This window comes from Pangasianodon hypophthalmus, chromosome 19, assembly GCF_027358585.1.
Source record: "Pangasianodon hypophthalmus isolate fPanHyp1 chromosome 19, fPanHyp1.pri, whole genome shotgun sequence".
NCBI lineage: Eukaryota > Metazoa > Chordata > Actinopteri > Siluriformes > Pangasiidae > Pangasianodon > Pangasianodon hypophthalmus.
Window position 1 is genome coordinate 21,714,834 of NC_069728.1, and position 72,089 is coordinate 21,786,922.

The 72,089-nt window shown below is 41.6% G+C and overlaps 2 protein-coding genes and 2 non-coding genes across 4 annotated transcripts; 3 read left to right on the forward strand and 1 right to left on the reverse strand.

The window, feature by feature from the left end:
- Positions 1–1,135: 1,135 nt before the first annotated feature.
- On the forward strand, positions 1,136–20,343 carry LOC113524832 (NLR family CARD domain-containing protein 3-like). Its single transcript, XM_034313611.2, has 13 exons — positions 1,136–1,258; positions 2,440–2,507; positions 2,766–2,879; positions 4,739–4,816; positions 4,966–5,043; positions 5,244–5,304; positions 5,503–5,707; positions 7,033–8,803; positions 11,157–11,330; positions 15,168–15,341; positions 17,972–18,145; positions 18,543–18,719; positions 19,009–20,343. The coding sequence occupies exons 2-13, from the start codon at positions 2,467–2,469 to the stop codon at positions 19,028–19,030; spliced, it is 3,069 nt and encodes a 1,022-aa protein (XP_034169502.2). The 5' UTR covers positions 1,136–1,258; positions 2,440–2,466; the 3' UTR covers positions 19,031–20,343.
- A 21,105-nt stretch (positions 20,344–41,448) lies between these two features.
- trnag-ucc (transfer RNA glycine (anticodon UCC)) lies at positions 41,449–41,520 on the forward strand. The gene has a single exon. It is a non-coding gene; the product is annotated as a tRNA-Gly (tRNA).
- A 10,989-nt stretch (positions 41,521–52,509) lies between these two features.
- LOC117599725 (uncharacterized) lies at positions 52,510–57,296 on the reverse strand. The gene is made up of 4 exons (XM_053242049.1): positions 56,826–57,296; positions 53,507–56,483; positions 53,208–53,298; positions 52,510–52,907 (listed from the first exon to the last, which is right to left on the reverse strand). The coding sequence occupies exons 2-4, from the start codon at positions 56,411–56,413 to the stop codon at positions 52,783–52,785; spliced, it is 3,123 nt and encodes a 1,040-aa protein (XP_053098024.1). The 5' UTR covers positions 56,414–56,483; positions 56,826–57,296; the 3' UTR covers positions 52,510–52,782.
- A 3,951-nt stretch (positions 57,297–61,247) lies between these two features.
- Positions 61,248–61,319, forward strand: trnag-ucc (transfer RNA glycine (anticodon UCC)). Its single transcript has one exon. It is a non-coding gene; the product is annotated as a tRNA-Gly (tRNA).
- The last annotated feature ends 10,770 nt before the right edge of the window (positions 61,320–72,089 follow it).

The following is a 72,089-nucleotide window of genomic DNA, read 5'->3' on the forward strand; positions in this document are numbered from 1 at the left end:
GACAGATCATAGACAATATAAGGTAAAATCAATAAAGGTACATTCACTGACCAATTAATTAGAAGCAGTTAATATTAAGATCATATATCAGACTGGAGAAAAAGTTGTCTAAGTGGCATGACTGTTGGTGCCTGATGGGCTGGTTTGAGTAATACAGAAACTGCTGAGATTTTTTTCTCCTGGGATTTTCACAGATAACCAAAAAAAAAAACCCCAGTGTGTGCAGTTCTGTGAGTGTGTAAACACTTTGTTGATGAGAGAGGTCAAAGGAGAATGACACACTGGTTCAAGCTGACAGGAAGGCTACAGTAACTCAAATAACCACTCTTTACAACAGTTATGAGCAGAAAAGCATCTCACAAGACAGTTTACCTAGCTTGAGAATGAAGTTCCTAATAATTTGGTTGTTTAGTGTTTATTTACAATTTAAATCGTTCCCTCTGTCATCAGGAGATCAGGATTATATAAATAACCCATTAAAGCTGTATAGTTGTATAGTTACAATATTATAATCTATAGGTACATTTAATGTTGTGCAACATCAGTAAATAAGTTAGTTCCTGTTCTCACTTATAGCTCTCTCTCAGCTATAATCAGTCGTTCCCTCACCGGCCTCTCTTGCAGTTAATAAGACAAAAAATGCAGCATGTCATGTTACAGAGAAACCACAAAGCGTAAACTCCTCTGTCCTGAAGATGTCAGAAAACTTTGGAAAACTTCATCACGTGAATGATACATTTTTAATTTAGTTTGTTATAAATGAATGAGCTGTTACTATAGTAGTGTAAGCATCATGTATGTGTAAGAGAGCGGATGGTGCTTCCCTCAGGTGTGTTGTGCTGCACTGTGACCCAGAAGCAGTAAGATGCTGTTGTATGGCTTCACGTGTCTCAGAGGAAGCTCATGTTGGCCTTTATCCTCCCATGTTGGTAGCTGTTGAATGATAAGGGAGAAATGGCTGAGAATTGTCAAGTGAAAAAATGGGAAGAAAATGGGGAAAACTACAAAAAAAAATAGGATTTGATTTGGATGATTTAAATCCTAAAGTAATGTCAATGAAAGTCGAGTTGTTAACTGGCATCACTAATGCCAAGTAACTTTTAATCGTTGACGCCGAGTTGTTGTTTTTTTCTGGTGCAGTTACACCCTGTGGCCAGCAGGTGTCTCAGCAGGTGTGGCGGTTAGAGCAGGTCACCGGTTTAGTGAAAGTGAAACTCAGCGGCGCCATTTCAAGACGAAGTAGTTGGGGAGAAAAACAGTACGTATACTGAAATCTAACGCTATAATAACATTAATGTTATACATGTATACGATATGGAGTACAGTGTTGCTGTATTTTAATGAAGTGTTAATGTATACAGTTTATTTTCTGGCTTTTTAAGCTGATATTTCTGTGTAAGTGAACTGCGCCATCACACAGGGTTATATAACCACACAGAGACAGGAAGAGTGTTCTCTCTGTGTTACACACATAACCATGTGTTTTATTAGATTCATTACCATAATAGTGAACACACTACAGGCTAGTTGTTGAATAAAATATTAAAGCTTCACCTCAATTCACCTTCAAACCTGTAAACATCAGTTAGAGCGCTAATGCCTCATTCTTTATCGAGATAAAGCTACATATAAACAGGAAGTGAAGTTCAGCTCCAGGGTCAAAATATAAATATAAAGCTAGAATACAGTGTATTATGTGTTCACACTAGATGAACAGTTTAGTGGGTTTTTATGGAGTTAATTTTGTGCCAGATGTTTCAAGTAAAATCTATTATCAAAATATTAATGATCAAAATGTAAGAAATGTATTGAAAATGCAAGCAATGAAAATCAAATCAAAATTATTTTTCTATTTGTGGATTTTTCTTTTGCTTCTGACTTTTGGCACATGTTTATAGGAGGTGGGTTGTAGAAGAAGGTGTTCACTATCGGTCATCTCTCTGTATTGCTCTGAAAGATGCTCTGAAAGTTAGTCACACCTGTAGGTGGCGCCATGAATCACATACAATGTCATACAGTATTATCTCATCATTCCCAAAACGTCCCAAAAATCTGACAAGTTCATATGAAAATAAGTGTAATGTAGTGTAGAAATACAAATACAATTAATACAAATAATTATTAATTACAAATAATGATGAATGAATAAGTATTCACCCACATTTTCAGTAAAACCAGTTACCATCAGAAGTCACATAATTAGTTGAATGGAGTCGATCTGTGTGTCATGTGATCTCAGTATAAACACTTGTTCCCCAAAGAACCCTTCCATCTCATGTAAGTATAGCTGTGACCTGTTTACCTGTTTACCTGAAAGAAGAATGAAGAATCCTATTACATTCTGATAGATTGTTTTCTTTACTCCTAATGGCTCAAATGTCTTTTTACATACATTACTTGTCATGCTGTGTGTGTCTGTGTGTGTGTGTGTGTTTGCAGCTGTGATATGAACACAGGACTTCCAAAATGAGTCTCTCTGAAGAACAAAACACAAAGAAAGATGAGAGGTGAGAGACAAAATTATTGTTGTATTCAGCAACAATGAAAGACTCACAGATGTGTATTTATTAAATGTGACTAATGAACAGAGAAACTCAGTGATCAGAAAAACTGAGCTTCAGCTCAAGATGTTCAATACCAGCAGATATTAATGATCTGGGGAGAGTTTAATCACTCCCTAAGTGACGAAGTGAAAGGACTATGTAATAATAAATAACAAAAAACTACTTTGAGAGGAACTTACACAGTGTCTCTGTGTGTTTTAGTCTGATGGAGGAGAGATCAGACTCACCAGAACCCAGCTGTGTGTCCCTGAAGAGTGACCAGTCAATGGGACATCCATATAAATTTAAAGAGCAAGACTGTTCTACTGATCCAAGGTAAAGATGATTGAGAAAATAATCCTAAATAACCTGAATAACACATTTAACTATTCAGAGCCTTTAGTATGCCACTAAAATTGAATTCCAGTGGATCGGTTTCTGCTGGCTATCTTTAAAATTTTCCTGAAACTTGGTGATGCAGCTGATGGTGTATGTCTGAGCAAAACACAAGCCATGAGGTTACAGAATTGTCCTAAAGCTCAGAGACACAACAGTGTTGAGGCACAGATCTAGGGAAGGAAACTTAAACATTTCTGCAGCTTTGAAGTACCTGAAGAACACAGAGGCCTCCAACAAACTTAAATGGAAGGCGTTCAGAACCACAGAAAACATCACCACTGGCGTTTATCACCAACAGGCAGGACCAGTAGCTTTCTGACATTATATAATAATATATACTTATGATAACATATAAATTACATATAACATATAAAAACGTGTCATATAAATTTGGTCACTTAATCACATGCGTTTCTGTCACGGTGCTTCAAGCAGGATCGTAGGCTCGCTAGTTTTTTAAAATCATTAAAGACTTAAAAGTCATTAGACTCAAACACACTGTATACAGAACGTCAAATAAAGTTAAAAATCGCTAACGTAAGTAATCATCTGAGAGCCACAACAATGATAACAAGCTACTTACGTTTGTAGACGAAGTTGGCTGAGAGTTCGTCCACCATTTTTTTCGAGCTGAGAGTCTTCAGAAAATATGACGTCATTTCCAGTAAGGGAACGTAGTGAGCATCGATGCTGCCTGTTTTTTTGCGGTGCATTGTGGGATTTTTTAGGGAGCGAACGTTCCAGTGCACTGGAAGGATTTTACTATTAAGACAGCCCTTAAAATGGCTGCCTCCCTGATCAGCTCCCTAACTAGGGAACTGAGACTCACCTCTGCCTAGAGCTGGAGCTCAACCAAACTGAGCAAACAGGGTTTTAGTGTGGAAGGTGGTCAAGAACCTGGATTTAAGTCTTTTACCTAAATACGAGCAGTTTAGGAGGAAACCTGGCAATGCTCATTACCTGGACAATCCCATCTTTACAGTAAAGCTCGGTGATGGCAGCATCATGGGTTCGAGATTCTCGAATTGAGAATTGAGTGGGAGATGAACTGATAAAAATGCAGATTCATCCTAATGGAAAACAGGATCTCAGATCAGGGTGAAGATTCACCTTCAAACACAGCCAAGACAACACAGGAGTGTCCTTGAATAGACAAACATTGGTGCAGCAATGCTCCTCATAACACAACTTTAAAGTCATCATGTTTGTTGTAATGAGCTGTATTTCAAATCAAAAACTTTGACCTTACATTAAAAAACAGAGCTTTCGATAAGTTTGAAGGTGATGTGTGAGGTCTTTAAAATTCAAACACTAACTGTAATAGGAAACCCAGTTAGTGTTAGTACTTTATAATGGTGTAGAATTTTTTACTTTTCAAATTTGCACATAACATACCTGTACATACAAAATTGCACATAACATACAAAATATTGTATATTGTCTATTTGTATATTTGTATATTATTCTTTTTATTGTCTGTGTCTTGTCTTGTCACTGTCATTCTGTTGCACTGTGGAGCTTCTGTCACTAAAACAAATTCCTCGTATGTGTAAACATACCTGGCAATAAAGCTCATTCTGATTCTGATTCTGAATAGTACATGAGTATGTAATTTGAGACACAATGCTAGTTTGGTGGAAGTAAACATTTGTAATTTTCTATATTTTTTTATATATTTTTATTTTTACATTTTATATCCTCATCTTAAAAAATATCTTTTTATTTAATTAGTAGTTGAGCTAGCATGCATGTTTCACATTTCAGCTTCATTAATTGTCACATTAATTTTGTCTCAGCTGTGTGTCCATGAAGAGCGACCAGTCAATGGGACATCCATATAAATTTAAACAGCAAGACCATTCTACTGATCTTAGGTAAAGATGATTTAGGAAATACGAGGTCAAACAATTAATGGAAAATAAGCTTTTTAATCCTCAGATGTTTTTGTACAATGAAAATGTTTTAAAGTAAATCTTTTTCATTCTTCACTTAATTTTTTGCCTCTAACACGTTTGATCCCCAGCTGTGTGTCAGTGAAGAGTGACCAGTCCATGGGTCATCCATATAAATTTAAAGATGGAGACTGTTCCACTGATCTGGGGTCAGTATACCTTAATCATTTCTGATAGATGTGAATAGTAATAAGGAGATTAATACCTGAGACATTATACAGAAAATATCTTAGTTAATTAGTTTATTAATATTTACTGTATATAAAGATACTGTTTCAGAAATAAAGGAACTGCTGAGTGGTCGAGCATATACACTTTGTAATTCCCATTACATATATTTTGTCCACAGAATCCAAAATAAGGAATCCAAAGTTATCAGAAAAACACAGAACCTTGAATCCATATTTAAGGTGTGTGTGTGTGTGACTTGTTCTCATTATTTCTGCATTATTTAAAGATATTAATTTAACTAATGATCTACTTATTTGCAATTTTAACTGTTTCTTGTGGCAATATGGTTATTCAGACAGATATGCTGTTTGATCTGTGGTAACTGAATCATCTCTCAAATTTAGCCCTGTGTTCTGTTACTGTGTGTTTGTAATCAGGAGCTGGAACACAAAGTAATCACACTGATAAAGAACGAGCTGAAAAGGTTTAAGAAGTTCCTGAGTCCAGATTACCCAGCATGCACTGAGAGGGAGGTGGAGGTTGAAGAGGATCTGCAGAGTGTCAGAGAGGGAGCACTGAAGATCACACTGCACGTCCTGAAGGACATGAACCACACAGATCTCGCTAACACACTGCACAACAGTAAGAGCTCTGAGTCACAATTATTACATCAATTTAGCTTTAGAGGAAGAACATTGTCATTTAAGGAGCGTTTCTTATCACTTTCATATGTAAAGCTGATCTGTGAGCAGGAGAGTCCTCATATTATATGAGCAGTCTAATGTTAATTATAAATATAGCTGCAAGCAGCAATTATGGGGCCAAGCACAACAGAGACAAAGTAAGGAGCTAAGCAAGTAAGCATGGTCATGATGTTACATATCAAGTTTCAGCACAATAGGCAGTATTGTTGCCAAGATATCGCATAAAACACTATGCGGCACTTATGTCAATGCGTTATATGGAAAAGGTTTGAGATATTGAAAAGATTTTTTGCTCTCATGCTCTGATGATGATCTATGTGAAATATGGTGAAGATTGGATAAATGGTGGACATACAAAATGCCTACTGTGGAAAAATGTATATCACTGGTTTCTGTAGGACCTAAGGTATCGAAAAATGTGAGATTCATGGCCATTGGATGAAATTCAGAAAAGCTATAAGGATACACAATTGCCCTCATGGACAATGATGGACATAGATGCTGCATGTAAATTTTGAAGTCAGTTGGACCGACAGTTCAGTTTGGTCTATCAACACAAAATCCATAGCTTATTGCTAGCAGTAAGATGATCTGAAGATGATCTGAGTCAAATGTGGTGAAAATCGGGCAAATGGTCTGAAAAGCAAAAATATGAATTTTTCATATCTCATGAGCACTAGGTGGCGCTGTTCTCAATATATAGCCTCAAGTCCATTTCGGCATGCTCACCATCAAATTCGCTTGTGCATTATTCCAGAACGGTTTGGTCTAGCAAAAAGTTTTTAATAACAGTTTGCCAGCATGGTCTAAGGATGATCTGAGTCAAATTTGGTGAAGAGCCAATGAAACGTCTTGGACAAGGTCAAAAAAGAAGGTTTTTCAGGAATGCATATTCACATTCAACTTGGCATGAGCCAATGAATTATAAGAATACTCACACTGTCCCCAACAAGTTTGCAAAATTTCGTACCTTCCCTGAAAGCGGATCAATGGGCTGCCATAGACTTCAAGAGCAAAAGGAATAATGATAAGAAGAATACTCATGATTACAAGAGGTGCCTACGCACCTGTGGGGCTTGGCCCCTTATAAGTATGGTACACTTTGTCTAGACAGGTACCAAATCAGTATCCTGATAGAAATTATAATAGATCTCAGATAAATAAACAATTTAGCAGTGTACTCAAATTTAAAAAGTATGGAATATTATGTGGTATTTGTAGAATTACAAATTTATAATTTTACTTTATTCTCCTTTTTATCAGAGGTGTACCTGGTCTCTGAGTATCAGCAAAAACTCAAGTCCAACCTAAGAGAGAAGTTTAAAAGAGTTAATGAAGGAATCTCACTGTATGGAAGCTCAGCACCTTTGAAAGAGATCTACACAGAGCTCTACATCACAGAGGGTTGGAGTGGAGACGTCAATAATGAACATGAAGTGAGACAGATTGAGACAGCGTCCAGGAGACCAGCAACACAGGAGACACCCATCAAATGTAATGACCTCTTTAAAGACAAGTCCATCAGAACTGTGCTGACTAAAGGAGTAGCTGGAATTGGAAAAACAGTCTCTGTGCAGAAGTTCATTCTGGACTGGGCTGAAGGAAAAGCAAATCAGGACGTCTTCTTCATGTTTCCACTTCCCTTTAGAGAGCTGAATCTGATGAAGCAGAAAAATCTCAGTCTGATGAATCTTCTTCATCACTTTTTCCCAGATATGAAAGAATTAACATCAGTAGACCACAGTGCCTACAAAGTCTTGTTCATCTTTGATGGTCTGGATGAGTGTCGACTTCCTCTAAATTTCCAGCGCAATAGGAGATTGTGTGATGTGACAGAGTCAGCCTCAGTGGATGTGCTGCTGACAAACCTCATCAAGGGGAATCTGCTTCCCTCTGCTCTCCTCTGGATAACCTCTCGACCAGGAGCAGCCAATCAGATCCCTCCTGAGTGTGTAGACCAGGTAACAGAGGTACGAGGGTTCAGTGATCCTCAGAAAGAGGAGTACTTCAGGAAGAGGATCAGTGATCAGAGCCTGGCCAGTAGAATCATCACACATGTGAAGTCTTCAAGAAGCCTCTACATCATGTGCCACATCCCAGTCTTCTGCTGGATTTCAGCCACTGTTCTAGAGAGAATGTTGCATGAAGCAGAGAGTGGAGAGATCCCCAAGACTCTGACTCAAATGTTCACATGCTTCCTGATCTTTCAGATCAAACACAAGGACCAAAAGTACCATCAGAAATGTGACCCTGATCCTCAGCAGACCAGAGAGAGTATCCTGGCACTGGGAAAACTGGCTTTCCAACAGCTGGAGAAAGGAAACCTGATCTTCTATGAGGAAGACCTGGGAGAGTGTGAGAGAGAAGTGTCAGTGTACTCTGGAGTGTGTACCCAGATCTTCAGAGAGGAGTTTGGGCTTCACCTGGGGAAGGTGTTCAACTTTGTACATCTGAGTGTTCAGGAGTTTCTGGCTGCTTTATATGCATTTCTCTCCTTCATCTTTCAGAAGACAAATGTGTTAGAGCAAAGCAGTAGCATTTTCAGTTACTTCAGAAATCCAACCATGTCTGAGTTCCTCAGGAGTGCAGTGGACAAAGCCGTACAGAGTGAGAATGGACACCTGGACCTGTTCCTCCGCTTCCTTCTGGGTCTCTCACTGGAGTCCAATCAGACTCTCTTACGAGGTTTAATGCCACAGACAGGAAGCAGCTCTCACAACAAACAGGAAGCAGTTGAGTACATCAAGGAGAAGATCAGGGAGAATCCATCTCCAGAGAAATCCATCAATCTGTTCCACTGTCTGAATGAACTGAATGATCATTCTCTAGTGCAGGAAGTACAGCATTACCTGAACACAGGAAGTTACAGTCGTCTCAGTGGAACCAGACTCTCTCCTGCTCAGTGGTCAGCTCTGGTGTTTGTGTTACTGAACTCAGAACAGGAGCTGGATGAGTTTGAGTTGAGAAAATATGACCCATCAGAGGAATGTCTTCTGAGGCTGCTGCCAGTGGTCAAAGCATCCAGAAAAGCAGTGTGAGTATTTTTATTTATAAATGTTTTACTGTAGTGCTAATATTAACTCTTAACTGCACGGATTTAAAAATAATGTCTGTTCACTAGTAATCATTTATCTCAAGTCTCTGACCACAAAGAACTTCTCAAGTCAAGTTGATCTTTATTATCATCACAGTCATATACAGTGTGCAATACACAGGGTAATAAAATAATATTTCTTCTGGACCCAAGGTGCAAGATACATGTATGACATACACACTGTTGATGGGACATAAATAAAGTCCAACAGGAATAAGAAGCATGCAGGGAGGGGGTATGGGAAACAGTGGGGGTGAGGACACAGAGGAGCAGTAGAGCATAAATATATCAATCACAAAGAGCAATTACATGACAGTAAGATATTGTAGTAACCACAGATGCAACTAGAATTGAAATTTAGTATAAAGTATAAGGTGATAGTGCAGTAATGGTTGTGTTAGCAACCTGGGAGGAATGGAGTTTAAGGGACAGTACAGTACTATAACGAGTCAGTACAATCCAAAAGCACCTTTTGTTGGACCCGGAATGGCTGCTGCGTCCTAGGAGGAAGGACCTCTCCAGCCTATTTGGGCACAAGCAGAGTTAAGTTATATTATTATAACTTGGACACATAGTTATATTATTTATGTATATATAGGCACTATTGAGAAGTTATGCAGGCAGGGCAGAGTTTGTCTAAAACAGAAGTCTAAAACAGAAGTGTGACTCACTTCTGATCTTGAACTTTTTCTTGGGTGATATCAGCTCAAGTGTCCAGCTCCACTGTCTGACAGTTTGATGTAACCACAATATGTCAAGCTAAAATTTATGGCTGTAAATACAATGTCAATAGAGCTTGGTTACACGGAATGCAATTTGAGGCCAATGTTAACTAAATAAATAAATACTGACTAAAAATTAACTAATAATATGGTCCCTTTAAACTCCATGAAAAGTAGGGCATCAAAGGAGAAACATATTAATCAGAGACACTTAATGTTGAGGAGTGATTTTTTTATGGATGAAATCATGAATGAGTGGTGAAATCTCCTGTATTCCACATACATTTTACTAAATTTAGTAAATTTATTTTAGTATATTTAGTATTTTGTGTCTTCAGTAAGGTGTAACTGTTGGAGCATGATATAAAAAAGAAAACACAAAATAAAATACAGTAAAATAAATAGAATAAGTGCATAATGCACTGCATAAGGAGTGTGGAAGCCATATTGTAAATTAAACCAAATCTGCAGTGATTAATATAATAATTACAACTAGGACGATTCATGCAGCAAAATACAAAAACACACCAGTCTAGTTTACTACAGTCATGGGGGAAAAAGAAAGTACATCATCCTTCAGTTCCATGTTTTTTATTTATCAGCCATGATCTCAGAGAACCAGTTTTTGCTGCTCATCAATCTGGGAAGGGTTATGAAACTTGCAGTCATTGAGACAACCATGAACTCCTCTTTATACAGGAGATGAAGTGAACACTATACATGTGTCTCTGGCAACCATAAATTCATCCTTGTCCCCTCAGATGGTGTGTGCTGGGTGATCCTACTCCAGCAACACCCATCCAACCAGCTTTTTTAGCTACTCAGGGGAAATGGTGGCTGCAGGAAAGCTCATCCCCTTTCTTTTTTACAGTCATCTCATAGCAGGGCCAGCGATGTCCTTCATGTATCAAGCAGTGTAGTTCACTCTAGTAGTGAACTGTAGTGCTCTACGCAGGGCCGATATGCGGCCTGTGCTTCTGCAGTCTTAGTATGCATCTTATGCTGTTGTTTCTGCAGGCCAAAGATAGCCTGATGTGGCTGTTTCTGCAGGTAGATGAGTGAATGAGGACTCCATATCCCTGTTAATTGCTTCTCCAAGCAGCTACCAAGTTTGAGCACCAGTGTAACAATCTCAGCAGCAGACCCCTCAGAGAACACAGCAGACCCACTGTACAAACACATGAGGTTTTTATTTATTGGTGCTTGTGCGCTTTGGCACAGTCGGAGACAGCAACATAAAACTTACAATAGTACAGCTTTTCTGCTCACTTGCTATTCAGCCTACTCAGATTTGGCTTTGCTCAGCTCATGGCCGCACAGAGAGAGAGAGAGAGAGAGAGAAAGAGAGAGAACAAACTGTGTAGACTCTTGATAAACCACACCCCCACATGTTACAGTTACTATAGCTTAAATATTGTGCTAGCTACTGTGAAACCAAGTATCAGTAGTTAATAGCTAGCTATTATTAGCAATAATGAGAGAAAATTCGATTGTTGCATTTAAGGTTTTACTGTCAAAGAAACAGTTTTAAACAATATCTTACACTCTCAATGTCATCATTTCTGTTCCAGGCTACGTGGGTGTAATCTGACAGAGGAAAGCTGTAGAGTTCTGTCCTCAGTTCTCATCTCAAACTCCTCCAGTCTGAGAGAACTGCACCTGAGTGAGAATAACCTGAAGGATTCAGGAGTGAAGCTGCTCTCTGCTGGACTGCAGAATCCACACTGTAAACTGGAGATACTGAAGTAAAATCACAACTATTATACACACACATTTTATATATATATATATATATATATATATATATATATATATATATATATATATATGTATTCTCTTATCCAGAGCAACTTTTTTTATTACAGAAATTCACCAGAGAGCTTGTGTTGATATATGATGATGATGGAAAAAAAAGTGGCTCATGTGACAGCTAACTAACTAGCCTAGCATTGTCTTTAGATTAGATTTATTATATCAGTAATGCAGATGAAATAAAGATTGGTGTACCTGGTAATGAGAAGGTTTTTTGCCTTCACTGTAGCTTTGGAGGCAGAAAATCAAGAGAATTTGAGCTGCTTGTGTGACTGAATGTATGCAGCCACAGTTACGTCACATTTTGTACCAGTGAACAACCCAAACATACACATTTTGGGCCTTATGTAGTGTATAAATATTTTTGTAGGCCACACAAAACTAACAATTCCCACCAGATTTACAGCAACACTGATTTTCTTCTCACAATCTCACGTGCATATATTTTTCAAATGTAAATCACCCATAAAAAGTGCAAAACTCCATATAAGGAAAAGCTCACAGAAAGCTGAAAGTGCAAAATTGTAATCGTCTCAGCAACGGTTGGCCTCTTGCCTAACCAACTTACCTAACCATTTTATCTTGCGAGATGCAAGAGCTCAGCACAGGGCTTGTGGACATGGGCGCTGCCCTAGGAGCAGCATGAAGTAGCACTGGTTCTTCGCTCCACCATAACAACCACATTCCCTTGAATCCCATGGTATCTGAAGGGAAGCCTTCTGTAACATGCATTGATTAGAGACAATAAGCAAGTGCATAATCTCTGTGGCTTCTTTATAGAATAGAATAGAATAGAATATCTTTTTGATTGCACAAGTACAACAAAACTGGGTTTGTAACTTTCTTACTAGATGCTATATAAGACATAGTAAATAAAGAATACAGTAAAAAAAAATAGTATATATCCTATGTGTGCAATTGAAGCACTGAAGTAACATTGTAGACAGTATAAAAAATATAAACAGTGTTTGGCAGTTAAAGTGCAACAGCACAGATGTGCAAAACAGCAACAAAACCAGTATAGTACGCGAAAGTAGATATGGAGTATTCATAAGTAGCACAATGTGGGTAAATGTATTATTCCCTGAGGACTGAGATTATTATTTGTGTTGTAGCGCAGCCCTAAGCTGAGACAGTGACAGGTAACATTTTCTTGTCCAGAAGAGAGATTCACAGTGCAAGGTGCAAACGTATGAAGATGTGTAAACAGTGTACGATAGATATTGAGCACAAGCAGCAGCAGTCCAGACAGTACACACAATGAACGGAAAATGAACCTCTGCGTTACTGTATAGCTTATTTGGTGTCATAGTGCAGTGTGTGTGTGTGTGTGTGTGTGTATGCAAGTCAGTTGTGGCACACAGTTGTGGGGGGCAGTTCAGATAGATGTGGGGGTTCTTGGTGGACTGATTCAGAGCAGTTATGGCTCTGGGGAAGAAGCTATTTCTCAGTCCGGAGGTGCGGTTGTAGATGGCCTTGCATCATCTAACGGATGGAAGGAGATGATGGCATGGATGGGTGAGCTCTCTTCAAATGCGGGCAGTTTTCCTGAGGCAGCATGCACTGTTGATGTCTTTCAGGGCTGGGAGCTGTATACCAATGATTTTCTGTGCACTGGAGACAATCCCCTCATTGCGTTCCTCTCAGCTTCTGTGCAGCTGAGATACCACACAGAAATGCAATATGTTAGGATGCTCTCTGTGCTGCAGTGGTGGAAGGTCGCCAGCAGCTGATGGGACAGACAGCCATTGCTGTGCTTTCTTGATCAGAGCAGTGGTGTTTGTGGACCATGTGGCCACTCTGTCGCCATTGATAAAGAAAGGAGCATACTCGTCATTCCTTGACCTTCTGAAGTTGATGATTAGCTCTTTGGTCTTTGTGGAGCTGAGGGACAGGTTGTTCTCTGAGCACCAGCTCACCAGGTCCTGCACCTCTGCTGAACTGATTCATCGCCGTTGGAGATCAGCCCAATCTCTGTTGTGTCATCTGCAAACTTTATGATAGTGTTAGTGGTGAATGCAAGAACACAATCATGTGTGAAGAGGGAGTAGAGGGTGGGGCTCCGTGTGGTGTGCCAGTACTCAGAGATATAGTAGAGGACAGGTGGGGGTCGAGGCTCACTGCCTTTGTACGATTTGACAGGAAGTTCAGGATCCAATTGCATAGTAATGAACTGACACCTTGCTGGTGGAGTTTGGAGGTGAGCTTGCTGGGAATGACAGTATGAAAGTAGACCTGTAGTCCGTGAATAGCATATCCTCACATATGTGCCCTCCACATGAGTCAGGACAGTGTGAAGAGACAGAGAGATGGCATCCTCTGTTTTCAGTGAATTCTGTTATTCAGTGTTATCCACAAATCATAATCCATAAGGGAGAAACTGGAAACCATCATGTCAGAAAAACAGAATAATCACAGGAAATTAAATAAGGCTTAATAACATAGATAAACAAGAATGAGATTTTATACATAGACACGGGAAATCTAGGATATAAATACAGAAGCAAATTAAGATGTAAAAGGAAAACAGGTGAACACAATTGGGAAATAAACCAATTGTAAGACAGGAGCAGAGACTGGACTGCAGCCAAAACAAAAACAAGTCGCAACAAAAGTACGACAGTTCACATTGTTTTAGGAAACATGCCACATGCAGAGGGGATTCATAACAGCAATTTAAACCTGACAGCTTAACAATCTATACATAAAAATGCATTAACTTAATGCCAATTATATGATTTGAATATAATTTATTTAAAAATTATGTAAATTTAAATGAATTCAGTAGTGAAATGTGAAGCATAAACATTTTTAACATGATTTTCAGAAATGACAAATTTCTAGCGTAACTGCGCCTATTAATCGTTTTCAAATAAATACTTGATAAATGAGGCCCAGTGTTATTTTTAATTACATTGCAATGTTGGAATGTTGGCAGTGAAATCTGTTGCATTCAACATAACATAAATCTTCTTATATTTTCTTACTAACAAGCCCATTTTTCTCACTTTCCCGTATTTGAGTTGTTGTTTTTTTTTTTTTTTGTCTTTGGAAGCGCTGCTGGGACCCAAAAAAATTCCAACAGCAAAGCTTTAAATTTTGCTGCATTCTGATCACCTTTGCAGCTTCTTTGTGTAGGATTGCATGTAAAACACGTGTTGTCAGTTGAAAAAAGAGCAAAACAGCTGACACTACAAAACACCTAGAGAACCAGTATTTATAACCCCAAAAATGAGAGATCAAATGGCTAAATTGCTGTAGTCTAAAAAGCATAATATCAATTTATTCTAACATGCACAATATCAATTTACAGATAAATTTATAAATTTTAAATTTTATCTCCAGATTTCCATAAAGCTGCTTTGTCGCAATGTCCATTGCTAAAAGTGCTATACAAATAAAATTGAATTGAATTGATCAATTGAATGCATAAACAATCTGAGATCTCCAAGAAGCTTCCAGGTTTCAACACCAGTGCATGATCTTGGCAGCACACTGCTCAGTGAACACAGGAGACCTAGTGTAAGAACACATATGACGTTTTACTATTTATTGGTAATATTTACTGGTGCTCTAGTAACATAAAACTAAAAGTGCAGCTTGCTTGCCATTTAAAAGTGCATTGTGAAAACAAGTGATTTATTAACCCCCCACCTGTAGTAACATTAACAAGATATAAACGATATAAACAAGATTTAGAACGTTTCACTGTGAAAGAAACAGTTTCAAACAATATCTTACTCTCTCAGTGTCATATATTTCTCTTCCAGTCTGCGTGGGTGTAATCTGACAGAGGAAAGCTGTAGAGTTCTGTCCTCAGCTCTCAGCTCAAACTCCTCCAGTCTGAGAAAACTGAACCTGAGTGAGAATAACCTGAAGGATTCAGGAGTGAAGCTGCTCTCTGCTGGACTGAAGAATCCACACTGTACACTGGAGAAACTGGAGTAAGTTCACTATTACACTGATCAAGATCACTTACACACACACACAGGCAATAAAACTGTAATCTCTGTTCTCAGACAATGTAAAGTTTTTTAGTTCCAGTTCAAATCTGGTCTGTTATATGAGAGTTTTAGATTCTTAACTGTTTTCTGACTGAGAGCTTTTTACAGAGTAGCAACAATCGCTCTTCATTATACATTTACTAATTGCTTTCACACTAAGTATTTCTTTTATAGAAAAAAGTTTTTTTGTGCTGATATGGAAAACCAACAGCTCGTGCGATGCGCACACGGTAACCATAACAATGCTCCTAACCGTCCTAACCTGTTGTGCATTGTGAGATGCTTTTCTGTTTGCCACAAATGTACAGAGTGGTTATCTGAGTTACTGTACCGTTTTGTCAGCTTGAACCAGTCTGGCCAACAAGGCATTTCTTTTCCTCTTTCCATGGGCCCTGCACTTTGCTTTAATGTCACCCACCACCACTAAACTGACCTACCCCATACCATGTCTGAAATCATTCAAGCTCACAATACAGAAGACACCATCTTTCAAATTAAGGCAAAACAGTAAGACCACAAAGCACCCACACACTGCATTGGATTTGAGGATCACCAGGGGGTTTTGTATAGAGGACTCAGAGTAAAAGATATAGGGGAAAAGTATCAACTTGTAGTTCCACTAACCTTGATACAGAGTTTCTTGCATTACTTCCACTCCAACCAGCTAGGGGTCCATCTCGGTAGATTGAAGACCCTGCTATGAGTGTTGGAAGTAGCCTGGTGGCTAACAATATGGAAAGACGTGAGAGAGTATGTGAAGCTGTGTACCACCTGCCAAAAATACAAATATGAGAACATAAAACCATCAGGGTTGCAAACCACTGAAGTACCACAGGCAGGGCACACCCTGGTACTTGACCTCATGGAACCGATCCCTGCCAGCAAAAAGCAAAAAATACTTCTTGGTGATTGTGGATTATTATACCAAGTGGATAGAGATGTTCCCTTTGCGAGACAGAAAAACCCCTAAGTTAGTAAAAATACTTAGAGAGGACATCTTTACCAGATGGGGATACCTAAGTTTCTGGTCTCTAATTGTGGTTCCCAGTGTACTTCATTGCTGCTGGCTGACCTTTGCAAAAGGGTAACACAAAAACCCCTCAAAAGTTACCACCCACAGACGAACCTGGTGGAAAGAGTCAACAGAACGAAGGTCATGATCTCATGTGGGATACCAGCATAAAACCTGGGATCAGTGGATCCATGAGTTCCAGTTTGCTTTAAACACTGCTCAGCAAGAGACAACTGGGAGAACACAGGCCGGGCTCATGACAGGCAGACCCCTCAAGGGACCACTGGAACAGCTGATACATCAACCCCCGATGCCAGACGAAGCCACCTACCCTGTGGTGGAGAGACAGAAAATAATGTCAGCGGAGATTAAGCACAGAATGGGGTTGCGTAGAGTTAGACAAGCTAGATATTATAATGTCCGGAGGAAAGATGCGCACTTTCAACCAAGGAATCTAGCCTGGCTCCATTCTCACCCTCTTTCCAGTGCTTCTGCAAAGTTCTCTGCCAAGGTAGCACCCAAGTGGGAGGGTCCAGCAGAAATTGTCAACAAATTAGGGCCAATAAATTACACAGTTCGATGGGGTAACCCACAGAAGACAGACACTATAAATGTGGTAAACTTGAAAAGATTTCATGAACTCCTGTGACCTCCGGCACCATAGGCTGGAAGAGGGGGTTAATGGTAGCTCTGCCACATAATGTCATGTATTATATGTGTGTGTAGTAAGCACTATTAATGTAATTATTAACAGTAATTAACAGTAATCAACTGTATATACTTTCCAATGGGACATTTTACACAGTGAGAGACACTGTGGATGCAGGGGTAATTGTAAATATCTAGTGGCTCTGAAATTTGTATAATACAGCAGTTTATTTGGTGTTGGTTGGTTGCTCTTCACCTCACACTATTAGAGTCTAAACTAATCATAATATTGTAACCAGTGCCTTTTACAGGCAAGTTGTTACAACATGCCCATTATCTAATTCATACTTTTCAAAACAGTTCATAAGAGCTTGATGTATGCCTCTTGCCATTTCATCATTGTCTTCATAAAGGTCAAGAAACTTGCATTGCACTGTCAGACACCGTAAAATATCTAATGCACACTGGAAACATTTTTCTGTTCCCCTTGTTTGAGGCATCAGTGGCAACTGAGAAATAAACCGGCTGACCTTCAGGTCAAAGATCATCCAACATATCCCTTGCAGTCTTGGGTCCTAGAACATGCATAGCTATCATCTCTGCTTTCGTTCTTCCAATAAGCATTTTCTTTAAAGTGTTTGAATCATGAAAGAGAGTGCCATTAATCTTAACTAGACAGTCAATACTGTTGTACCTCGGCAGATGTTTGATTTTATGGCACACATACGAAGTTTCACAAGCAGCAATTTTAACATTGGTATTTGCAACAAAGAATGTAGTAATTTTGTTTGCACCTTTAGCTTGTGTGGCTTTCTTGTGTGTCTCAGTAGAAGCATGCTGTGTCAGGTCATTTTCTCCTCCATGGCTAATTGATACCGATACTCTTTCAATGTCATCTTTTCTCTTCCAGTCTGCGTTTGTGTAATCTGACAGAGGAAAGCTGTAGAGTTCTGTCCTCAGTTCTCAGCTCAAACTCCTCCAGTCTGAGAGAACTGGACCTGAGTCGCAATAAACTGCAGGATTCAGGAGTGAAGCTGCTCTCTGCTGGACTGAAGAATCCACACTGTACACTGGAGAAACTGGAGTAAGATCATTCAATTCCATTCAATTCAGTTTTATCTGTATAGTGCTTTTAACAGAGGACATTGTCACAAATCAGCTTTGCAGAAATATATAAATTCAGGCTAATAGCAGTGGTAGCTCAGTGGTTAAGATGTTGGACTACTGATTGGAAGGTCACAAGTTCAAGCTGGGCCCTTGAGCAAGGCCCTTAACCCTCAACTGCTCAGTTGTATTAAAAAAAAAAAAGAGAGAGAGAGAGAGATAAATGTAAGTTGCTCTGGCTAAGAGTGACTGTCAAATGCCATAGACAAGAGAATTTCAAACTTATGCATAAAAGTAATACAAACAAATTGTATATTTTTGTCATATTTTTTCTGGAGCTCTGAGTGTGATCAGTATTTTTCTTTTTCTCTCGACAGGATGTGGGACTGCAGTATTACAGATGCAGGTTGTGATGCTCTGGCTTCAGCTCTGAAGTCAAACTCCTCATCACACCTGAGAGAACTGGATCTGAATGATAATAAAACAGGAAAATCAGGAGCAAAGGTGCTCTCTGGTCTACTGAATGATGCACAATATAAACTGGAGAAACTACAGTAAGTTACTGTTTCTGTAGACTTCAGAGGTGTGTCGGTGTGAATTTGCATGCGAAAAATATTCTGTCTGTTATTGTATTTATTTTACAATATAAATAAATAAATTCAGATATTAACATTTAAAAACTATAATGAGGCAGAGAGAATGTGATATTAAAATGTTTGTCTGACAAATTCCCACTATTGCCTTCAGTTTGTAAAACCAGATCAATCTGAACCAAATCTAGTTTATCTGACTGGGATAAACACATAATCATGTTTAATTAGTCTTTCTTATTCCCTCTTACAGCATGACCATGAGACCCGTCTGATCTGATCGGAGTCTCACACAGTGGGTTCTGAGAACTGAATGAAGTCTTCAGCACCAACACATACAGCGTGTCATTCTCTATTGGGTCTTTAGTGATCAAACCTGTAAATCTTTCATGTTGTATCTATCAGAGGTGCCAGCATCTACTGTTTAACTGTATAATTTAGCATGTGTTAACCCTTCTTGTAACGATTCACGAAGTTATGCTTGTCTGCTTTTTCAGCTAAAGCAGCAGTCCAACCAAACGCCAATAAAATTCAGACTATTAATTTAAAACCAGACAGTTTTATAATTAACCCTGTAGATAATAATATAATGATATCAGATCAGCAATTAGAATGTTTTACTCCTCTTCGAAAGACCGAACTAATTTCACTAATTTCATCATCCATATCATCAACCTGTATACTAGATCCTTTACCTACATGTTTCCTCAAACAGATAATTCCAGAAACAGCCAAACCTCTTTTAAAGATAAACAGTTCTTCCCTTAGCATTGACTATGTACCTAAATCAATTAAACTAGCAGTCGTCAAGCCTTTGATTAAAAAAACCTGACCTCAATCCCTGTCAATTGATCAACTAAAGGCCAATATCAAACTTCCCCTTTATCTCCAGAATCGTAGAAAAGGGTTGTAGCACAGCAGCTATGCTCATACTTACATAGGAATAACATTTGTGAAATGTATCAGTCAGGATTTAGGCCTCATCATAGCACAGAGACAGCACTGGTAAAAGTTGTAAATGACTTACTACTGGCCTCTGATCAGGGTTGTGTCTCCTTGCTGGTGCTGCTTGACCTTAGTGCAGCTTTTGATACCATTGATCATGCTATTCTCCTCGATAGACTAGAAAATGTAGTAGGCATTAAGGAAACGGCCCTTTCCTGGCTCAGGTCTTATTTGACTGATCGTTATCAGTTTGTAGATGTAAATGGTGACTTCTCTTCTCATACTAAGGTAAAGTTTGGTGTTCCGCAAGGTTCTGTTTTAGGCCCACTGCTCTTTTCTTTCTATATGCTACCTCTGGGTAAAATTATTCGTAAGCATGGTATTAGCTTCTACTGTTACGCTGATGACACACAGCTGTATGTTTCAGCAAAGCCAGATGACAGACACCAGCTTAATAAAGTTGAGGAATGTGTAAAAGACATTAGAAACTGGATGCTTATTAACTTTCTCTTACTTAATTCTGACAAGACAGAAGTACTTGTACTAGGACCACATGCAGCCTGAAGTAAGCTTTCTGATTAGATAATAACTCTGGATGACCTTTCTGTTTCATCATGTGCAGCAGTAAAAGACCTTGTTGTGATTATTGACTCTAGTCTTTCATTTCTGGATAATATTACTAGGATAGCTTTCTTTCATCTCAGAAATATTGATAAGATAAGAAATATAATGTCACTACAAGATGCAGAAAAACTAGTTCATGCTTTTGTTACCTCTAGGTTGGATTATTGTAATGCCTTACTGTCTGGATGCTTCAGTAGGAGCATAAACAAGCTCCAGTTAGTCCAGAATGCTGCTGCTATAGTCCTTACTAGAATCAGAAGATATGACCACATCACCCCTATCTTATCCACACTGCATTGACTCCCAATCAAATTTCATATTGATTATAAAATACTACTATTGACCTATAAAGCACTAAATGGTCTCGCGCCACAGTACCTGAGCGAAGTTTTTGTCTTTTATGATCCGCCACGCCTACTTCGATCAAAAGGTGCAGGCCATTTGTTGGTACCTCGAATAGTGAAGGCTACAGCTGGGGGTAGAGCTTTCTCTTACAAAGCCCCACAGTTATGGAACAGCCTTCCACTTAGTGTTTGGGGCTCAGACACAGTCTCTTTTTTTTTTTTTTTTTTTTTATGTGGAGACATATATACACACAGATACATACACATTCATATACATACATAACTTATGCAGGCATTGTTAGGAAAAAGGAGGTAGAGGACAAAGGAGGAAGAAAATAATGTAAAGAGGGGAAAGAGAGAGAGAGAAAAAAAAAGAACATCCATGCATCCATCCATCAGCACAGAGCACCGGGTCATGCGGACACAGATGAAGAGCCCCACCCAACGTCCACACCAAACACCAGAAAGTGGAGGGAAAGGGCAGACCCCACAGGCACACTCGCGGTATGAACTGCCAGTGCCAGACAGGTCAACTTGACATCACCCCAAAAAAGGAAGCATTCCTCCAGGGTTTTACATAGTGGTCAACAAGTGGACAGGCTGCATGCTAAAATACCATTGAGAGATCAGCATAGTACCCCAAACTTGAGGTCGATGGGTCACAATAGTAGACCTCATCAGGCTGCAGCTCCCTTTAGACCACATATGACCCGTCCAGCACCAACACCCACACTGCGACCAAGGCCACAGAGATCATATCCCACCCCAGCCCCCTCTGGCATCGGATATGAACACAGCCCCAGGCTCCAGACCGCATCAGCCGGACCCACCACACCGCACCACCACCACCCAATCAACCAACCAGATCAACACACGATTGCACAAGGCACCCCTTTTTATCTGGAAGGGTAGGGAAATGAAAGTAGGAGGGGAAAAAATAAATAATAATAATATAATAATAATAAGTAAATGGAGATTAAATATACTGAATAAATTAAATACATTAGATAATTAATCTGTTTGAGTAGTATAAATAGTGTGAATCAGTGGTATAAATCTCATCGTTTAATCTTTTATAGAGTTGTTGAGATGTGCATGGCTTCCGCCCCAGGTATCTGATATAAACCAAAATGAATTAAGAATGGATTCCAGATGTTGTTAAAATCTTCCATGTTGCTGTTGAGGGTGAATGTTATTTTCTCTAATGAAATGTATTCTTTTAAAAGATTAATCCTGTGATTGATGTGTAATGATTTTTTAGATTTCCAGTTTACAAGTATTGTTTTCTTGGCGATAGTTAGAGAGATAAGGAGTGGGTTTCTGTATTTAAATAGGAGAGAGTCAGCTTCTGTAGCATTACCAAGCAGACAGAGTAATGGAGATGGGGGAATTCCACAGCTCAAAGTAATAGAGATTTCTCTGTCACCGCTACCCAAATGAGTAAACTGGTTGGCAAGCCCATATAGCGTGGTAATAATCATCAGTGCTACTGAAGGTACATGGTGAACAGGTGTCTGTATCTGTGAAACCCATTTTAAACAATTTGATTTGGGTAATTTGAGTCCTGTGGATGATCTTGTACTGTAATTTCTATTGCTAGTCATAGAAAAAATATTATTACAGATTTCTGTCCAGAAGTCGGGGTTGGGCGGGGGTGGCCAGATCATTTTCCCATTTAATCATTGGTAATATTACTGTCGTATCTATATTTAATATGAGTTTATACAGTTTTGATGTTAGTTTCTTAAAGGAAGAAATTTTCATTATCTCCTCAGCTAATTTAGAAGGCTGTAGTGGGTTATTAGTTATATCAATCTTTGATTTTATTACAAATTTTAATTTTTGGTATTGGAGAAGTTGTTCTCCCTCAACTCTATTTTTCAAATAGATGTGTCACGGTTCATGGGTTCACCGGCCCCTTCTGGCCATTTCATGTACTACGGTTGATTAGTCATTGCTTTCAGCTGCCACTCATTACTGGCTCTATTTATACCTCAGCGTTTGTCCTGTCTTTTGTCAGTTCGTTGTCTTCATGTTTGTGCTTTTTCAGTTCTGCGGTTGCACTGCGTGCCTTGAACTCGAGAGGATTACTGTTTCCAGCTGGCTTCCTGGGACTGTCCGTTCAGCCTGTTCAGTATCTGCAACCTCATTAAAAGCCTTAGTTTACTCGCTACTGAATCCGCCTCCTTTTTTCGCTGTGACAGAACGAACTGACCATTATTATGGATTCAGCGAGTGCCGCCGGCGTCAACAGTTTTCTCTTGGACACGGCCGCGTGTCTCGACAGGCAGGAGGAACAGATGGTTGCCACGGTACAGGCTTTGGTGGCACAGGTGTCTGAGCTCACTGCCCAAGTACAACTACTGAGAACCGGACCGGTGACATCACCCACTGCGCCAGCTCCTTAAGATTTAACCCCTCAATCGCCGCTTACTACTCAACCCGAGCCACGCCTACCACCTCCCGCCTCATACTCTGGTGAGCCGTGGCTCTGCCGTGCCTTTCTAACCAAATGCTCGCTTTTTTTTTCTCTCCAGCCCCAGACCTTCTCCACCGAGCGATCCAAGGTGGCGCTGGTGCTGACGTTACTGTCGGGGAAGGCGGCGTTGTGGGGGACAGCGGTATGGGAAAACCAACACCCGTGCTGTGCCTCATTCCAGACACTCCCCGAGGAGATGAGGAGGGTTTTTGATTGGGCCGTGACGGGACGCGAGGCAGCTCGGAAGCTGGCCGACTTACGTCAGGGCGATCTTCCGGTTTCGGATTACTCTATCGAGTTCCGCACCCAGGCGGCGGAGTGTAATTGGAACGAGGAGGCGCAGTGGGATATGTTCCTGCATGGGCTGGCAGACCGCATCCAGAGGGAGATATTCATGCTAGAGCTCCCAACATCCCTGGACGGGCTTGTCGCCCTGGCCATTAAGGTGGACGCACGCCTACAGCAGCAGGAACAGCGGGGGCTACGACGCGCAGTTCCGGTTGCCGTGGATCTCCCGGTTTCCCTCTCCAGCGATGCGGTCAACCCCGCGCACGATCCGGAGCCCATGCAGGTGGGCAGAGCCCGACTGTCCCGGGAAGAGAGGGATCGCCGTCGGACCAGAGGATTGTGCCTCTATTGCGGAGGGGCAGGACACATTGCCTCGGACTGCCCGGTAAAAGCCACCGCCCGACAGTAGATCAGAGGTTACTGTCGGGTGGAATAGCGGTGGGTAAAGCCTCTTCCACAACGCTCCTTCCGGTACGGCTGCAGCAGGGAAGCACACTTCACCCTGGTCAAGCCCTTTTGGACTCAGGAGCGGAAGGTAATTTTATGGACATTCAGTTCGCTCTCCAACTTCACCTGCCTGTGTCTATGCTTAACCAGCCCATCTCCGTCAGTGCTCTCAATGGCCAAACTCTCTCCACTATCACACACACCACCGGCCCGTTAACACTCATCACATCAGGGAATCACTCGGAGGAGATATGCTTCCTTCTCGCCGACTCCCCGGCGTTTCATTCGCAACTTCAGCCAACTCGCCGCCCCTCTGTTTAGCTGGTCGAGCGCAGCCCACCCTGCTTTTACCAACCTCAAGAGCTGCTTCGTTTCGGCCCCTATTCTTATTGCCCCTGATCCGTCACGTTAGTTTGTGGTGGAGGTCGACGCTTCGGAGGTGGGGGTGGGCGCGGTTCTGTCCCAGTGCTCCTCCGCGGACGGCAAGATGCATCCGTGCGCCTTTTTTTCTCATCGCCTGTCTCTCGCCGAACAGAATTATGACATTGGTAATAGAGAGCTGTTGGCGATTAAGTTGGCCTTGGAGGAGTGGCGTCATTGGTTGGAAGGTTCGGGGGTGCCTTTTATCGTCTGGACTGATCATAAGAACCTTGAATATATCAGATCAGCCAAACGTCTTAACTCCAGGCAGGCTCGGTGGGCTCTTTTTTTCGGTCATTTCGTTTTTTCCATCTCGTATCGTCCGGGCTCTAGGAACGTCAAGCCCGACGCCTTTTACCCGAGAGACTTGTGGTCTCCACCATCACTTGGGAGATTGAGTCTAAGGTCCGCACGGCCTTACAAGGGGTAACGCCTCCGTCCGGGTGCCCACCGGGTCGGTTATTTGTGCCGGAGAGGTTAAGGTCCGCTGGTGCCACTGCTCTAAGGTCGCTTGTCATCCGGGGATTAATCGTACTGCCTTTTTGGTCAAACAACGGTTCTGGTGGCCATTGATGGCTCGTGACATTCGGGGTTTTTTTTGGCTTGCTCGGTCTGTGCCAGTTGTCGAAGCCTCCCGTCTACGTCGTTGGTCAAAAAGTGTGGCTTTCTAGTAAAGATATTCTGCTCCGCTCCGTTTCGAGTAAATTGGCTCCCAAATTCATTGGCCCATTCATTGTCACTAAGATTCTTAGCCCAGTGGCAGTCCGCCTCAAACTTCCTCCAGCGTACAGGAGAATCCATCCCGTGTTCCATTCACTTATTCGGTTAACCGCATTCTGGACTCAAGACGGAGGCGACACGGATTTCAGTATCTAGTGGACTGGGAAGGTTACAGTCCGGAGGAGAGAAGTTGGGTCCCGGCCAGGGACATATTGGATCACTCCCTTATCGATGATTACAATCGACAGGTAGGTTCTCCTGCTCCTAGGAGGAGGGGTACTGTCACGGTTCATGGGTTCACCGGCCCCTTCTGGCCGTTTCATTGGCCAGACTAATCTGGCCATTGATTAGTCATTGCTTTCAGCTGCCACTCATTACCGGCTCTATTTATACCTCAGCGTTTGTCCTGTCTTTTGTCAGTTCTTTGTCTTCATGTTTGTGCTTTTTCAGTTCCGCGGTTGCGCTGCATGCCTTGAACTCGGGAGGATTACTGTTTCCAGCTGGCTTCCTGGGACTGTCCGTTCAGCCTGTTCAGTATCTGCAACCTCGCTAAAAGCCTCAGTTTACTCGCTACTGAATCCGCCTCCTTTTTTCGCCGTGACAAGATGATGAAGGTGAGTCTGCCAAGATGGAAAATGAAGAGGGTTGTTATGTACTTGAAAGTCAGGATTGTGCCAGATAGGAGTGTATCTACATGATTTAGTGATTTTGTTAGCTTTCCACCAGGCTGACGAATCTTAACCCTTTCATGCATGAATTATGAGAACCTCAGTCAAGATTTTTTTCCTGAGTGTTTTTATTCCTCTCTAGGCAGTATAAAACAATGCAACTGAAATTTTTTTTTATGAACCTATTTTTCATGGAGTTACAAACCTGTCCACTCAGCTGGACACCATGCGTTTGACTTTTTAACCAAAGAAATATGTATTTAACAAACCAATAGCAGAAAATGATATACTGTGTGAAAACTATGAAAACTATAAAAACATTTTTAATGCTGCTAATCTTATGTTTTCTTGTGTGTTAACATATTCTAATACTTTTAAAAGCAATGCAAAAATGTTAAATCTAGCCCCAGTGGAGTTTCTAGGATTTTCCAAAAAAAAATGGCAGAGAAATATTGTCCATTGCTCTACTAACACTTTCTCTCAGAAAAGCAGCATAGTCTTTTCAGTATTACTGCTGTTTACAATAGTTTAGTTCAGTCTGTCTTCAAGGAAATATGGCATAACATCCAAGGCAAAAGAAACAAAAGAAAAAAATATTGTCTGTGGGTCTACAAATGTTCTTTCTCCCCTCTGATTTGCTATCATCCTCTCACATCATCACGCCCCTCTCATCTCCATTTCCCATCTATCTTGTATGGAAATTGGCAAAGCATCCAGGGCACACAGCCACAAGACATTGCATGCAAACATACTTTGTTTTTCGTGTGCATGCAGCATCATGGCATCTTTTGGCATTTTTTTCTTCAGTGTTTACCAGGGCCAAACCTGATCTCAGGGGGTGGCCTGGACACTGCTCTGCGTTTCACTGGAGGTGGAGTGCCACTTGGTCTTCCTCTTGTGGGTGTCTTGATGGAATCTGCATTTATTAGTGCACAAGCTACAGATGCCTTGAAATGAAGGAGATCCCTCTTTTCTGACCCAGACATTCTGTAAAGGTGCCAGGCATTCACAGTAGTCACATCCAAGAAGTGAAAGAACACTCTGATGTACCACCGCTTGTTTTTGTGTCTATGGGGATACATTGCAACACACTGATCCATGAGATCCACTCCCCCCATATGCTGATTGTACAGCTGAACCGAAAATGGCCTTTGGATGTTGAACTTTTTTTTTCTTTCTTGCTCCATCTCTGGGCTAAATCCGAAGGGGATTGTCCGGCGCAAGAGGAGGCCACGTGTATCACTGAACTATCAAACCAGCGTGTGACAGTGATGTAAAGCCACTAATTGCTCCATATGGAGATAATATGCAAAAAATATTGTTTTTGTTTTAAAAAAACTGTTAATTACATTCTAATAACAAATATCAATTGATTTACCCTAAAAAATGTCACTGCAGATCAGGGTTATCAAGAACAGCAAAGGGACAGTAATAGTATGAATTGCAGTTAAAATAAAGTCAGTGATGCATGGTGTCCAATTTAGTGGACACGTGATTAATTGCAAATTTCTCCATTGATAAAATAAATATCTGGAAATTTTAACAATTATATTAATCCTTAGATGTTACTTGATGCAAGCATATGTAAAAAAATACATGGAAAAAAGTTGGATCATCATTATTAGGACCGTCAATGTTGGCAAATGTAACTGTTGTATTGTTGATGGATATATTTATGATAATATATCTACCGTCAGGGTCAATAATAGATGCGCTGTGGGTGAATGAAATATTTTAATGTATTAAGATAGAGACGCCTCCTTGTTTACTATTGTATGTTGATGAAATGCTTAAATGTAAGGTTTTCCTGCTCGGAATTTGTTAAGTGAGTTTCTTGTAAGAAGCATATATCAGCCTTTAATTTAATCAGATGGTTAATGACTTTAGTCCTCTTAGCCTGGGTTCTGAAGCCATGCACATTCCGTGAAACTAGTTTAAGTAACTGTATAATTATTTGTTAAATATCTCTTATTGTGTATGATGGGAAAATATATCTGTTTTAGTATGATTTTACCATGTGTACTAAAGAGGACTAAACACATGAAAAGAGAAAAAAATTGAAATGTCTGGAAGGGGAAGAAAAAACAATTAAATGGTCAGACCTGTGCGTGTGTGACAGGTGGAATAATGCGCACTACACACTTTAATTCAGATCCAGTAGAAGAATGCCACCTAACGATCTCACAGTTAGTGTATTTTGAAATATGGACAATTTCATGTTGGATGATACCTTTTGTTTATAGTCTTATGTTTCTAATGTTACTGTCAGTCTCAGCAGCTGAAGCACAGTATTTTTGTGTTATGTTTTATGCCAGTATCATTTTAACGCTGGGTGCATTAAGAGTAGATGTAGTTACAGAATGAGTCCAGCAGAGGGAGCTCTAAACTGCTGAGGTATGCTGAACGGCATGTAGCTTTTCTTCCACTCATTATACACGTGAGCTGAAGAAAGTTGTGTCTGTGCATCTTTTACACTAATACCTCCCTTTTCAGTATGAGTGCTTCATAATGACTGTTCATGGTGGCACGTGTTTTAGTTGCATTTGCAGTACTTTATATTTGTTTATTACGAAGAAATGAAGTAAATTACCTGACGCTAGTCATATTAGCCTTGTTATGCTAACCCCGCCCTCGCCTGTGTAGTAGCGGTGCACAGCAGCCATCTTAACAGCCATTTGGCGGGTGCTGTAACACAGTCAATGTTATAGTTATGTTGTCAAAATGTTCATTACTGAGTGAATGTGCCGTTGGTATTGTATGTATTTACCACGAGTTGAGACATGTCTTTTGTGGGTTTCTGTGTTTGTTTATTTTTATGTTTTCACATAATTACTGGGATTCACAGTTTAAAACATTAATGCCAGTGTTAGTGTTTATTGACAGAATGGACATGTTGTCTTACTGTTGGATGTACATTTCTCATTGTGATATTTCAGTACGACTTTCTGATATTTCTTGCACTTAAGCATAGTGGTATTTGTTGTGCTATTGGTTCCCATTGTATGAGATTGTTGATGAACCACTCATTATACACGTGAGCTGAGGAAAGTTGTGTCCGAGCATCTTTCACACTAATACCTCCCTTTTCAGGGCGTTTACAGGTCTGTGTGTTTGTAAAAAAAAAATATGTGGCTGTCTGCATATTAGCATTAGTTTGCTGGGGGTAATTAAAACTAAGACAAAATGAGAAACATGAAACATGAAGTAGGCGGGTAAATAGCAACACATAAAGGAACAGACAAGTACATACATAAATAAGCATGATGAAGAACATAAATTACACTGGAATCGCAGTAGAGCTGTCCTTCGATGTATAATTTGTCCAGAATAATGTTTGTGCGTTTATTGTTTTGCCTGTTGTTTCATGATGGGGTAGAGAATTTTACATCGTTTGTTTATTTCACGTGGGAATTGATCATTCGATCCGTATTTTGTGCCCTTAAGTTCTTTTCTCTTTATTCTTAATGAGTTGTGTTTATAATGTTCCAGTTTGTTGATGATGGGTCGGGGTGTTTTGTTTAAGCGGGATCCAAGCCGGTGAACATGGTGAAAGGTGATTTGGTTTGCAGTGTCCAGTGAGAGTTTAAGCTGATTTTTCATAAAGTCTTTAATCACAGCCTCTGGGTTTTCGGCTGGATGTTCAGGAATACCGGAGAAAATCGAGTTGTTGCGCGTGCTTCTAGTCTGAATGTCTAGTATGGTTTCTTTCATTTTTTTGTCCTTTAAGACGGAGTTTTAGTTTTATTAATAGATGCGAGTACAATGACCTCAATTTCTGTGGTCTGTAGGTCGCTCGTGTCAGTGGATGAGGCCTTGTTTCTTTTATTCGGGTTGAGAGGGTCTTCCCGAGGTGTAGGTGTAAGTGTGGCATCTTCCATTTTCCATGGGTTATAATAATAATCAATATATGCCTCCAGGTCCGATAGTTTATCCAGTTTTTCAGTGACAGATGATGAATCCGCCCCCTACTACTCACACGTGAGTTTCACCTCAGTGTTTAAGTCTAGGCTGAAAACATATTTGTTTAGTCAAGCCTTTAGTGAATAGTTTTTTCTTAGGTACAGGGGCAGGTCTGGAGGGTTTCACAGGCATAGAGTGTTGTGGTGAACTGGGATGTTTGGATGCTGTCGCCCCCCCACTCTCACGCGTTCACACAGGTGTGTTGATGGTGGAGAGGCTGCTGCTTTATGTCCCAGGACTCCCTCATGTCTGTGTTAGCTTCTGGCTCTCCCTTTTAGTTATGCTGTCACAGCTAGTCTAGTCGGAGTCCCTGCTTGCTCTCTGCACGCAAAGTACATCGTGCTTAACCATTAGAGGACAAAAGCTCACCTAACAATCTCTTCCTTTCTCTCCATCTCTCTCTCTCCCTCACTCTCTGTCTCTCTGTCGAGCTACACACGCTACTTCTGAGATGCCAGTGATCCTGACCCCTTCTGCTCCATTGTTAAGAGCGGTATACAAATAAAATTGAATTGAAATAGTCTCCTAGATTTTATTACACAATAACACTAACACAATAACACATTCACACTAACACACAATAACACACTAACACACAGTAACACACTAAAACACAATAACACACTAACACACAATAACACACTCACAATAACAAACAATACACTCAGCTCTGTTTTCTGACGTTACACACTTTTACACAGTTTTATTCATGTATAAAACTGAGATGTAATAAACAGCAACAGATCATGAAGACACACAACACAAATGTAAATAAATACAGTGTAATTATTTAAAATAATAATAATAATAATAATAATAATAATAATAATGTAATAGTAACATGTTTTAATTCACCTGAACACTACAATGTGGATTTATAAAAGTAGAAGCTGTGTAGTGTGTGTGTGTGTGTGTGTGTGTGTGTGTGTTTGTGAGTGTGTATTCATGAGTGAGGCTCAGGGTTTGGCTTTTCATAGATGTAGCTCCCTCCAGTGTTCACACTCACACACACACACAGTAACACACACTCTTTCTCTCTCACAGTGTGTATATTGGTGTATATTTGTGTGTTGCTGCGTGTTTGAGGCGGATCGTGAGTAAACGTGTCCCACAGAGATGTGCTCGTGTTCAGTCCTCTCATGAGCTAACTACACATCGTGTGTATCTGCAGTGCTGTGTGTGGGGAGAACGCTAATGGTTTGGTGTGGAGGTGTTTCTGGGTGTGTACCAGTGACTGTATCTACGGCTGGACGCTGTAACAGGAACTCCTCTAGTGGCTGCAGGACGGTTTTAAACCCCGCCCATTCCCATGTTAGTGAATGGAGAAGGAGATCATCTTCCACTGGAAGTTACATCTCCACACATTATTTTGGGGATTAGTGTTCTGTGGCTTTTCTAGGTTCAGTTAACCCTGATATCTCCTCCAGTATTTTTGCTGCTGATAAACTCTTTTCATGTCCCAGCCTGTTAGGAAGCTGGGGGTCAGAGTGCAGGGTCAGCCATGATCCAGCTCCCTGTGGAGCAGAGAGGGTGAAGGACCTCACAGTGGCAGCTTGGTGGTGCTGAGGCTTGAAGCCCTGATCAGTAACCATTGAGCTCCCACTGGCCACGGGTCAACCAGTCACTCCTTTTTAAACGAACTCCACCAACAGAACAAGCAGCCAGTGAAAGATCACTTCTTCATTCAGATGTGGATCTTACTGCAGGTGTCAGAGCCAGATGAAGATGATGGAGAGCAGCGATATTCTCCTTAAAATAGAGATTGTGTTGAGTGTAAATGTTGACTGCTGTTTATATATTGGGTTGCACCTTACATTAGCTGTTTGTCCTCATCGCGGATTCCCCTCGAGCCGAGCGCTGTGTGTAGAGGCGCTCAGTGCACACAGCGGCCCGCAGCGCTATGCCACACTCCTCTGTGTGTGTGCTGGTTCATGTCCTGTCTCCTCCCCTGTACTGTCATTGGTCGTCTCCCTGGTGTTTCCTGATTATTCTCACCTGTTTTCAGTTTGTACGTTTACAGCCTCGTGTTTCTTTGTTCCTGGCGAAGTAGACGCTCAGCTTCGTCTCTGTGATCTGTGATCGAGTTATCTAACAGAAAGTAGCTCAGTCAGTCATGACAACGGTAACATTAATATACCTGCCACAATGATCCCACTACAGTTCAGCACTTTTCCCATCAATGATGAAGCTGTAGCTACAGCTCTGAGTTAGCTGATGCGGCGTTTTAAGCTGCACTTCAGCTAATATCAGCGTAATATCAGTGCAGTCCGTTCTAAAGCTTAGAACAGCTGGCCACAGAAACGGAGGAAAAAATCTCAGTGGAAACTGATCGACTGTGTGAGTTTCTCAGACCGGTGTCTTTAATAAACACTTCTCCTCTGTGATAAAACTCTCACACTGAACAGCGAGTAGAAATGAAAAACCAATCGTTCAGTTATGATAAAGAAATCAGCGTAATATCTTCCACTTCTGTTTTTCAGCCTTTACCCTGATCGCTTATTTCGTGCTCCCAGCTGTCTGTGCACTTTACCTTTTATGGAGTTTTGTGGGCGTCGCTATATGTAAATGAGCTGTGTCAGGAATGAAAAGATGGATAAATGAGGCCCTGTGTATATATAAAATACACAAAGACAAAAAACCCACACACACAAATCCTCCTGAGAAGACGAGAAGTTCTGTCTATGGTGCATTTATTCTGTGCGTTTGTTTAACACGCAGTAAATAAAAGTCCAAGTGGTTTATATGAAGCTAAAACCGTATCAATACCTTTCACACACACAAGCGTAAAATTCACTAAATACTGCACACACACTTCATAAATATTCACAAATAAACACAACGCAAAACGCACTAATAAAGTCATTCATATCTGTAGAAAGCGATTTCAAAATGTGTAGAATAAAATGGAAAGATAAAATAAAAGTTATAAAAATACAGAAAGACACATTTTATTAGCGTAATCCAACATTTTATTTATTTGTTTTTAGTTGATTGTTTGGGGGGAGGAGGGGTTTTGGAGTTTTTTCTTTTTGGGTTATTTTTGTTTGTTTGTTTTGTTTGTTTGTTTTGTTTGGTTTGTTTTTGTTTGTTTTGGGTTTTTTTGTTGGAGTTTTTTTCTTTTTGGGTTATTTTTGTTTGTTTGTTTTGGGGTTTTTTTGTTGGAGTTTTTTTCTTTTTGCATTATGTTTGTTTGTTTTTGTTTGTTTGTTTGTTTTTTGTTTGTTTTTGTTTGTTTGTTTTCCGTCGCTGGTGCCTGTTACCACGGTAACTCGGTTAACGGTCACCGGGCTCAGGCCGACGCTGACGAGTTTACGGAGCGGTTTCAGGGTTGGAGCAGCTGGTGAAGGTCTTGGAGATGTTGGAGAAGATCCTGCCCAGCCTTCTGCAAGCGTTCTTGAAGACCGACCCCGAGGCCTTCGATTCTCTGTGTGAAGCTGGAAACAGGAGAAGAAGCAGAATTACAGCAACACGACAAAAACTGTTCTTTCAGCTCGTTATCAGGACACACGGTGCAGGAACCGATAAAAACTCAAACTCTTAAACATGATCATCACGCTCTGTAAAAATCATCAGCTCACGTCATAAATAAACAGGATCATTATCATCATTTATTCTTATTTAAAGTACAGAATACAGAGTGATAATGAAGGACAAAAACACGCGTTAGACACTAAAAGGACACGCGGCATAAACGTGGTGAAAAATCGCAGCTTCATTTCGTTTTAAAGACTTACAGCTGTGAAGATTTGCGGAGGTGGAAGGGGTCGGCTGGTCATCGCCTGTCAGAGGAACTCTGCTCTGATTCTTCTTCCACTTCTTGGGACACTGAAGATAAAAAGATAAATCAGGAAGCAGAAACGGACGTCTGAGACGACTAATCACCTTAAAGAACATGATTAATGCTGTAAATCGAGCGACTGATGTTAAATAAACCCTTCAATTATCAATAACTACAAATAAAATCCACACAAAACTGTGAACTCAAAACCACAGGAGAACATTTAGGGGGAAAAGTCCTGCATACCTTAACGCCACGTCTGATCACGCGCCCGTTCCTTGTGAGGAGTCCAAGCCTCTTTTTCTTCTCCTGATCCTCAGCTGCTGGATGTGAGGAGCGTCCATCGCTTCTACTTCGATTCTGCTGATCGGTGAGGCTCAGATGTTCTCGAGTCTCCTCCACGTCAGCACGAGGAGACGAGCTGGAGGAAGCTGCTGATAGCTGAGGAGACTTAGGATGCAAACCGTTAATACGACACACAGAGGAAGTCCCAGCGTCCTCGAGTTCACGTGCGAGCGCTGTAGCAGAAGGACAACCGGTTGATTTGTCCACCAAGCTGCTTTCCTGAGCTTCGTTTCCTGCGCTCGGCCCGGCGTTCAGCACATTCTGCAGTAAAGCCTTGATGGACTCCTCTGCAAACGTGTAAACGCACTCAGAAGGTAACTGGATGGAGCGTAACGTGATGTTCCCTCTCCCCAGAACAGAATCTGATGAACACTGGCCAACATCTCCTGCCCTATCCACGTTCCTCAGGAGGAGTTTTGCGATCACGTCCGTTATAGCACGTGATCGTCGATGTATCATCTCCTCCAGAGAAAGATCCTCCAGCTCTGTGAGCTCATGAACCGTGCCATCCTCGCTGATGTAGATGGGAGTGACACGATCCTCATCCCTCTCTGACTGTGCTGACGCGTCTGTCCTTTCATCATCAGCAACACGTTTAGAGAAGGAAGTGAAGAAATTCTTCAGCTGGTTGTGCACCACAGTGAAAAGGTGCAGAGGAGCGAATGAACTCCTCTGGACTGAAGGCCTCGACTTCCTGTCTGCGTCTATAAACTGCAGCACAGTGGAGCTAACAGTTCGGGAAATCTCAGAAGCTGTAGAATCGATCTGCAGATTTAAAGCGGACGCCACTTTCCTGAGACGCGCTTCCGTGTGGCGTTCCTTTGGGAATTGTGAGGGCAGCAGAGGACAGGATTCCACTATTCGGAAGATGATGTCACTCACACGCCTGGTGGATTTGGTGTGGAAATAGGCGTCATCGTTCTTCACCGCAGGTGGAGCTGTCAGCTCACTCCTTAACAAATCAATGACTTCAGTAATGACCCTGTTGGTGCACAGGTCCAGGTCCACCTTCTCCTCCACCCTCTCCTCGTGTGTGGGAAAGCTCAGAGCTTCAGATGCCTTGGAGAAAAACGCCTGAAGGAGACTTCGCACTTTTCTCAAGATGTTCCTTGGTTTTTTGGCAGATTCTGCTTCTCTGATGTCAAAGAAGCAGGACAAGGCATCGAGAGCGTCCGAGCTCTTAGTCTCCTCTTTCACAGACTCGTCACATTCGTGTAAAACCCTGATGAGCGAATCTGCGGTACTGACGGCATTCTGCACGTCTTCTAATGAGCACCTTGAGGAGTCTGCTGTGGACAACCTTCTGAGCAGCATCTCACTCACCACCTGAGTGGCTTTATTGAGGAGCTCCTTAGACCTCAGAGGGACAGAACTGCTCACCTCACAGGTCTTTTTTACCTCGGAAACAATCTGCTGATCGGATTTACGCGGCCGCAGGAACGCAAACCATCTGAGCCGAGGAGCTTTAGAAGAGCTGGACTTGGCCAGCAGCTCGTCACGCAGAAATAAATCTGCGTTCTTCTCGATGAGCTCCTCAGTGCAGCTGTCAATAACAGCCTGCAGGTTTGGAGCTTCGCTGACGGACACGAGGCTCTGAGCATCAGTCACTTCTGCTGCTGCTGCTGCTGCTCCTGCGTTCTTCAGGCACGAGCACGACTGTCTCTTTTTATCTCCAAGTCCAATCAGACTTCGGAGCTTCGTGAAAACGTCTGAGAAGTTCTTTGAGCAGGGAGCTGAGCGAGCATCAGCATCACTCACCTGAGCTTCACCTACCCGAGCTTCCGATCCGTTTTCCACGTCAGTTATTCCGTTCTCCAGAGCAATTCCACTGATCACCGTGTTTACGATTTCAGCAGTAACTCGATCCAGATCTACTGACGCCGTCGGTGACGACTCTGTGCTGGAACTCGAATCTTTCCCACTGAATGACCCTGTGGAAATGTGAGAAGATAACCACTTCTCTAGGATCTCACTCGCAACCAGAATGGCTTTATCGAGGAAACGTTCAGCAGCAGCAGCAGGCTCCTGGACGTTCTCCGACCTGACCTCGACCTCAGCAGCAGTTTTAGGACAGACGTCCAAAATGAACTTGTTCTTTTCGGAAATTGCTCGCTTCCGCCCAGAGACGAACATGAACACCTGCTCGAAGATGTTCTCATGGATCTTTTGAGCACCAGAGAGGAAGTTCTTCCGCTCATCTTCTGGACCAGGCTGGTCAGCGTTGTTGCTGCTGACGCCTGATGAACTTTTACTCAGTGACTGTATAAGTATAAATAATAATTCCCACAGAATTTCTGAGGCTGTGCTCTCGACCTCCTCCATCAGGGAATTTGTTTCTATCTCACTGCGGACAGGGACGGAGGTTTGGGACGACATTGAAGCAGCGATTGTTTCCTCTGTTTTCAGAAGAACTTTTCTGACCTCTTGTGTGGCTTTGCTCAGAAACTGATCACTGAAAAGCCTCTCAGCATTAGGAGCTGATGAAGCACAATCAGGAGCCATCACTTTAGTCGTCACAGGGACCGAATCAGGGCTCGAGGATTTTAGCATTAATTCAAAAGAGGACCTGCTGATGGAGACAACTTCTTCCAAGCCCTTCATTATTCCATGGACCTCCTGGTGGGACTTTAGCTTCGTTCCTGAAGTTTTCTCTCCTCCAGGTCTGTCGAAGTCATCAGACTGATAGAGGGCCAAGATCTTCTCACAGATCTCATTGGTGCATGCCATGCTGAGATCATCTGGCTGTGAGATCTGATCTTCTGCAGATGATGAAGCACTCGCCGAGCAGATCGCCCTTCGTCCTGATGCCATTCTCCGGATCGCCTCCAGCATCGCAGCTTTGGTCTGAGTGGCGATTCTCTGAACGAGCTGACAGATGAAATCAGACGTCTCCATAGGCGATCTTTATACACACACACAGGAAAGAGAGAACATTAACGGGAATTCATATTATTTTTACATCAGCGTTCACGTGAATTTAAATAAATAAATGCGAGTGAAAAACGACAATCTGCGTTGAATTTCTTTCTCTTTCTGAATATCGTTTGTTCTGCCATTGTTCCGTTCCACAGCCAATTGATCAGAAACCACGGAAACCCATCTGATAGCACTACAAGTCATTCCAGCACAGCGCTGCTGAATCCTGGATTCTGATTGGTCAGACGGTGTGGATTAAACAGTGCAGTAAAGTTCATCATGGTGAATATTAAGAGTGAAATCTGAGCATCAGGTGGGTAAAGTTTACCTTTGAGCTGAGGCGTCTGAGTCAGACCACTTCCTCCATTTAGACTCCGCCCTTTTCTTCAGGTTGTCTTTCGCCTGGAGAATCAAATCGATCCCGAAGCTTTCGATGAGAGGCGTCAGTAAACGCCTGATGGCAGAAGACGCCGCTGACGTCGCGATCTTCGTGCACAGAACCGCAAACTCCAACTTTGTGACCTTTTGAAATAAAACAAAGAAAATCAGCTTCTTGAATATGAAATATGATCAGTGACATTCCAGCGTGTTCCACTAAATGAAACTGGTTCATTATTCGTTATTCTAACACTCTTACCTTCTTCTTCATGTCCCTGGTCACAGCCTTCCATTCCCTTTAAACACACACACACACACACACACACACACACACACAGAGGAAATCAGCATTTATTCCAGTGTAAATGAATAAAATGTTACTGCGAGTCAGAAATCAGTAAAAATGAACATACTCATCGCTCAGATGAAGAACGACGTCCATAATGTCCCTGAAACACTTCAGTCTCTGGTCAGATGTGGAGTCCTGAGTGCACGCTCCAGCTGTTCCAGCTGTTCCTCTCTGGCTACTTCTCTTCTTCTCACTCATCTGTAGAGAGCACATGGAGTTCACAGCAGCTTCACTAACTTTAGCATTTTGATCATCAAAGTTCAAATTCAATCCTAGCAGAGTTTTTAATAACTACAACAGCGAGCATAAATATTAGCACCCTTCCTGTTTCAGCCCCAGAATCAAATGAATCACTGACATCATCCTGTTCATGTTCAAACTGATTCACTGATTCACATGAACTCGACTCACCTTTGAATCACGTGGGTATGAATCCAGTAGTTTCTCTCGGATTGCTTTCTCTATAAAAACACAAACAGGTCGTTAATTAAAGCAGATTGTGTAAAAACTCTTCAGCTGTAAGAAAGTGGAAAAGCCAGAATAAGGAAGTGCGCAGTAAAAGCTGAACAGCGGGCGGATTTGTGTTCAGAAGCGATTCATCAGTGACTCTTTTTAACGCAGTGAACTAAAGCATGTGCGAGCCGCACACATCAGTGAAAGTGTAAAGTGTAATCCTCAGTCCTACAGCAAAGGGATCAGAATAAAGTCAGTGTTCAGGAGCGGCTTCGTTACACGCCATGTTTAAACTCAGGCCTGGATTCATCTCAGCTCATCTTTCACACCTTTCACACCAACAAGTCTGGCTTTTTAATCACCTCCATAATTATTCATCCATCATCATCAACATCAACAACAACAACAACAACAATAACAATAATAATAATAATAATAATAATAGTAAGGGTTAGAGGAGCTCACCTGGCGTGTGATCTGTAAAATACAGTAACTGAACTAAACACCTGAAATCAGGGTTTTTGTCCCTTCTCCTCCTGTGACGTCATAGCCTCCTCTTGTGACGTCACAGTCCCCCATCTCTTACAGCTTTACGTTCTAAATCCGTTCCTTTTTTAACTCGGCCATATCGGAGGCGGGCCCAGTGTCAATCATTTGGCGCGGGAACCAATCACGTTACTGCTCTGTTGCAGCATCAGCCAATCACGTAGCAGCTCCACAGCGTCCTGTGTAGCTCAGTGCTGCTGAAGCGGGAGACGGTTTATTGCTGCAAGGACGCTGATAACAACAAACTTTATATTAGCTTTCTAATCTTAAACTTCAGTAAACTTCAATAAAACGGGAGCGAAATGAAATAATTAGCGCGTAAATATGATTTCAGTGCTGTGGTGATATTGTGTAAATAGAACAGAATGTGTTCGTGTCCGCCATTTTGTCTCTCACACTGAGCTGATTTAACAACAGCAGCTTAGCATCATTAGCATCTCCACTGGATTTCACATCTCCAGCGCCATTTAATGTTATTTTTTATGCTCTATCGCTTCTGAAACCCCTCACAGCTCTCGCATTCACACAGTCACAGGCTGTAAACACATTCCATCTTTCCTATCTGCTGGGTTCAATTAGAGGAGAAACTTTTTAATAGAATATTACACTTTAATGGACTGGCTGGTTGAATGAAATGGATTTAAACTGTTAAAACCCAGAATAAATCACATCCAACTGAATCTAACTGCAGTTTGAATAAAATATAGCTAATATTCTGCTCCAATTCCACAGATGATTTATACAAATGGTGTAAATGTGCAGTTTGTGTTGTATTTGTGTGTGTAAGTGAGACTTCTACACAGACACAGGAGAGAAGGCGCCTCTGCTGGTGAGGAGAGGAACTGTCCTGAGCTCTCACTCCATTATTATTGTTATACAGTGTACTGTAATATTCAGAAAACCTGCACTGCCATCATCAGGAAGTCTGGGCTTTTCCTTCCCTCCTTCCTTCCTTTTATTGATTACATTCAGCTGTAAAATGATTGAGACTCTGTGATATAATGAACTCTTTTATTCCTCCTACAGTTTTATTAGTACAGATTGATTTCAGATCCATTTACAAAGGAACATTTTACAGAACATGTCTCTATAATCTGCAATATATTTAAATATATTTGTACAGATAGGTTCATATTAAACACTGATACTCTTACATATATTTTAGTTTTATATATGTTAAGACAGGACATATATTTAACGGAGTTTTTGACCAAATCCACGTTCTTAAAGCGGCTAAAACAAAGCCAGAGTGTTTCCTAAAAGGAGAAAATGAACAGAACGTAGAAATCATCACCTGTATAATGTGATCATAGTGTGAAGGGAAATATTTAGGTCTTGAGACTCTGGAGAAAAATAAAATGGCCTCCTGATGTACTAATGAGAGGAGGCAATGTGAACATCTGGTCTAAAATGGCGTTTCTAGAAACTTCCATCGTCCAGGAAGTGCCTTGTGTTGAAAGAAGACACTGGGTTGTGTTTATTAGCTGCGTCGTGTGATCAGACTCCGTGTGTGTGTGTGCGTGTGTGTGTGTGTGTGTGTGTGTGTGATGGTAGAAGTTTCAGAAGGTTCGTGATGTAAACGGTTGGTTGAGAAACGTCAGTAACGCTCATGGTGCTGATAAATCAGAAACGTCAGACGTAAAGGAACCCAACGGGAAACGCTCCTGAGTCACAGTTCCTGAGGAGACAAAACACAAAATAGTTGTTTTTTTTTTGGAGGATTTCTCATTTTACTTTTATCCATTTATAGTTACCTTTAATGTTGTGGACCGTCCTGTAGTTCCTGTTCTCCCTGACGTTATAGCAGAGAGGTCCTCCGTCATGTGCACCAACAAACCTGGAGCTTTTGACTCCACAGTGGTTGCGTTGATGTGCAGTGGTGAGTGATCTACACGGCTTCCTCCTGAAGTCAACCATCATCTCTTTAGTCTTATCTCTTAAGAATGGAGTAAATGTTGTGATAGTGTTACTCAGTCTCAGACAATAGGCCCTTTTCACATGACGTCAGGAAACTTGCGTTCTGACTCGAAGCGGTGTGTGTTTCCTTCCGCCAGCGTAGTGGAATGCTAGCGCCACCAGCATGGAGTTCACCCAGTCCCTTGTACGTCTGCCACAAATACGGCTAGATGATGTACAACGACTCGCAGACACATTTTCCCTCACGACACGTTCCAAACTCTGTAAAGGCTACACACTCTCACTGAGCAGTACCTGTCTGATTCTGAAGGTCAGTGTTTTTGTCTTTTCTGGCCCTTACGTTAGCGACGGTGCTAGGATAACGGTAGTGGATGTTATCAATCTGTTAGCTTTCTGTTTTGCAAATAGAAAGTCTTTAGGCCCTGTTCTTGATTAGGTTACTGTAGTACAGACCGCAAACTCTTGCTGCAACCACGTTTCCATATTACTGCTGTTAGCTCCAGATTCTGGATTGTAAGATAAAAGTCAGCAGCGTATTCATGGTTAATGTTGCGCCTTTTCTAGTTTCGAATGTAGCTGTGGATGAGGTGACAGTGAGAGGGCGATGTCACAGGTCCATGAGGAACAATGAGGAGGCTCGTCACCTTCAGCTTTCTCAGATGAATGATTTTTGTGATGTCTCTGTGACACAGTGTGGGATCATCATCCACCCTGACGCACATCACCTTGCAGCCGGTCCTGATGCTAAAGTCTTCAACCCCAGAGAAATACCTCCATTTGGGCTGAGGTAAAGAGACGCCATGTTGAAAATGGTGCACAAGTTAAACACCTGATCCCAGGTAAAGGCCAGGCCTGCCTTAAGAAGAGCCACAAGTACTATCATCAGGTTCAAGGCCAACTGGCCTTCAGCGGACTTCAGTGGTGTGATTTCATTACAGATCCCCACACTGACTTCACAGCTGAGGGAATCTTTAGGGATGAGGAGATGATCAGCTCAATGCCACAGAAGCTGGATAATTTCTATCATATCATCTACATGGATGTCTTATCAAGTTGTAAAACCTGAGGCAGAAGTTTATGTAAATAGTTTTAGGTAGATGTGGAAGGTGAATAAGTGCGTTGGTGGTATAGTGGTTAGCATAGCTGCCTTCCAAGCAGTTGACCCGGGTTCGATTCCCGGCCAACGCAGTTCTTCTAAACTCTTCACCCTGCTGCTGTCTGGCAAACAGTACTGAAGCTTTTGGTCCCTCACTTTATGTAGTAATGTGTAGTCTCTTGTAGCTCTGTGGTGTTTATGGAGCACCGTGGTCCTGGAGGAACGTTGTTTCATGTCACTGTGTACTAACTAGCTGTATGCGGCTGAAATGACAATAAAGCCACTTGACTTGAAGTGAAAACCTCTGAAACTGATGTAAGCAATTCCTGTTGTAAATACATTTTTTTCTTACAGTGCGAAATTGACTGAAATTGTAAACTGCGATGAGAATCGTATGTAAATATTGTATGTTTTATTGTATGTAAAACCAAGTGAAGGGCCGCATGCTATATGCAGGACAAATGAAGCCTTTTTAATTTATTCCAAATTGACACTCATTTACTGCTGTACTGTAGGTATACATGGACATGCAGCTCTACCCTTTTTTTACAATTATACATTTCTATAACACCTCAAACACACAGTCTCCTGCATCTCTACCCTCGTGCATATCACTGGATATACACACAAATATGACACCAGATGTGTAATAAACAGTTCTGAAAAAAAAAAAACATCCTAATATTACAATCTGAGTGAAACATTTGGCATATTAAGGATCAATTCTCATTTAATATCAATTGTCAGCCATATTTACAATTATCAGATCATCTCAAGTGCATTGCTAGATAACTATTACTACATATCCATCAGCATGAAAACATGTGTATTGAAAACAGAGGAAGAAAGCATCATCTTCGCCTTTCCCAGCCGTGGTTATGGCAGTGTTGATGTGAACAGTGAGCCTGGCCCTCTCTCTTGGCTGCAGTGCATTAGATATTACTGAGCCCATTCTAATTCTGACTGAATATACCCTAATATACTGTACTGCAGGCTACAGCGCCATCTATCACATTCTGTTTGTACTGCATCATATTAGTCATTTTAGACCAAAATCCTAACTCAGATGTAATGATGAAAGTCCCCGGGGCCGTAGTTTACCCCTCTCTGTCCTAAAGCAATTACCACATGGACAATGTTTAATCCTTCTCTGTCTATGGATAGGAGCTGGTCATACACACACACACACACACACACACACACACTTTTACTCCTGAATAAGCTGAAATCAGTTCATCTTAAGATACTGCATCATCTCTACCCCTGCAATGTGTTACTTGAAAAATAGAAATGAGACACATGGCCACAATGCACCTTTCACAACTCTGAAGCAGAAACTGTCACGTCAAAGCTGGAATCAGCGATGCTCTCCAATTCCCCAAACTCAGAGCGGCCTACAAACATGGCCGCCAGGGACTACAACACCCAACACACCCTCACCTGATCACGTTCACCATGCTTCTAATTCCACACACCTGAACTCAGTCACATGAATCTCACACTCACAGCATTTAAGGCTCTTCAGTACACTTACCCATTGTGTAGTGTACGCTCAGTCTTCTCATACCTGTCCATACCAAGCCTCATTTCTGAGTTAAATTAGGAAAACTGTTTAAAATAGATATAACTAACTTGTTCTGACTCGATTTAATGCCCCTGTAATAATTTCTTAGTTTAATTGCTGTTTATTTATAAAAGAAATACTTTTACAGGTTTTGCAGATGGCAGTATTTGAGGGTAAAACGGCTTCAGTTATAGAAAATGTATATAAATATGTAATATAATGATATATAAATATCATTTCAGAACTGGATGTGAGGAAGGTGCTACACAAAGTGAACACCAGAAAAGCATGCGGTCCAGACAACATCCCTGGACGTGTGCTAAAAGTCTGTGCTAACCACCTAGCACCAAGATATCAAACAATACATCAAGTAAATCTTAAATTATATTTTCCATAAAAACCTGCCTGTGAAACTCCTTCATATTTTAATAATCCTGAATAAATCAGGCAATGTCATGGTCAGCTATAACTCTGAGGACCCCTTTCCCACTTCCTGCTCATTGGGATGCAACAGTAGGACACATGGTCTGGTAAGTTTGATATTTTTTATATTTTAAACAGACAATGTTTAAGTCTCTTCCCATTGTGATCATTTCTGTCAATCATTGTGGGATAAATTTCAGCATGTTGTTTCATGATAATTTAATTACATGGATATTTGACCTAATTTACATACCTTGTATACATAACATCTTTACATCTACTACACACACACACACACACACACACACACACACTGGGCTGCATAGTTTCAAAGTGAGCTTCTCTAGGTTTTTAATAAGATTTCTGATATTTATTTATTTGATGTGTACAATAGGCAAGCATGGCTAGAAACAATCTGTCAGTGAGGAGCAAAGAAGGAGAAATAGGGAGTATCAAAGAAAGAGAAGAGAGAAATTAAACAGAGACCCAGAAAGCAGAAGGGAGATTCTAGAGAAGGAAAGACAAAGGTGGAAGAAGAGGGTTGAAGACAAAAAAGTGAGAGAAATGGTTGAATTGGACGATCGGGAGCAGAGGTATCGGAGAAGGTATTGGAAAAACTAGGAAAAGGTATTCAAGGGAAGTAAAAGCTTTGAAAGAGAAAATCAGGAAGTTAACAAAAGTATGAAATCAACTGAGAAAGCAAAAATGGTGAAGAAAGAAGGCTCAGAAAATCAAATCAAATGGCAAACAAAAGAGAAGAAACAAAACACCAGTAGACTCCCCACAGACAGGAACTGAAAAGATGGTATCAGGAAGCTGACTTATATAAAGAGTCTAATCCTAATATAAAGAGTCTCGCTGTTCCACAACGTTCTCTGCCGAGAACTTCAGATGAAGAAACAAACTCCTGTGTCACGGAGACAGTCAGCTGACAAGGCAACTTGTGGACCAGTGACATTCTCAGGCAAGATCCTGAAGAAGTGTCGCTTTCTTCATAGGATTCACCAGTTTGGTTTGACTTACAAGTTACTAAGAGTAACTTGGTAGAGGTGTGTAAATTAGCGAAGGCGATGTCCGATGCTGTAGTATGCTCTGGCCCCGTCCCAATGCGGCGTGGCGATGTAGCTTACAGCAGGTTATGGTTGCTGAACTGCTGGATGTCCAGATGGTGCTCCGAAAACAATGTGGGCTTTATAGATAATTGGACTAACTTTGAGGGCAAGGCTGGCCTGTTAGGACGAGACGGTGCCCATCCCACTCGGGAAGGTGCTGCTCTCATTTCTTGCAGCGTAGCACATAGTCTCAGAACAGGCCTAGTTAATCGGTGACAATCCAGGGCCAAGGCCAGGGAGCAGACAAGCAGGCTAAACCGACCGTCTGCTAGCTGCACTGAGTCGTCACTTAGGTTCCACCGTATTGAGACTGTGTCTGTTCCCCGAGCTAAACAAAATTATAGACATACTCAGACAGTTTTTTTAGTAACCTAATTAACATAAAATTAAACCAAACCGAATGCATAGCCAGCACCGTTGATCTGAAGCTAGGACTGTTGAATATTAGATCTCTTACGTCTAAAGCGCTTATTGTTAATGAAACCATTACCAATCAGGAGTTTGATGTACTGTGTTTAACAGAAACGTGGATTAAACCAAACGAGTTTGTAGCATTAAATGAAGCTAGTCCTCCCGGGTACAGTTACATACATCAGCCCCGTCTAACTGGCAGAGGAGGAGGCGTCGCAGTCATTTATAATGATAATCTAGCCGTCACACAAAAACCTAGTCATAAATTCAACGCATTTGAATTTCTTTATTCTAACATAACATACGTAGCCACTAAAAATAAGTCTACCCAGGTGATTCCAGTAATTATTATTTACAGACCCCCAGGGCCATATTCTGAATTCCTGTGTGAATTTGCGGATTTCATCTCTAACCTGGTTGTTTCTTTAGACAAAGCATTAATTGTTGGAGACTTTAATATTCATTTTGATAATCCAGATGACCCTCTGAGAACAGCAGTTGTGTCCATTCTAGATTCTGTAGGGGTTAATCAGAATGTAATAGGACCCACCCTTAGTGGTGGTCACACTCTTGATTTAATACTAACATTCGGATTAAATATAGAAAATATAGTCTCATGTCCACAGTCTGAAGCTATCTCAGATCATTACCTCATCTCATTTAAAATGTGTATTAATCATAATATATGCACCTTGCCACGGCACCATGTCAAACGTACATTCACGTCAACAACTGCACAGAGTTTTATCAGTAATCTCCCAGAGTTATCAACCATGATTGGATCACCGTCTGATCCCGAAGAACTTGACCAGGCAACTGAATGTTTAGAATCAACGTTCTGCAACTCGCTAGATAAGGTAGCTCCACTAAAAGGAAAAATAATTAGGGAGAAAAAGCTAGCACCCTGGTATAGCGATCACACACGAACTTTAAAACAGACCACTCGAAAACTAGAACGTAAATGGCGTCAAACTAAATCAGTAGTATTTCAAATAGCATGGAAGGAGAGCCTATTGAGCTATAAGAAAGCTCTTAGTGCTGCTAGATCAGTGTATCTCTCCACCCTAATTGAAGATAACAGAAATAATCCTAGATTCTTATTTAATACTGTAGCAAAATTAACTAGGAATAAGACCACAATAGAAACACGCACACAATCATTATATAGCAGCGATGACTTTTTTCAATGGTAAAATTGAAAATATCAGGCTAGAAATTCAGACTATTAATTTAAAACCAGACAGTTTTATAACTAACCCTGTAGATGATAATATTAGATAAACAACTACAACGCTTTACTCCCCTTGAAGAGACTGAACTAATTTCACTAATTTCATCATCAAAATCATCAACCTGTATGCTAGATCCTTTACCTACTTGTTTCCTCTAACATATAATTCCTGAAACAATCAAACCTCTTTTAAAGATAATCAATTCTTCCCTTAGCATTGGCTATGTACCTAAATCTTTTGAATTAGCAGTTATCAAGCCCTTTATTAAAAAACCTGACCTTGACCCCTGTCAGCTGTCTAACTGTAGACCAATATCAAACCTCCCCTTTATCTCCAAGGTCCTAGAAAAGGTTGTAGCACAGCAGCTATGCTGATACTTACATAGGAATAACATTCATGAAAATGTATCAGTCAGGATTTAGGCCTCATCATAGCACAGAGACAGCGCTGGTTCAAGTGGTAAATGACTTACTACTGGCCTCTGATCAGGGTTGTGTCTCCTGGCTTGTGCTGCTTGACCTTAGTGCAGCTTTTGATACCATTGATCATGCTGTTCTCCTCAATAGACTAGAAAATGTAGTAGGCGTTAAGGGAACAGCCCTTTCCTGGCTCAGGTCTTATTTGACTGATCGTCATCAGTTTGTAGATATAAATGGTGACTTCTCTTCTCATGCTAAGGTAACGTTTGGTGTCCCACAAGGCTCTGTTTTAGGCCCACTGCTCTTTTCTTTATATATGCTACCTCTGGGTAAAATTATCCGTAAGCATGGTATTAGCTTCCACTGTTACGCTGATGACACACAGCTGTATGTTTCAGCAAAGCCAGATGACAGACACCAGCTTAATAAAGTTGAGGAATATGTAAAAGACATTAGAAACTGGATGCTTATTAACTTTCTCTTACTTAATTCTGACAAGACAGAAGTACTTGTACTAGGACCACATGCAGCTAGAAGTAAGCTTTCTGATTACATAATAACTCTGGATGACCTTTCTGTTTCATCATGTGCAGCAGTAAAAGACCTTGGTGTGATTACTGACTCCAGTCTTTCTTTTGAAGCTCATGTAGATAATATAACTAGGATTGCTTTCTTTCATCTCAGAAATATTGCTAAAATAAGAAATATATTGTCACTACACAATGCAGAAAAATTAGTTCATGCTTTTGTTACCTCTAGGTTGGATTATTGTAATGCCTTACTGTCTGGATGTTCCAGTAGGAGCATAAATAAGCTCCAGTTAGTCCAGAATGCAGCAGCGAGAGTCCTTACTAGAACCAGAAGATATGACCACATCACCCCTATCTTATCCACACTGCACTGGCTCCCAATCAAATTTCGTATTGATTATAAAATACTACTATTGACCTATAAAGCACTGAATGGTCTCGCGCCACATTACCTGAGCGAACTTTTTGTCTTTTATGATCCGTCACGCCTACTCAGATCAAAAGGTGCAGGCTATTTGTTGGTACCTCGAATAATGCGGGCTACAGCTGGGGGTAGAGCTTTCTCTTACAAAGCCCCACAGTTATGGAACAGCCTTCCACTTAGTGTTCGGGGCTCAGACACAGTCTCAGTGTTTAAGTCGAGGCTGAAAACATATTTGTTTAGTCAAGCCTTTAGTGAATAGTTTTCTTAGGTACAGGAGCAGGTCTGGAGGGTTCACAGGCATAGAGTGTTGTGGTGAACTGGGATGTTTGGATGCTGTCGCCCCCCCACTCTCACACGTTCACTCAGGTGTGTTGACGGTGGAGTGGCTGGCTGCTTTATGTCCCAGGATCCCTCATGTCTGTGTTAGCTTCTGGCTCTCCCTTTCAGTTATGCTGTCATAGCTAGTCCTGCCGGAGTCCCTGCTTACACTCTGCAAAGTACATCGTACTTAACCATTAGAGGACAAAAGCTCACCTAACAATCTTTTCCTCTCTCTCCATCTCTCTCTCTCCCTCACTCTCTGTCGAGCTACACACGCTACTTCTGAGATGCCAGTGATGCCAGTGATCCTGACCTCTTCTGCTCCTCCTCGCTGCCTGACCCATCCTGATGCCCTACTTCTGGTTGGAGTTCTCATCGGTTGAGTTCGCTCGCTGCTGCTGGGGCCCCATATGGACTGCCTGAAGAACTGTTTGGATTGCTGGGGATGGTGCCACCTGGGGGCTGTGGAGATGGCTTGGGGATCACATATGGGGAGCTGTACTGTAATGGCTTGGGACTGCGATTGCTGTAGTGGCTTTGGGGCTGCAGTTGCCACGAGCAGCTTCGTACTCAGGACTCCATCAGTGGACAGTGGATAGATTTTAACCAGCCGGACTTCTTACAAAAACTGTGATGAATTTATTGGTTGCACAATTGCACTATTTGTCCATATAGTACACAATAGAAGGAATTTATTTATAATCGCACTATCCGTTGCACCCAGATGAGGATGGGTTCCCTTTTGAGCCTGGTTCCTCTCAAGGTTTCTTCCTCATATCATCTCGGGGAGTTTTTCCTTGCCACCGTCGCCACTGGCTTGCTCATTAGGGATAAATTCACAGTGATAAATTCAAATATTTACAATATATTTTTGTGAATCCATTTATTTCTGTAAAGCTGCTTTGTGACAATGTCCATTGTTAAAAGCGCTACACAAATAAAATTGAATTGAATTGAATTACAAGTTAGTGAGAGTAAAGAAGGTTCAAATCCCCAGGTCGCTCTGCGACCCTTCTATGTTACAGCACCAAAGATGTCTGATAGGAAGACATGTGTGTGACTATCCTGAACATGCATGCTTAATGCTTCAGGTTCTTAGACCATCAGGTGTTGTGATCTTCACTAAACCAGAGGACAGCTTTCAATTCATTTGTTGCTCTCCGGCAAGTGCAGCCTGCCTTCTTCATACATGTTTACGGCATTTAAACAAACACATGGCTCTGACCCCAGAACAAGGTGGAGTCCATGCTGAATGGAGGCAGTGGGAGAGAGTACAAGAAGAAACAGCTAATGGGATCAACTTCAACATGAAACTTGACTTGCACAGTGGGAGTCTTTCAGAGCTGCTGAATCTATATGAGGAGAAACTGAGAAGTGAGACCACAGCACGTGTGCTTGGTTCACAATCCATCAAAAGCACACAGGAAGTTGATTGAGACTTGCAGTGAGAACACAGTCATCATACACGTTGACTTTTCAGAATCCTGGAAGTGTAGGTGCGCCTCTGAAATTCAAGCTTGCCATTTCGCTCAAAATCTGCCGCAGTTGAATTTTCATACCGGAGTGTATTCCACTGAGATTTTTGCACAGAGTCAAAGAGACAAGATGCTGCAGCAATTTGGACACAGATGGACCCGGTCCTAAAAGATGTTCAGGCAAAATTTCCATTGCTTACCACTGCGCACTTTTGGTCAAATGGTCCCAGGAAGCAGTTTAAAAATAAGAAGAATGTCTTTCTCCTTTCTGATGTACCACCAAAAATAGGCTTCAACAGAGCAACATGGAACTATTTCCCAGCATCCCACAGCAAGGGTGCTCCAGATGGCATTGGGGGAAACGGTGAAACCAACAGCGGAACGATTGGTTCTGCCAGGGAATGAGGTAACAGATGGAAAACAGTTTTATGAGAAGATCAGTTTTATGAGAAGATCTACTGATGGAGGAGATGGAGAAGGAAACGGAGGAGATGGAAGAAGCAGAAGAGTTGATGGAGGAGGAGATGGAAGAGCAGCTGCTGAAAGGTCCTGAAGGTATCATTCCACACATTGCTCTTGACAGCACTGAGGAAGGAGACTGGCTTGCAGTGGTGTACGATGACCACTGGTGGCTAGCAAAGGCCGTCCATGTGGACACTGAGCACCAGGATGTAAAAGTGGAGTTTCTGCACCCTCATGGTCCAGCAGCAAATGCTCACCCAAAACATGGTAGGAGGGATGTCTGTTTCTGTCCAATCAACGACTTGTATTGAAGCTAACGGGGAAGGCATCTCCACTCCAATCAAGCCGTACACAGCAGCTCTACAGCACAGCTCCTGATGTAATGGACTTCACAGAGAGCCGACATGTTCGACGCCTGTTGCCCAGTGCTGAAGCTCAGACACAAATAAAATCTAATTGATAGAGTTTAAAAACAGGCTCCAGATGCCTTGTATTCCCACAGAATCGAGAAGATTCGTGTTACTGCTACAAGGTGTCCCATAATAATGCTCACCATTACACTGAACCTAACATCAGGTTCTTGTATTTCTACAGCGAGTCACCGGAGACCCAGAATGAGACGTGCTGCTACAAGGAGAAAAGCCAACCACTGGAAGGACTCTGGAACCTGAATATAATACAATTACAAAACTCAATTGTTGAATTAAAGAAATATCAAAAATTACTTAGTTCTTCTAACATGTTGTCAGTCAGCTGTTTGAAAAAATATTTGTTAGAACTTAATCTGTTGTAGCTTCAGTTGGTTCTTTGTCAACACCGTCAGTAATTCTCAACACTGTCACATGAAGGTTTTTGTTTATTTTGAAAGAAATATTTTATTCTTAAATGTTCAATTTATTGTGTTAATACATTAAACCCCTAACTGAACTACATGATATGATGTCTTATTTGTCTAAGAATGTTGGTTATATACGCGTAATATTAAAAAGGAGGCTAGAGAATGAAGGAATTAGGAATTGGATTTTTCATAATGGTGTGAAAACAGAAATAAATGTAGAGAATGTATTTTATCACTCAGCTCCTTTATTGAACACCATTATTCCATAATTGAAGACTTTACACTCTTGGTGTTTGGATCAAATTAAAACTGCAGGCGTTTTAGTGCGTCTGACGGAGTTGACACAAATTAAGTTATGAAGTGAAGAAACGTCAATTTTCAGAAAAAAGCATTTTCATAAAAACCTGTTCCCTCACATGGTTTATTAGCTGAGACCTTTGTCTACAAATACATCCATTTCTAATTAATGTAAAATTATAAACTAACATCTAAAACATGTTTTGTCCCTTATCTCAAGAACCAGTAGTCTACTAGATTTTATTATATTCTTTACTGTTATTTATTATATTCTCTACTGTTATTTTATTATATACTCTACTGTTATTATATTATATTCTCTACTGTTATTATATTATATTCTCTACTGTTATTATATTATATTCTCTACTGTTATTATATTATATAATCTACTGTTATTTTATTATATTCTCTACTGTTATTATATTATATAATCTACTGTTATTTTATTATATACTCTACTGTTATTGTATTTTGTTCAACTGTCTGTCATTAAAGCCGTATTACCTGCAAGTGCATCCGTCTCAGCCTCCCTTACATGACAACACTTACATTCCTCTGATTAAAAGGACGGATCGAGTTATCTAACAGAAAGTAGCTCAGTCAGTCATGACAACGGTAACATTAATATACCTGCCACAATGATCCCACTACAGTTCAGCACTTTTCCCATCAATGATGAAGCTGTAGCTACAGCTCTGAGTTAGCTGATGCGGCGTTTTAAGCTGCACTTCAGCTAATATCAGCGTAATATCAGCGTAATATCAGTGCAGTCCGTTCTAAAGCTTAGAACAGCTGGCCACAGAAACGGAGGAAAAAATCTCAGTGGAAACTGATCGACTGTGTGAGTTTCTCAGACCGGTGTCTTTAATAAACACTTCTCCTCTGTGATAAAACTCTCACACTGAACAGCGAGTAGAAATGAAAAACCAATCATTCAGTTATGATAAAGAAATCAGCGTAATATCTTCCACTTCTGTTTTTCAGCCTTTACCCTGATCGCTTATTTCGTGCTCCCAGCTGTCTGTGCACTTTACCTTTTATGGAGTTTTGTGGGCGTCGCTATATGTAAATGAGCTGTGTCAGGAATGAAAAGATGGATAAATGAGGCCCTGTGTATATATAAAATACACAAAGACAAAAAACCCACACACACAAATCCTCCTGAGAAGACGAGAAGTTCTGTCTATGGTGCATTTATTCTGTGCGTTTGTTTAACACGCAGTAAATAAAAGTCCAAGTGGTTTATATGAAGCTAAAACCGTATCAATACCTTTCACACACACAAGCGTAAAATTCACTAAATACTGCACACACACTTCATAAATATTCACAAATAAACACAACGCAAAACGCACTAATAAAGTCATTCATATCTGTAGAAAGCGATTTCAAAATGTGTAGAATAAAATGGAAAGATAAAATAAAAGTTATAAAAATACAGAAAGACACATTTTATTAGCGTAATCCAACATTTTATTTATTTGTTTTTAGTTGATTGTTTGGGGGGAGGAGGGGTTTTGGAGTTTTTTCTTTTTGGGTTATTTTTGTTTGTTTGTTTTGTTTGTTTGTTTTTGTTTGTTTTGGGGTTTTTTTTGGAGTTTTTTTCTTTTTGGGTTATTTTTGTTTGTTTGTTTGTTTTGTTTGTTTTGGGTTTTTTTTGTTGGAGTTTTTTTCTTTTTGCATTATGTTTGTTTGTTTTTGTTTGTTTGCTTGTTTGTTTGTTTTTGTTTGTTTTGGTTTGTTTGTTTTTTGTTTGTTTTTGTTTGTTTGTTTTCCGTCGCTGGTGCCTGTTACCACAGTAACTCGGTTAATGGTCACCGGGCTCAGGCCGACGCTGACGAGTTTACGGAGCGGTTTCAGGGTTGGAGCAGCTGGTGAAGGTCTTGGAGATGTTGGAGAAGATCCTGCCCAGCCTTCTGCGAGCGTTCTTGAAGACCGACCCCGAGGCCTTCGATTCTCTGTGTGAAGCTGGAAACAGGAGAAGAAGCAGAATTACAGCAAAACGACAAAAACCGCTCTTTCAGCTCATTATCAGGACACATGGTGCAGGAACCGATAAAAACTCAAACTCTTAAACATGAACATCACGCTCTGTAAAAATCATCAGCTCACGTCATAAATAAACAGGATCATTATTATCATTTATTCTTATTTAAAGTACAGAATACAGAGCACTAATGAAGGTCAAAAACACGCGTTAGACACTAAAAAGACACGCGGCGTAAACGTGGTCAAAAATCGCAGCTTCATTTCGTTTTAAAGACTTACAGCTGTGAAGATTTGCGGAGGTGGAAGGGGTCGGCTGGTCATCGCCTGTCAGAGGAACTCTGCTCTGATTCTTCTTCCACTTCTTGGGACACTGAGATTAGTGAAGATAAAAAGATAAATCAGGAAGCAGAAACGGACGTCTGAGACGACTAATCACCTTAAAGAACGTGATTAATGCTGTAAATCGAGCGACTGATGTTAAATAAACCCTTCAATTATCAATAACTACAAATAAAATCCACACAAAACTGTGAACTCAAAACCACAGGAGAACATTTAGGGGAAAAAGTCCTGCATACCTTAACGCCACGTCTGATCACGCGCCCGTTCCTTGTGAGGAGTCCAAGCCTCTTTTTCTTCTCCTGATCCTCAGCTGCTGGATGTGAGGAGCGTCCATCGCTTCCACTTCGATTCTGCTGATCGGTGAGGCTCAGATGTTCTCGAGTCTCCTCCACGTCAGCACGAGGAGACGAGCTGGAGGAAGCTGCTGATAGCTGAGGAGACTTAGGATGCAAACCGTTAATACGACACACAGAGGAAGTCCCAGCGTCCTCGATTTCACGTGCGAGCGCTGTAGCAGAAGGACAATCGGTCGATTTGTCCACCAAGCTGCTTTCCTGAGCTTCGTCTCCTGCGCTTGGCCCGGCGTTCAGCACATTCTGCAGTAAAGCCTTGATGGACTCCTCTGCAAACGTGTAAACGCACTCAGAAGGTAACTGGATGGAGCGTAACGTGATGTTCCCTCTCCCCAGAACAGAATCTGATGAACACTGGCCAACATCTCCTGCCCTATCCACGTTCCTCAGGAGGAGTTTTGCGATCACGTCCGTTATAGCACGTGATCGTCGATGTATCATCTCCTCCAGAGAAAGATCCTCCAGCTCTGTGAGCTCATGAACCGTGCCATCCTCACTGATGTAGATGGGAGTGACACGATCCTCATTCCTCTCTGACTGTGCTGACGCGTCTGTCCTTTCATCATCAGCAACACGTTTAGAGAAGGAAGTGAAGAAATTCTTCAGCTGGTTGCGCACCACAGTGAAAAGGTGCAGAGGAGCGAATGAACTCCTCTGGACTGAAGACCTCGACTTCCTGTCTGCGTCTATAAACTGCTGCACAGTGGAGCTAACAGTTCGGGAAATCTCAGAAGCTGTAGAATCGATCTGCAGATTTAAAGCGGAAGCCACTTTCCTGAGACGCGCTTCCGTGTGGCGTTCCTTTGGGAATTGTGAGGGCAGCAGAGGACAGGATTCCACCACTTGGAAGATGATGTCACTCACACGCCTGGTGGATTTGGTGTGGAAATAGGCGTCATCGTTCTTCACCGCAGGTGGAGCTGTCAGCTCACTCCTTAACAAATCAATGACTTGAGTAATGACCCTGTTGGTGCACAGGTCCAGGTCCACCTTCTCCTCCACCCTCTCCTCGTGTGTGGGAAAGCTCAGAGCTTCAGATGCCTTGGAGAAAAACGCCTGAAGGAGACTTCGCACTTTTCTCAAGATGTTCCTTGGTTTTTTGGCAGATTCTGCTTCTCTGACGTCAAAGAAGCAGGACAAGGCACCGAGAGCATCAGAGCTCTTAGTCTCCTCTTTCACAGACTCGTCACATTCGTGTAAAACCCTGATGAGCGAATCTGCGGTACTGACGGCATTCTGCACGTCTTCTAATGAGCACCTCGAGGAATCTGCTGTGGACAACCTTCTGAGCAGCATCTCACTCACCACCTGAGTGGCTTTATTGAGGAGCTCCTTAGACCTCAGAGGGACAGAACTGCTCACCTCACAGGTCTTTTTTACCTCGGAAACAATCTGCTGATCGGATTTACGCTGCCGCAGGAACGCAAACCGTCTGAGCCGAGGAGCTTTAGAAGAGCTGGACTTGGCCAGCAGCTCGTCACGCAGAAATAAATCTGCGTTCTTCTCGATGAGCTCCTCAGTGCAGCTGTCAATAACAGCCTGCAGGTTTGGAGCTTCGCTGACGGACACGAGGCTCTGAGCATCAGTCACTTCTGCTGCTGCGTTCTTCAGGCACGAGCACGACTGTGTCTTTTTATCTCCAAGTCCAATCAGACTTCGGAGCTTCGTGAAAACGTCTGAGAAGTTCTTTGAGCAGGGAGCTGAGCGAGCATCAGCATCACTCACCTGAGCTTCACCTACCCGAGCTTCCGATCCGTTTTCCACGTCAGTTATTCCGTTCTCGAGAGCAATTCCACTGATCACCGTGTTTACGCTTTCAGCAGTGACTCGATCCAGATCTACTGACGCCGTCGGTGACGACTCTGTGCTGGAACTCGAATCTTTCCCACTGAATGACCCTGTGGAAATGTGAGAAGATAACCACTTCTCACTCGCAACCAGAATGGCTTTATCGAGGAAACGTTCAGCAGCAGCAGCAGGCTCCTGGACGTTCTCCGACCTGACCTCGACCTCAGCAGCAGTTTTAGGACAGACGTCCAAGATCAACTTGTTCTTTTCGGAAATTGCTCGCTTCCGCCCAGAGACGAACATAAACACCTGCTCGAAGATGTTCTCGTGGATCTTTTGAGCACCAGAGAGGAAGTTCTTCCGCTCATCTTCTGGACCAGGCTGGTCAGCGTCATTGCTGCTGACGCCTGATGAACTTTTACTCAGTGACTGTATAAGTATAAATAATAATTCCCATAGAATTTCTGAGGCTGTGCTCTCGACCTCCTCCATCAGGGAATTCGTTTCTGTCTCACTGCGGACAGGGACGGAGGTTTGGGGCGACAATGAGGCAGCGATTGTTTCCTCTGTTTTCAGAAGAACTTTTCTGACCTCTTGTGTGGCTTTGCTCAGAAATTGATCACTGAAAAGCCTCTCAGCATTAGGAGCTGATGAAGCACAATCAGGAGCCATCACTTTAGTCGTCACAGGGACCGAATCAGGGCTCAAGGATTTTAGCATTAATTCGAAAGAGGACCTGCTGATGGAGACAACTTCTTCCAAGCCCTTCATTATTCCATGGACCTCCTGGTGGGACTTTAGCTTCGTTCCTGAAGTTTTCTCTCCTCCAGGTCTGTCGAAGTCGTCAGAGTGATACAGGGCCAAGATCTTCTCACAGATCTCATTAGTGCATGCCATGCTGAGATCATCTGGCTGTGAGATCTGATCTTCTGCAGGTGATGAAGCACTCGCCGAGCAGATCGCCCTTCGTCCTGATGCCACTCTCCGGATCGCCTCCAGCATCGCAGCTTTGGTCTGAGTGGCGATTCTCTGAACGAGCTGACAGATGAAATCAGACGTCTCCGTAGGCGATCTTTATACACACACACAGGAAAGAGAGAACATTAACGGGAATTCATATTATTTTTACGTCAGCGCTCACGTGAATTTAAATAAATAAATGCGAGTGAAAAACGACAATCTGCGTTGAATTTCTTTCTCTTTCTGAATATCGTTTGTTCTGCCATCGTTCCGTTCCACAGCCAATTGATCAGAAACCACAGAAACCCATCTGATAGCACTATAAGTCATTCCAGCACAGCGCTGCTGAATCCTGGATTCTGATTGGTCAGACGGTGTGGATTAAACAGTGCAGTAAAGTTCATCATGGTGAATATTAAGAGTCAAATCTGAGCATCAGGTGGGTAAAGTTTACCTTTGAGCTGAGGCGTCTGAGTCAGACCACTTCCTCCATTTAGACTCCGCCCTTTTCTTCAGGTTGTCTTTCGCCTGGAGAATCAAATCGATCCCGAAGCTTTCGATGAGAGGCGTCAGTAAACGCCTGATGGCAGAAGACGCCGCTGACGTCGCGATCTTCGTGCACAGAACCGCAAACTCCAACTTTGTGACCTTTTGAAATAAAACAAAGAAAATCAGCTTCTTGAATATGAAATATGATCAGTGACATTCCAGCGTGTTCCACTAAATGAAACTGGTTCATTATTCGTTATTCTAACACTCTTACCTTCTTCTTCATGTCCCTGGTCACAGCCTTCCATTCCCTTTAAACACACACACACACACACACACACACACAGAGGAAATCAGCATTTATTCCAGTGTAAATGAATAAAATGTTACTGCGAGTCAGAAATCAGTAAAAATGAACATACTCATCGCTCAGATGAAGAACAACGTCCATAATGTCCCTGAAACACTTCAGTCTCTGGTCAGATGTGGAGTCCTGAGTGCACGCTCCAGCTGTTCCAGCTGTTCCTCTCTGGCTACTTCTCTTCTTCTCACTCATCTGTAGAGAGCACATGGAGTTCACAGCAGCTTCACTAACTTTAGCATTTTGATCATCAAAGTTCAAATTCTATCCTAGCAGAGTTTTTAATAACTACAACAGCGAGCATAAATATTAGCACCCTTCCTGTTTCAGCCCCAGAATCAAATGAATCACTGACATCATCCTGTTCATGTTCAAACTGATTCACTGATTCACATGAACTCGACTCACCTTCGAATCACGTGGGTATGAATCCAGTAGTTTCTCTCGGATTGCTTTCTCTATAAAAACACAAACAGGTCGTTAATTAAAGCAGATTGTGTAAAAACTCTTCAGCTGTAAGAAAGTGGAAAAGCCAGAATAAGGAAGTGCGCAGTAAAAGCTGAACAGCGGGCGGATTTGTGTTCAGAAGCGATTCATCAGTGACTCTTTTTAACGCAGTGAACTAAAGCATGTGCGAGCCGCACACATCAGTGAAAGTGTAAAGTGTAATCCTCAGTCCTACAGCAAAGGGATCAGAATAAAGTGAGTGTTCAGGAGCGGCTTCGTTACACGCCATGTTTAAACTCAGACCTGGATTCATCTCAGCTCATCTTTCACACCTTTCACACCAACAAGTCTGGCTTTTTAATCACCTCCATAATTATTCATCCATCATCAACATCAACAACAACAACAACAATAATAATAACAACAATAATAATAATAATAATAATAATAATAATAATAGTAAGGGTTAGAGGAGCTCACCTGGCGTGTGATCTGTAAAATACAGTAACTGAACTAAACACCTGAAATCAGGGTTTTTGTCCCTTCTCCTCCTGTGACGTCATAGCCTCCTCTTGTGACGTCACAGTCCCCCATCTCTTACAGCTTTACGTTCTAAATCCGTTCCTTTTTTAACTCGGCCATATCGGAGGCGGGCCCAGTGTCAATCATTTGGCGCGGGAACCAATCACGTTACTGCTCTGTTGCAGCATCAGCCAATCACGTAGCAGCTCCACTGTGTCCCGTGTAGCTCAGTGCTGCTGAAGCGCGAGACGGTTTATTGCTGCAAGGACAAACTTTATATTAGCTTTCTAATCTTAAACTTCAAGAAACTTCAATAAAACGGGAGCGAAATGAAATAATTAGCGCGTAAATATGATTTCAGTGCTGTGGTGATAGTGTGTAAATAGAACAGAATGTGTTCGTGTCCGCCATTTTGTCTCTCACACTGAGCTGATTTAACAACAGCAGCTTAGCATCATTAGCATCTCCACTGGATTTCACATCTCCAGCGCCATTTAATGTTATTTTTTATGCTCTATCGCTTCTGAAACCCCTCACAGCTCTCGCATTCACACAGTCACAGGCTGTAAACACATTCCATCTTTCCTATCTGCTGGGTTCAATTAGAGGAGAAACTTTTTAATAGAATATTACACTTTAATGGACTGGCTGGTTGAATGAAATGGATTTAAACTGTTAAAACCCAGAATAAATCACATCCAACTGAATCTAACTGCAGTTTGAATAAAATATAGCTAATATTCTGCTCCAATTCCACAGATGATTTATACAAATGGTGTAAATGTGCAGTTTGTGTTGTATTTGTGTGTGTAAGTGAGACTTCTACACAGACACAGGAGAGAAGGCGCCTCTGCTGGTGAGGAGAGGAACTGTCCTGAGCTCTCACTCCATTATTATTGTTATACAGTGTACTGTACTATTCAGAAAACCTGCACTGCCATCATCAGGAAGTCTGGGCTTTTCCTTCCCTCCTTCCTTCCTTTTATTGATTACATTCAGCTGTAAAATGATTGAGACTCTGTGATATAATGAACTCTTTTATTCCTCCTACAGTTTTATTAGTACAGATTGATTTCAGATCCATTTACAAAGGAACATTTTACAGAACATGTCTCTATAATCTGCAGTATATTTAAATATATTTGTACAGATATGTTCATATTAAACATTGATACTCTTACATATATTTTAGTTTTATATATGTTAAGACAGGACATATATTTAACGGAGTTTTTGACCAAATCCACGTTCTTAAAGCGGCTAAAACAAAGCCGGAGTGTTTCCTAAAAGGAGAAAATGAACAGAGCGTACAAATCATCACCTGTATAATGTGATCATAGTGTGAAGGGAAATATTTTGGTCTTGAGACTCTGGAGAAAAATAAAATGGCCGCCTGATGTACTAATGAGAGGAGGCAATGTGAACATCTGGTCTAAAATGGCGTTTCTAGAAACTTCCATCGTCCAGGAAGTGCCTTATGTTGAAATAAGACACTGGGTTGTGTTTATTAGCTGCGTCGTGTGATCAGACTCCGTGTGTGTGTGTGCGTGTGTGTGTGTGCGTGTGTGTGTGAGGGTAGAAGTTTAAGGAGGTTCGTGATGTAAACGGTTGGTTGAGAAACGTCAGTAACGCTCATGGTGCTGATAAATCAGAAACGTCAGACGTAAAGGAACCCAACGGGAAACGCTCCTGAGTCACAGTTCCTGAGGAGACAAAACACAAAATAGTTCTTTTGTTTTAGAGGATTTCTCATTTTACTTTTATCCATTTATAGTTACCTTTAATGTTGTGGACCGTCCTGTAGTTCCTGTTCTCACTGACGTTATAGCAGAGAGGTCCTCCGTCATGTGCACCAACAAACCTGGAGCTTTTGACTCCACAGTGGTTGCGTTGATGTGCAGTGGTGAGTGATCTACACGGCTTCCTCCTGAAGTCAACCATCATCTCTTTAGTCTTATCTCTTAAGAATGGAGTAAACGTTGTGATAGTGTTACTCAGTCTCAGACAATAGGCCCTTTTCACATGACGTCAGGAAACTTGCGTTCTGACTCGAAGCGGTGTGTGTTTCCTTCCGCCAGCGTAGTGGAATGCTAGCGCCACCAGCATGGAGTTCACCCAGTCCCTTGTACGTCTGCCACAAATACGGCTAGATGATGTACAACGACTCGCAGACACATTTTCCCTCACGACACGTTCCAAACTCTGTAAAGGCTACACACTCTCACTGAGCAGTACCTGTCTGATTCTGAAGGTCAGTGTTTTTGTCTTGTCTGGCCCTTACGTTAGCGACGGCGCTAGGATAACGGTAGTGGATGTTATCAATCTGTTAGCTTTCTGTTTTGCAAATAGAAAGTCTTTAGGCCCTGTTCTTGATTAGGTTACTGTAGTACAGACCGCAAACTCTTGCTGCAACCACGTTTCCATATTACTGCTGTTAGCTCCAGATTCTGGATTGTAAGATAAAAGTCAGTAGCGTATTCATGGTTAATGTTGCGCCTTTTCTAGTTTCGAATGTAGCTGTGGATGAGGTGACAGTGAGAGGGCGATGTCACAGGTCCATGAGGAACAATGAGGAGGCTCGTCACCTTCAGCTTTCTCAGATGAATGATTTTTGTGATGTCTCTGTGACACAGCGTGGGATCATCATCCACCCTGACGCACATCACCTTGCAGCCAGTCCTGATGCTAAAGTCTTCAACCCCAGAGAAATACCTCCATTTGGGCTGAGGTAAAGAGACGCCATGTTGAAAATGGTGCACAAGTTAAACACCTGATCCCAGGTAAAGGCCAGGCCTGCCTTAAGAAGAGCCACAAGTACTATCATCAGGTTCAAGGCCAACTGGCCTTCAGCGGACTTCAGTGGTGTGATTTCATTACAGATCCCCACACTGACTTCACAGCTGAGGGAATCTTTAGGGATGAGGAGATGATCAGCTCAATGCCACAGAAGCTGGATAATTTCTATCATATCATCTACATGGATGTCTTATCAAGTTGTAAAACCTGAGGCAGAAGTTTATGTAAATAGTTTTAGGTAGATGTGGAAGGTGAATAAGTGCGTTGGTGGTATAGTGGTTAGCATAGCTGCCTTCCAAGCAGTTGACCCGGGTTCGATTCCCGGCCAACGCAGTTCTTCTAAACTCTTCACCCTGCTGCTGTCTGGCAAACAGTACTGAAGCTTTTGGTCCCTCACTTTATGTAGTAATGTGTAGTCTCTTGTAGCTCTGTGGTGTTTATGGAGCACCGTGGTCCTGGAGGAACGTTGTTTCATGTCACTGTGTACTAACTAGCTGTATGCGGCTGAAATGACAATAAAGCCACTTGACTTGAAGTGAAAACCTCTGAAACTGATGTAAGCAATTGCTGTTGTAAATACATTTTTTTCTTACAGTGCGAAATCGACTGAAATTGTAAACTGCGATGAGAATCGTATGTAAATATTGTATGTTTTATTGTATGTAAAACCAAGTGAAGGGCCGCATGCTATATGCAGGACAAATCAAGCCTTTTTAATTTATTCCAAACTGACACTCATTTACTGCTGTACTGTAGGTATACATGGACATGCAGCTCTACCCTTTTTTACAATTATACATTTCTATAACACCTCAAACACACAGTTTCCTGCATCTCTACCCTCGTGCATATCACTGGATATACACACAAATATGACACCAGATGTGTAATAAACAGTTCTGAAAAAAAAAACATCCTAATATTACAATCTGAGTGAAACATTTGGCATATTAAGGAACAATTCTCATTTAATATCGATTGTGAGCCATATTTACAATTATCAGATCATCTCAAGTGCATTGCTAGATAACTATTACTACATATCCATCAGCATGAAAACATGTGTATTGAAAACAGAGGAAGAAAGCATCATCTTCGCCTTTCCCAGCCGTGGTTATGGCAGTGTTGATGTGAACAGTGAGCCTGGCCCTCTCTCTTGGCTGCAGTGAATTAGATATTACTGAGCCCATTCTAATTCTGACTGAATATACCCTAATATACTGTACTGCAGGCTACAGCGCCATCTATCACATTCTGTTTGTACTGCATCAAATTAGTCATTTTAGACCAAAATCCTAACTCAGATGTAATGATGAAAGTCCCTGGGGCCGTAGTTTACCCCTCTCTGTCCTAAAGCAATTACCACATGGACAATGTTTAATCCTTCTCTGTCTATGGATAGGAGCTGGTCATACACACACACACACACACACACACACACACACACACTCTTACTCCTGAATAAGCTGAAAGCAGTTCATCTTAAGATACTGCATCATCTCTACCCCTGCAATGTGTTACTTGAAAAATAGAAATGAGACACATGGCCACAATGCACCTTTCACAACTCTGAAGCAGAAACTGTCACGTCAAGGCTGGAATCAGCGATGCTCTCCAATTCCCCAAACTCAGAGCGGCCTACAAACATGGCCGCCAGGGACTACAACACCCAACACACCCTCACCTGATCACGTTCACCATGCTTCTAATTCCACACACCTGAACTCAGTCACATGAATCTCACACTCACAGCATTTAAGGCTCTTCAGTACACTTACCCATTGTGAAGTGTATGCTCAGTCTTCTCATACCTGTCCATACCAAGCCTCATTTCTGTAGCTGTGTCCCAAATGACGTACTGTACACTATGCACTATGCACTCTACCGTCTAGTCTAGGAATTGTAGAAGGGTAGTATCATCTCAAATGGAGCACTAAAGGGTTTTAACTAAGCGGAAGTAGAAGCCGTTTCCCAGTTGATAGCAGACGATTTCAAACGCACGTAATGCCACGCTGATAGATTTCCCAGACAATCGTGGAAAGAAATATCTCTCCTTATTCTCACATCTTTCATTCCTTTATTCTAATCAGTAATATAATGATCTGTTTCTATCCTGTGATACAAATTCACATGAAGTAAATAATACTGTGAAACTATTTTAAACACGTTTGGGTAAAATCCATGTACATAAATCCAGAGTTCCATCAAGCACTCCTAATTTCAGGCTGTATTGTAGGGATTTAAATATTTTTCATGATTCTGTGAAAAGGATATCCCAAAACAAAAAGGCTCTGAGGACGTCTCTTCTCTTCAGCAACAATAATTAAGTTATTGTAGAATCAGACTTATGATGATATTCATTCATTATTATTATTATTATTATTAACAACAAACAGACAGAAACAGTTCGGGCCGTGGAGACACTGCTTCCGGTTTGCTTTTGCCGGTTCGTGACACTGCGAGCCTCCAGGTTAAAGTTCCTTGGGATGCAGTTAGTTGTGTTTCTGTCCCACAAGGAACCTCACATTGTTTTGAAATTAGCAGCGATATTAAACAAGACTGCCCAATTTCTCCATCTTCGTGTATTTGACCAGCAGAAATGTTAGCTATTCTTATCAAGAACTCTGATCGAGCCAAGCTTAAGATTTTTCAGGATGAAGTGTTCATTAGTCAGGTGTCATTAGTCAAGATGATACAATGATTTTTAAGGACATTAAATAAAATGGCTAAAGTAGCAGACAAAATAAAGCTGTTGTGTAAAGAAGTGTGAGCTGAAGGCTGTGTGTGACTTTCCCTCTACAGAAGTACAGGATATTCCTGTAAATCCATGGTTAAATATCTGGGGGTGTACATAATAAAGAACAGTAAACTTAGTGAAAAGATGAATGCTGGGAATAAATTGGATGAACGTAGGTCTAGGCTAGATTTGTGTTTGCAGAAGGATCTGTCTGTATTTGGAAGAACAGCTCTAACAAAGACAGGAAGTTTCTCAGGATGTATTTATCCTGCATATTCCAAGCCTTTTCACAGTTCTGCTGTTAAAGCTTATAGCACTCAGCTTCATTCTCATTTTATTTGGAAAAAAGGACTCATTATATTAGAAAAGCTGAACTTGTGATGGAAGTTCTGTCTCACACGGAACATCTTTAAAACTTTGGATGGCATTGATTTGATGGTGCGTTGTGATTATTCTCTCTCCAACCTACCAACAAAAGCTGTGTTCCTTCCACCAACAGGTCTTATTGTATTGGAAATGTTGTTGTACTGTCACAATTTCAGTCCTCACACAACTCCAGTCTATAATAATAAGCACATCCTACGTAGGAAGAAGGCATTCTGTATAAAGGGATGGATGGCAGCTGGGGTGTGGTTGAGGATTCCTGTTCTAGGTGCAACCTTTCATGGTCACATGACCAGTTTCGTCGTATAGTTAAAGCCATACGATCCACAAGCACTTTTAATAAGGGTTAAAAATGTTGTGATCGATTCTGCAGCTACCTTTACATCACGCTCAGCCTCCTTTGTCATAAACGGATGTGAAATTCTCTCAAACAGGTCATGAAGAAGAACGTTATTTAATGAAGGAGAACGTAGGAAGTGGTGGACAGATTATACTGGCTTTTTTAAAGTCTATAAAACATGCAGATATTTTGGCTTTGTTTTTCTGGTGAGCGTGCTGTTGGATTAGAGTGTGTAGGGTGTAAATGTGGTCAGTAGTGCGATGATTTGGTAAAAAGCCGATCTGACTCTTACTCAGGACACTGTGTTCGGTAAGGAAGGTCTGTATCCGGGCGTTGATGATACAGCAGAAAACCTTCCCCAGATTACTGCTCACACAGACGCCCCGGTAGCTGTTGGGGTCTAATTTATCTCCACTCTTATAAATCGGGGATAAATCAGCCCCCGGTTCCAGACGTCAGGAAAACAGCCAGCGTGGAGAAGCAGGTTGAACAGTTTTAATAACGCTCTCTGCATTTCAGCAGTGCTGTACTTTAGCATTTCTGTCCTGATGCTGTCAGGACCACATGCTTTCCTGCCTTTCAGGTTCCTGAGGGCCTCAGCCAGTTCTTCCTGTGTAATCTGGTAGTCAAGTGGCTTCTATTATCTTTTATGATTGTTTCTAATTTTCTAATTTATTTTGGGTTAATTTTTGATCTTTTGTTAGATTATATGGGGAGATTTCTTTAGAGTGATTCAAAATAGGTTTTCCAAATTGTTGGGTCTTTTATGGATGTGTCCTGGGAGTGTTTTGTGTTTAGATTGTTCCATTTCTCCCAGAACTGATTCTGATTAATGGATTCTTCGATTTCCTGTAATGTCTGATGGTAGTGCTGTTGTTTTTTCTTATGAATCATCTGTTTATAGTTCTTGAGTGTTTCACAGTACTTTAGTCTGATTTCAGTGTGTTGTGGTAGTGTGTGTTTTTGGTTAGATAGCTGTCTGAGCTGCTTTCGTACAGATTCACATTCTTTATCAAACCATTGTTCAGTTCTGGATCTTTGTTCATGGTTTTTGTTTGTGTTACACAGGTTAGCTTTGGTTGCACATATGTGGTATATTTCATTTATTTGTTTCACTGCTAGGTTTATATTTGTTTGGTTGGGCTGGAACTCAGTTGTTAGAAATTTGTTAATGAGATTAGTAACCTCAGCAGAACTCATTGTATTGGAAAGTTCAGACTCACTGTTAGGGGTCCATTTATAGCACTGATTGAGCTTTAGTAGTTTGTAGTTTTTTCTTGTCGTGTTATTTGGCTGCTGAATTCTTTTTAGGAACACATTAATTTGGCAGTGGTCTGATAGAGGTAACTGCGGTCTGACAGTGAACGCACTTATGCAGGAGGGGTCCATGTCAGTAATGGCGTAGTCGACTACACTAGACCCAAGAGCTGAGCAATAAGTGAACCGACCTAATGAGTCTCCTCGGATCCTACCATTAAGCATGTACAGGCCCAGGCTTCGACAGAGCTGCACTAACTCCTTACCGCTCTTATTTACAACAGGATCTGGGTTGACTCTTTGTTTTGTTGTAGGGGCCCAATAGGGAAGTGTGTTAAATATGTCCTTTTTCCATGAATATCTGTGGTGTCACTTTCTGAACCTGTCCTGGCGTTGAAGTCTCCACACAGTAGTACATTCCCCTGAGCCTGGAAATGGCAGGTTTCTGTGTGGAGATTGTGGAAAAAGTCAGCAGTGTAGTATGGGGACTCTGCAGGTGGAGTATAAACTGCACAGATAAATAGGCTTTTGTCGTTATTCACTACACCCTGTTTAAGCTGAAGCCAAATGTGTGTGAGCTCTTTCTTTACAACTGAAAGATAGGGTGTGAGATCATCTTTATACCAAATGATGACCCCCCCAGAGTCTCTGCCATGTTTTATATTCCCTCTTTTGAAGGATGGTAGAAGGATTTCTCTGTAGCCTGAGGGACAGAGGGTTTCCGTGTCTGAACGGCACCATGTTTCCAGCAGTATGATGATGTCATGTTTTGCATTTTTGAGGAAATCTGCATTTGAGCTTTTGGTTCCTAAAACTGAAGAATATAAACCCTGAATATTCCAGGAACTTATAGAGAGTGATTTCATTGTAAAATTAGTTAGTGATAGTAGAGATGAAAGAGAGGAATTTGTATATTTAAGATGTATATAGAATGTCTATGTTTCTGTTTGGAGCAACATTACAAGAATATGAAAAATTTAGTGCAATTAAACATATTGACAGAGAATTTGATTTGTATTAGAAATACTAATATGAAAGCACAGCTATAGGATACATACATACATACACACACACACACACACACACACACACGCATGTGCATGTATATGCGCATGTACACATGCATGTACATATACATAGATATACATATATATTTTCATATTAGGATTGTTTAGTTCAGGTGTTTATGTAAGTATTTTACAGATCAGTTGTAGCAGTTGTCGCACCTCTCCAATTTCTGTAGAGTCTGGGTGTGTTTTACCTCGAACTACATCAGCGTACGTGAGACGCTGTAGAGGTAAAAGAGGTGGAGCTTCACTGTACGGTGGCCTCCGCCGCAGCGTATTGCTGAGGAGGGGATCCTGTCCCTGTGCACATCTGGACTCGGTCCTTGCAGGCTGTGCTTTGCTAGATTGGGATTTGTTGGACTGGGATTTGTTGACCATGGCTCTGCTGTGCTGGGTTTTCCTATGGAGTGTGTTGTGGGCTTTCCTATAGTGTGTGTTGTGAGCTTTCCTGTGGAGTGTGTTGTGGGCTTTCCTATAGTGTGTGTTGTGGGCTTTCCTGTGGTGTGTGTTGTGGGCTTTCCTATGGTGTGTGTTGTGGGCTTTCCTATAGTGTGTGTTGTGGGCTTTCCTATGGAGTGTGTTGTGGGCTTTCCTATAGTGTGTGTTGTGGGCTTTCCTGTGGAGTGTGTTGTGGGCTTTCCTATAGTGTGTGTTGTAGGCTTTCCTATGGAGTGTGTTGTGGGCTTTCCTATAGTGTGTGTTGTGGGCTTTCCTGTGGAGTGTGTTGTGGGCTTTCCTATAGTGTGTGTTGTGGGCTTTCCTGTGGTGTGTGTTGTGGGCTTTCCTATGGTGTGTGTTGTGGGCTTTCCTATAGTGTGTGTTGTGGGCTTTCCTATAGTGTGTGTTGTGGGCTTTCCTATAGTGTGTGTTGTGAGCTTTCCTGTGGTGTGTGTTGTGGGCTTTCCTGTGGTGTGTGTTGTGAGCTTTCCTATAGTGTGTGTTGTGGGCTTTCCTATGGTGTGTGTTGTGGGCTTTCCTATGGTGTGTGTTGTGAGCTTTCCTATGGTGTGTGTTGTGGGCTTTCCTGTGGTGTGTGTTGTGGGCTTTCCTGTGGTGTGTGTTGTGGGCTTTCCTATAGTGTGTGTTGTGGGCTTTCCTATAGTGTGTGTTGTGGGCTTTCCTATAGTGTGTGTTGTGAGCTTTCCTATAGTGTGTGTGTTGTGGGCTTTCCTATGGTGTGTGTGTTGTGAGCTTTCCTGTGGTGTGTGTTGTGGGCTTTCCTATAGTGTGTGTTGTGAGTTTTCCTATGGTGTGTGTTGTGAGCTTTCCTATAGTGTGTGTTGTGGGCTTTCCTATGGTGTGTGTTGTGGGCTTTCCTATAGTGTGTGTTGTGAGTTTTCCTATGGTGTGTGTTGTGGGTTTTCCTATGGTGTGTGTTGTGAGCTTTCCTATAGTGTGTGTTGTGGGCTTTCCTATAGTGTGTGTTGTGAGCTTTCCTATAGTGTGTGTTGTGAGTTTTCCTATGGTGTGTGTTGTGAGCTTTCCTATAGTGTGTGTTGTGGGCTTTCCTATGGTGTGTGTTGTGGGCTTTCCTGTGGTGTGTGTTGTGGGCTTTCCTGTGGTGTGTGTTGTGAGCTTTCCTATAGTGTGTGTTGTGAGTTTTCCTATGGTGTGTGTTGTGAGTTTTCCTATGGTGTGTGTTGTGGGCTTTCCTGTGGTGTGTGTTGTGAGCTTTCCTATAGTGTGTGTTGTGAGTTTTCCTATGGTGTGTGTTGTGAGCTTTCCTATAGTGTGTGTTGTGGGCTTTCCTATGGTGTGTGTTGTGGGCTTTCCTGTGGTGTGTGTTGTGGGCTTTCCTATAGTGTGTGTGTTGTGGGCTTTCCTATGGTGTGTGTGTTGTGAGCTTTCCTATGGTGTGTGTTGTGAGCTTTCCTATAGTGTGTGTTGTGAGCTTTCCTATAGTGTGTGTTGTGGGCTTTCCTATAGTGTGTGTTGTGAGCTTTCCTATAGTGTGTGTTGTGGGCTTTCCTATAGTGTGTGTTGTGGGCTTTCCTATAGTGTGTGTTGTGGGCTTTCCTATGGTGTGTGTTGTGAGCTTTCCTATGGTGTGTGTTGTGGGCTTTCCTATAGTGTGTGTTGTGGGCTTTCCTATAGTGTGTGTTGTGGGCTTTCCTATGGTGTGTGTTGTGGGTTTTCCTATGGTGTGTGTTGTGAGCTTTCCTGTGGTGTGTGTTGTGGGCTTTCCTATAGTGTGTGTTGTGAGTTTTCCTGTGGTGTGTGTTGTGGACTTTCCTGTGGTGTGTGTTGTGGGCTTTCCTATAATAATAATAATAAATAATAAATTTTATTTATAATGCGCCTTTCTTACACTCAAGGAGCTACAACAGTATAAAACAACAATAAAAGAAACAACTCCATAATAGCAATCACAATGACAACACAGTAACAACAATGACAACAACAACTGTAAGATTTTAACTTAAAAGCTTCACTAAAGAGATATGGTTTGAGTAACTTCTTAAAACAATCAAAAGACGGAGCATTCCTAATAGGAAGAGGCAGAGAATTCCACAACCTCGGAGCAGTACAAGAGAATGACCTCCCACCCATAGTTCTGAGTTTACAGCGAGGCTGGTACAGAGTAAGAGAACCGGCAGAGCAGAGAGACCGAGATGGTGTGGACACTGAGACCAAATTACAAATATACTCTGGGGCCAGCCCATGTACTGCTTTATAAGTTAAGATAAGAACTTTAAAATCAATGCGTGATTGAACTGGAAGCCAGTGTAGTTGAGAAAGCACAGGAGTGATATGACTGCGGGATGGTGTGTAAGTTAAAACACGAGCAGCTGAATTTTGCACATATTGCAGCCTCTTAATCAAAGTGAATTACAATAATCAAGCCTAGATGTTATAAAGGCATGAATAAGCCTTTCTGCATCAGGCATGGAGAGAAACGGTCTTATACGTGCAATATTCCGAAGATGATAAAAAGCTACTTTAGTAACATTCTTAAAATGAGTGTTAAAAGTCAGCTGTGCATCAAAAATCACACCCAAATTCCACACCTGCACAGAAGGGAGAATCTGGCAATCATCCACTGTAAGTTTAAAATTCTTACATCTGTTTACAGCAGTTGAAGTGCCAATCAATAGAACTCCAGTTTTTGAACAGTTTAACTGTAGGAAGTTCTGTTTCATCCAGGTCTGTATTTCCAGTAAACAAGCAGATAAAGTTGAAAGTGCTGATGTAACATCAGGTTGAGTACTAATGTAAATCTGGGTATCATCTGCATAGCAATGATAGCAACCTAGACCATGCTTTTGAATAATCTGCCCAAGAGGCAACATATAAATGCTAAAAAGAGTAGGACCCAATACCGACCCCTGAGGGACACCCTGCTGCAGTGGAACAGTCTGAGATCTGTTTGCACCAGAATAGACAAATTGAGTGCTTTCTGAAAGATATGATTCAAACCATTTTAAAGCTACACCAGAAAGACCAATCCACTTATGTAATCTGTTCAGTAGTATAGTGTGACAAATGGTATCGAATGCAGCACCGAGATCTAACAAAACCAAAATGCCACAAGCCCCAGAATCTGCTGCAACAAGGAGATCATTCTTTACCCTCAAAAGGGCAGTCTCCGTACTATGTCCAGACCTAAACCCTGATTGAAAAGGTTCCAGTAGTCTGCTATGATTTTGTAGCTGACCAACTACCACACGCTCAAGAACCTTAGCAACGAATGGCAAGTTTGAAAGAGGCCTATAATTAGACATGTCGGCAGTATCGCTCCTAAATTTTTTAAGAACTGGTTTAACTGCTGCTACTTTAAATGCTGGGGGAACAATCCCTGAAACAAGTGAAGTGTTGATAATCACTTTAATATGAGGAATAATAACTGGCAAACACTTCTTCAAGACACTAGTAGGAAGTGGATCAAGTACAGAAGATGAAGAATTCATTGCTGAGACCAATTCTGAAATAAAATCAGAACTAACAGCAGTAAAACTTGAAAACAGAGAAAGAGGGGGATTAAAGGGATGCAGGTCTAATAATTCAGATGAAGCAGAGACAGATGCAATAGTATTATAAATATTCTCGATTTTACACGAGAAATATTTAAGAAAATCGTTGCACTGCTCTGTGGTGAAGCAATTAACCTTAGTGATCGGTTGGGTTAGATTATTACTTGTATTAAACAATACTCGTGGATTGGAAACCCCACTACTAATAATCGTTGAATAAATCTCTGTTTTTGCAATTTTCAAAGAATTATGGTACTCAATCTGATGCTGTTCATACATAAGTTTGTGAACTGTTAGGCCAGATTTCCTATATTGTCGCTCCAACTGCCTACCAACTGCCTCAAGCTCACGAAGCTCAGGCGTATACCATGGAGAAGACCTCTTAAAAGAAACAACACGTTTCTTCACAGGGGCAAACTCATCCAAAATAGATGTAAAGGCAGCATTATATTGGTCAATGGAGGTCACAACTGGTAGTTCACCAATAGTATATATAAAAATGTCTAGGTCAATATCTCTGATTTTTCTAAAGCAAATTACATGCTCCTTGGTTGTCTGTAGAGAAGGTGAAAGCACACTAAAAGTAATAAGTTTATGATCACTTCTGCATGATACATCAGTACAATCAAGCTGGTCAATGGTCACACCTGTAGTACAAACCAAGTCTAATGTATGACCATACTTATGTGTTGGGAAATTGACATATTGAGTGAGATTAAAACACTCTAATGTTTCCATAAAACAAACAGTATTGTTGCAATTTTGATTGTCCACATGGATGTTAAAATCACCTTTCCGACCAAACTGCGTTTACCCCGGTACTACCTGTATGAAGACTCCGGCGGGATCCTCGATGAACATATTTGGGTCAGCGCAGAAGATGCAGTGATCGCAGCATTTGCAAAACACAGGTAGGAGGAGGTAGACAGTGCTGTAAGTTTAACAGTTCAGCTGGAAAGTATTTTACCATGGTGAAATCCAAGTATTCGAGGTATTTCTCGCCGTAAGCTCCAGTTAAAATCACAATAAGAAGTATAACTGAAAAGCAACGAAACAGCATGTTGCCAACAGGTTAAATCCAGCTCCAGGTGAGTTAGGAATCCAAACACAGCTGATCGTGCAACCGTGTAAAGTTCAGCAGATCATAGCCACCATATATTGCAGTCCAAGCCAACAAGACAGCTAATCGTGCAATCGCAGTATTCAAACAAAATGAACAGTGCAGTTTGATAAAAACCAGTTTCTCTTTCTATTTCTGTTTCTATTTCTGGTGGAGAAGCGGCAACCACACCGCGCCAGCGTCCTCTCACACCGGAAGAACAGGATGTTCGTTGTGAGCTATGGTGT

Excerpts from the sequence above, each read along its gene's own strand:
- LOC117599725 (XM_053242049.1), bottom strand. The coding sequence starts at position 56,413 with ATGCTGGAGGCGATCCGGAGAGTGGCATCAGGACGAAGGGCGATCTGC. Across the intron at positions 53,299-53,506 it reads TGATCAGACGTGGCGTTAAG|TGTCCCAAGAAGTGGAAGAA; the intron begins GTATGCAGGACT and ends CACTAATCTCAG. Across the intron at positions 52,908-53,207 it reads CTCCGCAAATCTTCACAGCT|CTTCACACAGAGAATCGAAG; the intron begins GTAAGTCTTTAA and ends TCCTGTTTCCAG.
- LOC113524832 (XM_034313611.2), top strand. The coding sequence starts at position 2,467 with ATGAGTCTCTCTGAAGAACAAAACACAAAGAAAGATGAGAG. Across the intron at positions 5,305-5,502 it reads ACCTTGAATCCATATTTAAG|GAGCTGGAACACAAAGTAAT; the intron begins GTGTGTGTGTGT and ends GTTTGTAATCAG. Across the intron at positions 5,708-7,032 it reads CGCTAACACACTGCACAACA|AGGTGTACCTGGTCTCTGAG; the intron begins GTAAGAGCTCTG and ends CCTTTTTATCAG.